The following is a 72,089-nucleotide window of genomic DNA, read 5'->3' on the forward strand; positions in this document are numbered from 1 at the left end:
TTATTTGATAAGTATCTCACAACCAACCGACATTATAAAAGTTATCTAACCACTTTAGCTTTTGACTTTGTATGTGTTTATCGAAATTCATAAAGTTAGGAAGGACTTCGCTGTTTCGAATTTTCCGAAATTATAAAAATGTATTGTCTGGATATTCTGTAACATGGCAGAGATAAACACATAATGGGCAATTAGGGAAAACACAACACACTAAATAAAGGTAATATTTCAAATTGTAGTTTTGGTATGAAAATTTATATTGACCATGTTCAGATATTATATTGATATTCTCAATATGCAGGAATGTATCACGTCATCACATATCTAATATTAAAAATGTCAATTCAGTACGGAGTATATTGAATGCATTGGAATTACAATTTATTGTTTTGAAATATTCAGCATGCCATTTACAATTTTTAATCAGGACAAATTTTAATTTTTTGGGTAATTCTACCATAAATGAAAAATGCAAAGTCGTTTAGAGCTAGCGAATGAATAATTGTGTGCGCCACGAAAATGTAAAGTGTGTCTCAGACTTAGACTATTAAACACTTAGCCGAGTGAACGATTCAAACATACATACGTGTATATATATATATATATATATATATATATATATATATATATATATATATATATATATATATATATATATATATATATATATATATATATATATATATATATATATATATATATATATATATATATATATATATATATATATATATATATTGTGTGTGTGTGTGTGTGTGTGTAAGTACTATATGTGAGTTGTAGATATGACACTAGTTTTAACTTTGAATACATGCAACAATAAATGATTACAGACTCCAAAAGATATGAATGAAACAGCATTAACTCAATGGTTCGAGTGCCAGAAACGCGACCAGAAAGATGCTGATTTCAACTTTCGGATCAACCCGTGCCGGCGTCCGTGGTATATTACTGGACAAGAGACATTATTATACTTATCAAGTTACGATATGACCTACATTTGTTAAGGTACTTTATATTCCCCCTCCAAAATGTAATCAATATCAAGAGGATAAGAACTCCATTACCGTTTGATAAACCTGCCTGGCGTCAATTGCTCTGCCGATATGATCTTCGGTTACCTGAGTGGTGAGCGTTTCAAGTGGTTATGTGAACAGCTAATAACACAAGACATATCGATCGAGCGAATCTTTACTGAGACAGAACCTAATCACTCAACGTTTTCTTGGTACATTTTTGTCCTAAAATATGTATACAACTCAAAGGCAGTCATGGAATCAAAACTACAGAATGAGAGATGCACGTGTCAAAATATCTCGTAAATTTGAATTTAAGAAGAAATATAGATTCTTATCTCCTATTGCGTATTTAGGCTCGAATAAACAGTAAGACAAGAAAGAGTGGAAACAACAAGCTTTGAAAAAATATTAGAATTTATTTCTCTGGAAAGATTCTGTAAAAATGAAAAAAAAAAATATGAACTTACGGTTTTAAGAATCCAATCCAAAAGTAATCAAAGAATAAACCACGAATACAGTTTTAGTAGTCCTAATAACAAAATGTTATAATGATTTCAAGTTTGAGTACCGATGAAGAATCCAAGACGGAAGACGATGACGTATACTGTAATATGTAGTGTTGAAGTCTACAGTTCCATGTAGAAACAAGAAATATCACTCAGCTTTTCGAAATCTGAATACATGTTTATAAAAACTGTCCTTGTTCAACAATTTCACATGAGCACACGTATTTTCCAGGAAACAAGAATTAATCCTTTTGAAACCAAATAATCTGAAATAACTCCAAACAGCAAAATATACAACTTCCAATGTAAGAGCCGAACTAACACTGAGAATATCTCTCCAAAACAAAGGTCATATCGTATTCTAAAACGCAAAAAGGGATCACGTGATAATGTTCCAGAACCTCGGCGAAATTATGTACTTGTTAAACCAATCAGTTTACTCTAAGAAACAAAAAAATAAAAACATTGTTTCCATCTTAAACACGTAGTCTCATCATAACCTCTACAACAACCAATCATATTTTAAAAAAATAGAACTTGTTTACGTGGTTTCTACTAATTATGAATCAAGTTCAGGATGTAGATCAACGCCTGGTGTTTACGAAACGAACAGTCACGGTAAAACTATTTTCTGAAAAAGGTATCATCTCTAGTGAATAAATTTACATCATAATAGCATGTAATGAAATTTTTTTATCGGAAAAACGAACAATTAAATTAAAATAAATATATATTCAATCAGATATAATTAAATCAACTGTATATAACACTTCCCCCATAAAGAAAAAGGAAGATTTATACGATAAAGTTTTCTATGTACCACAGGCTAATTATACATGAGGTTAAAAATAACTTATGTAAATTACACACAGCGTACATTAAATAATACATTGTTATACACCGGAAAGTGCGTCTGCTATTAAATTATCTTTTCCCTTGATGTTCATGATGTCTAGATGATATTTCTGTAACAACAAACTCTGCCTTAATATCCGTTTATTTTTATATTTCATCTTGCCGATGAAAGTAAGGTCGATGTGGTCACTAAATACAATAATCGAAGAAGGAGCTGAACTAAGGTAAACTTCAAAATGCTGTAATGCCAATATCAAAGCAAAACATTCCCTCTCGATTGTTGAATAATTTCTTTTGTGCTTATTTAATTTCTAATAAAAATAGCACACTGAATGATCAACACCATTTTCATCTTCTTGAATCAAAACTGCTCCAACCCCAACATCACTTGCATCAATATACAGTTTTTCATCTTCTTGAATCAAAACTGCTCCAACCCAACATCACTTGCATCACTAGACAGTTTTTCATCTTCTTGAATCAAAACGGCTCCAACCCCAACATCACTTGCATCACAAGACAGTTTTTCATCTTCTTGAACCAAAACGGCTACAACCGCAGCATCACTTGCATCAATAGACATTTAAATGATTAGCTGAAATTTGGAGCTGTAAGAACTGGCGCGCTTCTTTGTATGGCTTTCAACTTGTCAAAAGCCTCCTGACATTTTTCAGTCCGAAGGAACTTGTTTTTCCAACTCAATAAATTTGTCAGGGGTTCAGCAATTATAGACAAATTGGATGAAAATTTTCGACAGTATCTGCCCATACCCAAAATTCGCATCAGTTCCTTTTTATTAACAGGAACGGGAAATTCAGAGATAGCCTTGACCTTAGGTTTAACTTGTCCATGTTCCCCGATTGTCCTAGAAACGTTACACTAGTATGGCAAAACTCACTTTTAGATAAATTAATTGTCAAACATACATGTGTGAGTCTGTCAAACAATTTCCGAACTGTTGCTAAATGTTCTTTTCAGGAGTCGTTCTAGATGATGACATATTCGATGTAAGCATCACAATTGTCTAGACCAAATGTACTTGGCGACCCTTTCATCCCAAACGGCATTACTTTATATTGATAAAGTCCATTTGGAGTCACGAATGCCGAAATTTCCTTTACTCTTTCCGTTAGTGGAATTTGCCAAAATCATTTCAGAAGGTCAAATGTGGTCACATACTTGGCGTTCCCGATCTTCAATACAGTCATCGGTTCTTGGTAATGGGAATGAATCTATTTTGTCACACTATTCACCTTCCTATAATCAGTACACATAAGGAAAGTTTTATCTGGTTTTGGAACAAGTATGCATGGTAAATATCGCGTTTACTGGGCTCTATAAAATCATTCTCCAGCAAATATTGAATCTCTTTTTTCAGGTATTCTTGTTTGAGAGGGTTCATCCTGTATGAGTGTTTTTTCACAGGTTTTGGAATTTAAAATTTCAACGTTATGGAAAATTGTGTTGTTTGTTATAAGAACATCTGGAAATAAGACCTCATATGCAAATGATAACTGTTTATAATCATTTGCCGAATCAACCAAGAGTGATATAGAACCCAACCAAAACATACCGTATTTACAACAGGGTCCTGCATTTGACGACCCATTTAATAGAATAATGACAGTCTGTATGAATCCCTTACTTAAGATCGAGTCATGCAAACAAATATTTGTTGACCATAATATTTGCGTACACAAGATTTCCAGAGACATTTCATTTGAAAAATTTTAAAACTTGAACCATATTAAACGTTTAGATAAAATGTTTACACGTTTTGTGTTCCCAGATCATTCCAGACTGATCAAGGTTCAAATATTATCGTTGAATTTGTCTAACAACTTTTTCATGAATTAAGCATACAAAGTTTTAAATCTTCTGCCTATCATTCTCGAAGTCAATGGGCTTTAAAGGGATCTCATTGAACATTAAAGAATATGATTCGGTTATATTGTTTTGATAGTGGAAGCGATTCAGATTCCCTAAAGTCATCAATAAAATGTAAACAAGTAACATATATTGATGAGATGGAATGTGATGTTCCAGGAATAAAACATTGATATTAGGCACATCAAAGGAAAATATAATATAATTATGGTTGCACTTGTACGGATGAAGAAGTATGTTATTGCTTTTTGTGTATATCACGTGTCATTCATAAGACATCTTCCCATGTAATTTAATTATTGTAGTTTCATATGTATCTTTGACGAATATGTAAAAGTAAGCTTTGTTGCTTAAATATGTTTTATTTATATATCACCAAATCGTTATGTATATTAATGTATAGTGTGATTGACTTTTGTCCCTGATTGAGGATATTGTTTGGCCCTACCTGAGAATTGTCATGGCTGAGAGTTGTGTCATTATGGCACGAATTAGATGAAATATTTATTTGCAAGTGCTCAATAACAGCAAATTATTTTGCATAATATGTCAGTTGACTCATTGCATATAAAGGACGCAAGGTACACACAGTTCTTCTGTCATGTTTTATATTCAGGTCGTGGAATAATTTATTGTTGTGTTCAGAAATAATTTTGAGTGGGGTCACTTATTTAAATTATTCATTGGAATCGCACGGTGTTTATTCAAATTTGGACTAAAACACTACTTTGGGACTATTGTGAAGTCCTTGAAAGACATTTTGGCTATGTCATTTTGATCAGCAAGACTATTGGTAAATCAACAATTCCAAACCTATTTGCACATCATGCCAATCAAAATATTGTATTTCATTCTGAACGTTCCATTCTTTTGCACTAGTGATAGAAAATGTGGGATTATTTTTGGATTGAATTCTTAATGATGTAAGTGTCCTTTACATTTTCACCTTTTATTCAAGAGAGTTAAATTATTTGCTAATTTTACTAAATATTTTGGTTTTTGGTTTTTATTCGTTCTGTTACATAGTTTAAAACCATAGATAAGTAACATAGATCATATACAAGGCTCGACTGTAAAGTGAGCTAATCAAAATAGCAAACAAACAGATATATATATATATATATATATATATATATATATATATATATATATATATATATATATATATATATATATATATATATATATGTGTGTGTGTGTGTGTGTGTGTGTGCCACACCATGGACTTTTTACTGAAAGATAAATGATGACCGTCCCACTACTCCCTATATAACATTTAAGTGAGAGGTATACCCTGTTAAAGGTGAAAGACGCATTCTTGTGTTATCTATATTTGCTTAAGCCATCGGCCTTTTACGAAGGATCGATACTACAGAGAATAGGTGTAAGTGATTAGTACAAACCATGGATGTCTATACTCAAACAAGCGGAACTAATCTTCTTCATTTGGTATATGTGAGATGTTCTTGGGAGAAATGGTGATCAGAGAAAGGCAAGAACGCAGAAAAATATTTTAAGATGAAAATGATACTTTATATTTTCATCAAACGTTGTAATGATCTAAACAATAAATTGTTGTCCAAGTCCTTACAGCATCTACTAACAAGTATTGCTTGGTTATCCTTGTTATTCATACCCCGACGTAATGTTTTAAGCCCAACAATGAACTACTTTTCATGGTGAGATAATGTAGAAACACACCTTCCAGGTTTAAATATATATGTCAGTTAGAGTAACAGGATGCATCATGTTAGGTTTGAACTCTCATACATATACATAAACACACACAGAGATATGCACCTTTATACACACTTACCTGAGTAAATATTGATCCGTACCATTTTACAATTCACCTCTCCTGATCGAAAGGCCAAATGAGGGAGCCCTGCATCGTCTCGCACCCGTCCTGCATTGTGCGATGTGTGTCGTACTACATCGGTTACTATTTAGTTTTTTAAACTTTACTCAAGCACCCTTACATTAACTTCAACCATTTATCAGAGATCACACTGATGTATATGGCATTAGCACAAAATGTCGCCAAACGTAATATAGACCACACCAGAGCGTTTATGTTTGCACAAATGATACTGATTGACCAACACATAAGGCCTTTAGAAACATAAAACTATCAAATTATTCAAAACGAATCTCTAACAAAATAATAAAATAATTTTAAAACCTTGAAATAATTAACCTTGAAAAGCGTTCCAGAGACCTCGGCCATAATTTCGTTCGTCGGCAGTAAATGACAGTGTTTCTAAAAAAACAAAAATAAATGCTTAAAAAGTGTAGGCAATTTTAGCTGAAAACATCTCATCGCAATCTATCCGAATTTGACCCAATTTATGACAGTATCATTAGACGCTTAAGTCTGTACGAAGAATAGCGATCTGCCATTACTAAATTTCTGAAACATCTAAATGATAATCTTGTCAGAAAAGCTCAGCATAATTTTTTTACACAAACGTAACAACCCTGTCTTGTGGTGTTTTCAACCTGATCCAAATGATACCAGCCCGCCATTAAATATGTCAAACATTAAATTAAAATAATACGTATATATAAATTTTAAAATTTTGCCCCAAAAACATTAAAAAACTTGGCGAACATTTACTTAGCACAGACACACTGACACTAATAAGAGCGTTCGAGTTTCTAAACGTGATGTCAAAGTGACGTCGAAATATGAGCGCCGTCACTGAAGGAAAATATAAATCTTTGACAAGACATCTGAAAATAAAATTACTGAATAGCATTGGACCAACGCTGCAGAAAACGTCCTAGACTAAGGACCTTTTACTTTTTTACTCCAAAATATGCCTATCTACCAAAAGTTATAGCCTTTGTGCTTGAAGCAAACAAATGTCTAAATAACGTCTTGAATGAAAAAACAAACAAAAGCAGCAACAAAAATCTGCTTTGACTGAGTGCATACTGGGATAAAACTTTTTACGGCAGGAAGAGGCAGGGTCGAGAATGAGACCATAATTCCTAGTCAAAATGGATTACAGCCAGGTGAATATATCATGCAACAAATGTCATCTGTTTCCCATTAATACCCATTTATGATAATGCTTCATCACCACAAAGTATTATGGTAGTTTTCGTTTCACCTTTCTCAATTTCTTGGTGGGACAACTCTAAAATCGACAGAGAGTTTTAACCCCAATCTTACGGAAGTGTCATTCCTTGAGATGCACAATGGTCACTGAGGTGCTAGAGGATATTAGATGCTAACTGTAAGAAAGGCAAAATGTAAGGTTTGATACAGCAGCCTTTTTATTACATCAAACATGATTGCGATGATATAGGGGCTGGTGCTTACATGCAATGTGATGGGTACCATTTACCAGGGGACGGACGCGGGCTCGAATATACGTAGAGAGAACGAATGAAACTAATCTAACCTGCATGATGGTCTTCTTTAATCGTATGCATACATACACACACACATACATGCATACATACATACATACATACATACATGCATACACACATACATACATACATACATACATACATACATGCATACATGCATGCATACATCCATATATATAAATTATATATGTATATACTGTCATTAAATATGTGCACCATTAAATCTTTACCACACTCTTTGTATGTTTGATCATTATCAAACTCACCTAAATACAGATAGTTCTGCGAGGTGTCGATAAGGGATAAAGCAAACATGCTCATTAAGGTAAACTGGTTATATTTAGATGTTTCTAAAGTTTGTCATCAAGTGCAGACTGACATTCAGTACAATTGGATTCGTCTTTTCATAATGTTTTGGAAAGCACTGGTGAATGTATCTATCTAGCTTTATGTAAATGTCTTGTATTTAATTTTCACCATCAGGCTAATACCAGTGAAAATTTCTCTCTGTCTTGACATGCGTAACCTGAAATTAGTCGAATCAGCTACTTATTTATTATTTTTACCAAATTATATTTTAGTGTTTTGAATCACTCTAACAATGATCGTTTCGAACCACTCTCATCCTCATGCTAAAATCACCCCAACCCCGAAGCAGTCACGTTCAATCATATTTATTTATAGTATATTTCAAACAATCTTCACTTTACCTCTTCATTGTCTCTATCAGGTCTGAAGGAAAACTTGTAAAAATGGAGAAGAAATAACTCTATTTCAAGTTTTGATTATTAATGATACGAAGAATGTTTATCAAGCTGTTCAATGAAACAGATCAATGATCCTAAGCAGTTAGGAACAGATCATGTTCATAGATTGTTCTCTTGCAGAATCATATCTATCCATCCATCCATCCATCCATCCATCCATCCATCGATGCGTAAATACATACATACATACGTACATACATACTTGATGCCTTACATTTATATATTTATGCAATATTTATGTATTTATCTCGAAAGCTAGTTACTTTGATGACTACGTACTCATTTCTTAAAATTTATCGGAGCCATATTATTTTAACACTATACTAAGGTTTATTTAACCAGCTCTGACACAAGGAAGAAAGTATTGACTACTACAGTAAATTAATTGCTTCTGTCTTTAATATTCTAGCCAGCATAACTACATAACTATTCAAGACCATATCGATCTTTGGCCCTGCATTTGAACAGTACCTATAGACAGGTAACATTCCCAATGATATCTACACCGGGGAAACTATGCGGAAGTTTTCATGGCATATAACGAAACGCAGTAGGGGTAAACATTTCGGAGAGAGAGAGAGAGAAAGAGAGAGAGAGAGAGAGTTATATGTTTGCAATAGTAAATAATGGCATCATTGCTCGTTGTGTATATAAGCTGATAAAGACCTATGTATTATAAAGGTATAAAGGTATAATTACCTCGTTATGAAATGTTAGGGTTGAATGATTGTTTGATTTTGAGAGAGAGAGAGAGAGAGAGAGAGAGAGAGAATTTAGGGACTATGTAATGACTTGGAAAATATTAATTTCTTAATCAATCCTATTTCTTTTCGTCCGTGTTTTATATACTTAAAAGTGCATACTTAGTTCACAACCCGTGTAATAGCATCAGGGCCAAAGGGGGCACCACAAAGTTGAGAAAATGGTGAAAAGAAAAAAACGAATGAAGATTTGTATAAAAAAATTGATAAAACTAGTGCAAATTGATCCTAATGTTCTGTTTCTTGATCATGCTGCACCCTAGGGTTATCTTCCCAGGTGTACCACAAGGAGGAGGGCACCAAGATTTGTCAGTGCTTAGGGCACCAATGAGCCTTAATCCTCCCCTGCATTTCTCCCACTGGTTGCAGAGGGTTTGATTATGTTGCAACATTATGTCTCCATCCTAATGGTATACTTTCTATTTGTACAATTGTAATCTTCTGTATCCTTTTGGTTTTGATCTCAGACTTTGATTCGTATATCATTTTATGGCAATAATACAGGTACAAATTCACATGTAATGTCCTGAACACGAATAATTCCTGCTTCTATTAATTCTACGAAAGACCAGAGCATGTAATATTAGGATTCAAAATGAGAGGTTGTTCAATAGATATATTTATATATTTTGAAAAACAACGTCAATTAGCGGATTCACAATTACCAGGATGGATAAATTTGATGGCGGAGAGATTCATAAAAGGTATGTGTCTGATTTTATATAAATATATATTAGCAATGATCGGAAAAATGAGTTTATTTAATTTCTAATCTAGTTTAAACTTTTCCTTGTAGTACGCTTAACCTCTCGAACGTTACTTGAATCGTTAATTTTAAAATCATATTCAGCAATACAAATGAAAATAGAAGCCAGCTTTGGAATGAATTTGATCTCTCTCATCAGACGAATATGCTTTCTTTTACCTACTAGTAAACCCAAACCCAACTTTTTTTAAATCTAAAACGGTTGACCCCAATGCTGTGAGATATTCAATTGCGTTCCGTTTTGTAGACCCTCGACCCAACTCGTATAACTGTAATCTTTGGCCATGACACGTTAGTAATCTAGTGCATTCAATCACATTAAATATTAAAATGTAACATGCCACACTCGATCTATATTACTACTTGCAGGGCTGGAATATAGATATCGACGGCAGAGCTTGAAACAGTGACATGTGTTTCATTCTAAAGGATGGTAAGAGAAGACAATGAAAGATTTAAGTAAGTAAATTTATTTTCTGAGATTGTCTAGTTGATCCTAGTTTGGTAGCTTTGAGGCTAAACGTAAATTGTTACTATTTATTTAGAGTACTAGTCAGGTTGGGAGAGGTACAATTCATCAATACTTAGAAAACACCATTACCATGGAGTTGTTTTGAGTGGCAAAACAAAACTGTATTCATCATATACGTTGACATGATTTTATAACGTTTCTAAGCGATTTCAAAGCCATTTCCTCTCATTTCACATTGGCTTTTGTATTTCTTCATCGAGGGGCCCCAAGTGACCGAGTAGTCTAAAGCGCTTACCGTTCCGGATCACTGCCATCTCACCTCTGTCTGCGTGGGTTCGAGTCCAAGGCTCGACTAGCGTGGGTATTTGGGAAAGCTTGCCAGTAGCTTCTCTTGGGTCGGTGGTTCTTCCCTGGATTTTCTAGGCTTCTTCCTCCACCATTTATACTGGCCGCCATGTATAGCCTATCTTGTGCTGCAAAATGGCGTTAAACCAAACAACAACAACAACAAAAGTTTCATCAACCTGCATTCGATACTTGTACAACTCAATTTATGCAGGACTTTATTTTCATCTTGTACACATCATGAAATGTTTTACATGTTCGAAATAATATATTTGATGCTTGATATATATTATGTTTATTTGATTTAATTAAATCTGATCTAATATGTATTTTTGTCAATTTGTTTGTTTATCGGTTTAAATTTTTTAATTTGTCATTACATGCTATTGTAATGTAAATGTATTCACTGTAGATGATACTTTTTCCAGAAAATAGCTTGACGTTGACTGTTTTAGTAAACACCTGCTGTTGATCTAAACCCTGACCCTGATTCCAAATTAGTAGCAACTAGGTAAATAAGTTCTATTTTTATTTTAAAATGATTGGTTGCTGTCGAGGTCATGATGGGACTACGTGTTTAAAATGTAAACAATGTTTTAAAATTTATTTCTTAGTGTAAAATGATTGGTTTTCGGCAGGGCCGCACTGAGTGTACGTGATCTTTAATAAGTACATAATTTCTACGAGGTTCTGGAACATGATCACGTGACCCACTTTTTGCGTTTAAGAATACGAAATAAACTTTGTTTTGGGGTGATATTCTCATTGTGTTAGTTGGGTTGTTACATTGGAAATTGTGTGTTTTGCTGCTTGGAGTTATTTCAAAGTACAAGGGGATTTTTTTCCTGGAAAATACGTTTGCTCATATGAAATTCCTGAACAAAGGCAGCTCTTAAAAAATGTATTCAGATTTCCCAAACTGGATTGATATTTCTTGTGTAGACTTCAAAACTACAGATTACAGCATACGTCATCATCTTCCAGCTTGGATTCTTCGTTGGGACTCGAACTTTAAATCATCAGAACATTTTGTTATTAGGATTTTAAAAAATGTATTCGTGGATTAGTCTTGAATTATTTTTGTATTGGATTCTTAAAACCGTATGTTCATATTTTGTCATTTTTACAAAAATGCTCCAGGGAAATAAATGTTTATATTTTTTTCAAAGCTTTTGCTTTGACCCTTTCTCCTGTTACTGTTTATTCGAGCCTAAACACGCAATATAAGAATATGGTGTTACTCAATTTTATATGTTATATGCACTCGTGTATAGCAGACACCCTTGCATGACGAGATAATAATTATTTTGCATGTATCTACACAGTCATTCCGGATTCCTATGAAAGTTATCAAGGTATATACAATTAATAATATAGATTATAAATATACAGCAGACAGAACGGAAAGCAGATCTAATTCATGTGGATTCCAATAGAAGAATGCGAGTGTGTCTGCTACACACGAATGTGTAACATCGTTTTTTGGTAATGTGTGCTTATTCGTGAGGGAATATGGGCTTGTATGTACAGGCAAGGTGATGGGTAACGTTTACCCGCGGACCTGGGTTCAAATATCCGCGGGGTTGGAATTAAACAAATTATAGCCTGTATGATAGCATATATATATATATATATATATATATATATATATATATATATATATATATATATATATATATATGCTAATTTGCTTGAAGATTTATACGGACATTAATGGGTATTTTTTAACTTTTTCTAATGACATTCGGATTAAGAAGAAATGATTCGACTTCTATATCGTAATCTTGGTGTCACTCCTTGAAAATAAACATTACGATTAAGTTTTTTATTAAATCTGCGTAGATCACATTCATGTGCGAGAAAATCCTAACATTCACTACCAGACTGAATTCTCATAACATAACTGTTTACATTAAGATAGCAGCCATGGAGACGCAAAGCGGAAGTTCTAATCATCTGGCAACGTTTAAGAACTTAGACGAAGACCCATGTCTTTCAGCAAGCAAGCGTTATAAATTAAGAACTTGTAAATGTATGCAATATTCGTATTCGTTATTTTTGTTATGTCTTTAGTATAGATGCTATCATCATCTTTAATGTTTGTCCGTATAATAATCCAGAAGCGTGTGGTTATCAAAACCACAATGAGTTCAAAGTATATTACTTCCAACATGCCACGGATTACCATTACATTTATTATTCCATTTCAATAAGTGTTTCATGATTTTTCCATTGTGTTCTTTTGACAAAAACATAGAGATCTTCTTACAAACTATTCCATTTATTTTTGATAATTTTTAAGTTTGTGGATTATAATCACCTTTTGTTGCATAATATGCCTCCTTATAAAAAACGTCATCTTTCGTGGGAAAACAGTAACTACTTGTACCATCGATTAAATTAGAGAAATTTCGAAAAGCATGTATATTTCTTTCCTTTTGCAATTAATATGCAATTTTTATTTTCAGACCAATGAAGTTGATTTCGAAGGAACTAACTATATGTTGTGTATTTACCTGAAAGAGAAATGCACCTTTCCAACGTTATTATCGCTGTCCTTATTTATTGGTTTCTATCTCTTCTAAAAGGTATGCTTCATATTTCGTTTTATTTTCCTACGTTTCATGTCATATATACACTCTTATAAACTGTCATGTATATGTAGGATTGACTGTTATTAAAACAACCTGCCAATAAATGTGTCATTAAAATAACGTGTCAATAAAATCTGTCATTAAAATAACCTGCCATTGAATCCTAGATTATTACATTGTTTTAAGTATAATAATGCTCAAATCGGTTTCGTCCTAAAAGATAAGCTAGTGTGCAAATAGTAAATTATTTAAACATTATCTGAAGTAGACCTGAAGCAACCCAAGAATACCATTGGATCCTTGTCGTACTAAACCGTATGCCTTAGGGTTCTTTTTTTCTTTTCATTTTTATGATAACTATACACACCACCAGAAGGGTGATATCAACCAAAAGTTCTAATCGACCCAAGTTTAATTTAATGACATTTTCTATCTTCTTACAAGCGGATAAATTGATTCTTCATCGTAACTTGAAAACATTAAACGCGCATATTCTTGTTAAAGAGTGGTCTTAAATATATGAGGAATTTCTATTAAATATGGAGTATGTCAAATATTGTCACGGCAGGTAATCTAAACCAACCATTCCGAAAGATGATTTGAGGCCTTTTTCCTCGCCAATACGGATCACTTGTTGAAATTATTCCCGATACTCCTGCATAAGAATAATTGGCTGATTTAATCCAAAGATGCATCTGCGTTTTACTTTTTTTCGTCAAAATATCATTGCAGATGATTCTGATGATAATTGCTTCTTTATATTTCGTGTGTATTTAGAGGTGGGATTGGGCGAGATGCTTGTGCACAAAGAATTGAAGTTTGTTCTGGACGACAACCGCCAAACGATTTCATCGTATTTTCTACGTCGCAGTTATTCAGACAACATATTTGAATGTCCTCATTGGGATTTAACCCACATCTAGCACCTATGTCATGTGAATTAAAATAAATTGTGTCATTTCTTTAGGACTTGATTACTTGCGATAAGATTACACGTGAGAAATTTATCGTAACAGTAAAAGCACGAGGAGATGCTTTACCCGCTTGAAAATCAAGCGCTGTTTAACATTCATTGAGAATTTCTACAGTTAATCATTATAACACCAATATCAGCATCATCGATCGCCTTAGGAATATGATATGAAGGATAATGTTTACAGTTAAACAAGGTAATATATTATAATTACAGAAATGTGCATGTCAATATGTCTCAAATACAGCCCTTGTTGATGAAGATCACCCAAAAGAGAACAGTCAGATGGAAGGATGTGAAGATTAATTATGAGCAACCTGTATTTTGTTAGTAATTTTAGGTGTTGATGGGCATAGATTTTGTTTCGAATAAAATATCAAAATGATCAAAACTGAGGCCTGGACGGCAACATTAGTCTAAGAGACATAATATCAGGCTGTTCGAAAAGTTTGTACTAGTAGTCCAAATGCAATTTTGTTTCAGCATATTAATATACGAGCTACCGACGAAACAAATGTGCAAACGCGTATTCGGACACAATTTACTATTTACAATTAATGACCTGCCACAGTAGTCATATTTGCTAACATTGCTACTATTTTTGTTATCATAAGACTTTTAAGAATTTTGTACTAGTAGAAAGTTTGTACTAGTAGTCCAAATGCAATTTTGTTTCATCTTATTATACTAACCAAAAATATTGAATGATAATTTATTGTATCAAGGGTTATTATTATTTTTACAGGTTCAACAGATGCGACGGTGGCGGGGATTTCTTTAGAGGGTACGTACGTATGTAAACACTTCTTTTAAAATTGTGCTTTTTAATCAGTTAGATCAATTACTATGAGTTAAATCTGAGCATTAAAAATCATTATATCTTTCGAAACTTTTATTTATTTTTGAGTAGACATGTCCGACCATGATATTAGCTTGAGTATAATGTAGCTTACAATTGGTATTCGTATTGACCCGATCGTTGGTCAATGATTCCGTAATTTATTAAACAGCTTCCACTGAAATGAGAATTTGATATTCCAACCTCAGACAAGAAGAAGTTTGTGTTTCATTTTAGTTTCACAACTGTTTTGCGTATGTATTTATCATATATTTGTATACCTAAGCGAATTCGAAGTGTATGTGTGGAAATCGTTTCTGTGGTGTCACAAGCCCTTACTAACTGTGATGTTGCAAGCGTAACTTTATTCTAATCCTTCTGTATTGATTCACATACCAATATGTGTAGCTCTGTTTAAACATGCTCCGCTGAATTATACTTCTTTGCGGATTGCATTCTCTATATACTAAATATAAAAATAAACTACATGGCGATAGGTTAGAGGCATGTAAAGACATTTTGCATATGTGGTGCTGTGATTGACTAACAATTAATCCTGTTGTATGATTTTAGTACTTCTGTCTTCCTAAACGTTCAATTAGTGCAATTATAAGTGTATCTGCACAAACTACATTCAGAACACAGGCGTTTGTACTGAATCGGAATGTAAAATAAATTACACACTTACAAGAGTATAATCTAGTATTTACGGCACACATTACTTTCGTATACGTGATGTTCAATGACCAATTATTTAGAATACATTATAAATGGACAATAACATTAGAAGAAAAAGAATGCATAATAAGCGATTATCATAACATTGTTTGGTCTAGGTTTATTCTATGACACCGAAAGCGAATTACTTGACGTTGAAAATATCCGTCTTAAAATGACTAAAATACGTAAGGAAATCATAATCATATCAGTATAAAGATGTGGACAGTTCTGAACAGTCCACTGATTAAAACGTTTGAATTTCCTCGCTACCCTATACAACACAATGTCCAGATCACCAATGTATCTTTGAAACAGCGATCATGTTAAAACCGCTTTAAAGACTAACAAGAATGTCGTTAGAAAATTTAGCATTCTAAAAGGCACATATCCAGACATCTAAATACAAACACCTTTTTTTAATTATTTTATAAAACCATTCAATCCCTACAAGTCTCAGAATCTTTTATAAACTTAATGAACATTGTGCTGAACGGAGTTAATTTCAAATGCTTGTCGCAACATAAATAATGGCACAAAATCAGACTGTGACAGATTTCACATTTCTTTAGAGGGCCCTTGGAAATTTTAATAAATTTAGAATTAAAGTAACATTCGCGGTATAAAGGCATACATGCATTTATGTAGAAGTTTATATATTACAAATGTTTATTCAAAGATTGTTGTTATACATAAAACAGCCAATCAAAATGTTCCTTGGTCGAATTCAGACATCACAGAAGTTACAATTAAATACTATACAATTGATACAGATTTACATATTACATTTAAGCATTATAACACCAAAATAAGCATCATCGATCTCCGTAAGAATAAAATAGGAAGGAGAAATAAACTACTTCAAAAAAATAAAAGAATTACAATAGCACATGGTGACTCAGCATATAAAATGGCTGTTTGGAATTTAAGAAAAGGAATGGCAAAATTTAGCATAAATTTTGAATAATTCATATGTTTGCAAAAATTAACGAGATATTACAAAATTAATATTCACTTCGCTATCGATTTTGATTTCAGACATTCTGTCAAGTATATTTACATCAGCTATGGAACGGAATGTGGGTCTAAAACTAAAGTAAGCTGAATAGGAGAATGGTTGACTGGGTGGGACATGATGCTACATATCTGCGGCATGATGTCCCAGTGCTAGACATCACTATAACAAGTTGAAACACTGCACATTCAAGAGAATAAAAACGATTTCCATACAGAAATTTCTTGTTAGTTAGGTTGATGATCAATGATACGAACAAAACAAATAAACTTTTATTAATGTTATAATAATTAGTTAGCTATATATTAATAAACCTTGGCATTTATATGTCTACTCTTGGTCTGACATTGTAAAGGATCAGATGCACGATTTTTTTCAGACAAATCTTCAAAATGAAAAAGCCTGTTAAGTTACAGTTTGATGAGAAAAAAGTATTTAACAACAGGAACGTTTAATATGTGTTGAGGACATGAAAGATTCCGTGTATTTCATTGTACTCAAACAATTCGTTCTGCATACTGCAAATGGTTAATAGAATATTGGATTAGAACGTGCACGGATTTCATTCAGATGAAACCAGAACGTTGATTTGACGTTTTATCAAAGCTAATGTATGGATACAACAATGATTTTTGTAGTTCGCTTTTCAGAACGACTGCACGTATCAATGGAACCGAAAAATGAAATTTCTATGAATATTATACGTACAGACAATGATTATGATAATTATGAGGATGATACACAGTGTCCTCTAAAACGTTTCCTGCGCAAACACAAGGACGGTAGAATATGTTTCCATAGCCCTCTCAATTCACACTACACACAGCCTATCATCACATGACGACTAATAAATTTCTTCGGTAACATATTCTTTCGCCTCGAGATACCCTTACGTTCTTCTACGTTCTTGTATGGTAAAATAACATCATAAAACAGCACGGTATCAATTTCTTCTTATACATATATCAAAATTTTTGTCACATTCATACATATTCTTAATCATGTTATACTAAACAATATCACAATAATCAGATGCATTTATTTACCTTACACTCATACGAAGTATACAAATATTCAAATATCTATGTTCTGATTTATGAATACATCCATAGTAAATGATCTTACATGCTTCACCCTTTTTCTAAATTCACAGATCAAGCATGTGCAAATTCTAACATTTCGTATTCACAAATGCACTAGTTTACTACGAAGTAACCTAATGGCTGAATACACAATTAATTTTAACTACAAGCTAACGATCTACATATTTCTCTCGATATTACTCAAGCCCATTTCTCATATACGCATGTTAATGAAACACTACAAAGGTAATTCTACTTATCAAATGCTCAAGGTTTTCTCCGTTAACTTTACATTGTCAAAATCTTTCAGTATTTTACGATATTGCACTCCCGCTCACTTTATATTGCACTCATAAAGGAAATACTTTTTTATTGTAATCAAACATGTAGTAGGAGCTTTATGTTTTGGTTGATTAAACAAATTTTGTTCATGAAATAAAGCAGATGTTTCGTAGACTACTACATGCCAGCTGCTTTTTCTACAGTCCACATTAATAATTTTGATACGATGTTTCTGAGTAAAAACTGTCTTTTCACATCCTGGATTTCCTCAAAATGTACTGTTCTGCAAATTACATGAACCATACTATGGGATTTCGAAGCTGATTACACATTTCAAAATTGTACTTTAGTATCGACTTTATTCCAAGTGCAATTACATCCTCCTTACTGGATTCAAAATGAAATAAACATTATATTCCATAGCGTCTTTCTGATAATTGTGATTGAAAGACTTATGTTTCCCATATTACTATTTCGAACATTCAATGACAGAAGAGAACCACACTTGCAGATGTCAACAGGCTGCTCCGTCGCAAATTGGCAAATTAAGTATTGTTGGTCAATGTTTGAAATAAAGGGCATTATAAATTGACGTTTATAAGTCAAAATGAATGGCATTTGCTATCTATTATATAGCTGCAAGTAGTTTTAGTATGTCGATTAAAGCAGCAAATACATTTTATATGTATATACTAGGGATATGATATTCATAACTTTCTCCGAAATAAAAATGACTTTAAAATGTATGTCATTCCGACAATGTTTGTAAGCACGTATTCGGCTGACTAGCCATGGATATAAGTATATTTTTGTTTTCCCTAGGTTGCTTCAAGAATTTATCACATTATACGACTCGTCATAATCTGTCAGACAAAAATGGCCCAAGGCGTTGTTTTGATGAGTGTAATAACACTGAATACATAGGATTGCAAGTAAGAACAATTTTATAGCACATTCAAATATATTATATAATTATAATTTCCGTTTTGAGTTTGTTGAGTGACTTATTCGTATTTGATCTTCATTTCTATTTGATATATAACCTAATTTTTGTGAATCATTAACACTAATAGCTACATATACAAAGCATACATATCATACAAATTAGAGACATTTCAAAGAACGATGAGTGATTTATATACAGAAAACATTTCTGTACCGAAGACGCTATATACATGTTTTCTTCTGAGTTGACGGAAAGAACGAGTTTGATCTTGCGTAGGGACAGGTTGAGGTCATTTGGCATAGACGTATTCATGGAAAAATCAAACCAGTTATTTCTTCTAATTTGGAATAAACCACGAACGAGCTATACCTCCACTTTACGCTTTTGAAATATATTTAGCTTTACCTATGGATGAACTGCAAGATAAAATGGGATTTATAAATGTTCTATTTACTGTATTTATTAGCGTTGGCGTGCGAAATTTAAAGAAGAAGTTTAAGTAGATCCAATAGTGGTGTGTGTTACGCATTAGCAGATTAAACAATAGGATCGAACTCTAGACGAAATATGTTTGGTTAAATGACTATGTAACAAAACCTTGATTGTACCTTCTTTATATGTGTTTCTCTGATAGTATGCGTTTTTTTCTGAACATACGTAACTCGAAATCCAGATTAAATGACAGAATCTTTTTTTTGTCCTTACTATAGGTTAAGATAGTTGCCTAAGTGACACCAACGATTAGAATCTAAATCAGATAGATGAACACAAATAAGATTTTTATTTGGATATCTTTTTGTAATATTTATTTTTCTCTTTATGTAGAAACAAGATTGTTTCTGTAATGCAACAAGGGGTGCTTACGCGACAGAGAGAGGTTGCAATTTTTCATGTCCCGGAGACAGGAATGTTTCGTGTGGCTCTGACAATGCAATATATGTGTATTATTACACAGGTAATAAATATTAAAGATTAACAATAAACCATTGTGATATAATTCAAAGCATCCTACTTTCCTTCTTACATTTTATTTGTAAGACAATTACAGTAAGTATATAGATAATAATGTTCTGCCAATACTTATGTAGTGCTGGTAATCTGAATGCATTGGGCTTGCTATTGGTCTGGAAATTATAGAAATGAGCACTACCAATTCAGAATTTTTCACAATTATTTTAAATATAATATTCTGTGCATAAGTATAACAGTTGAAAAGGTTATATCTAATGGATTTATTGTGCTTCATTGACAGAATGGAACTTCATGGATACTACTAAATTAAGCTGATCAATACCAACACAAAAAAACGCATAAGTCTGTTTGGGACGATTTTATGAATTGTGTGACGGCACTGCACATTCATTACTTGAAATTAAACCCTCTTATAAAAATTTATTTCAATTCAGTCTCAAAAGAAAATATGCTTACTAACATATTTTTAATATATACAATAATGCAGACTGGTATATGGCGTGCGTGGAGAGAAGATCCACTTTCATTTGAGGTTCCTATGACACACTTTGCGCCACAAAATATATTTACCACAAAATACTTCTTTTTTTACTTCATCAATTCCTGACACGTGCGATCCCTTGCTGGAAGGAATATGTTTTAAACATGTAGAGGTTGTGTTGAGTTTAAAAGTTGCCGATATGGTGCTACTGTTTAAAATATTCGACAGCGATCAAAATACATATTCATGAGACAAAGTAAATCTAACATTTTACACGAATTCTTACCTTACCTGAAATCCGTGCACTTAGACCACACCATCTGACCGCCACACTTTAACTAGTGGCTATAACATATATATATATATATATATATATATATATATATATATATATATATATATATATATATATATATATATAGCGTATATAACCCTCAGCTTATAGCTTATTTATTGGATGAGTGATTCATAAACGGTGCTCAAGGTATGGACGTAGATTACATAGGTTTGAATATGCACCTAATTGAGATAGCCTCAGTGCAATAGTAGTAGAAGCAGCAGTAGTAGTAGTAGTAGATATAATATACTATCAACTACTGAATGCCCATTCCCGTGATAATACAACTTATTTTGAATTTTTGTACCTTATAAAGAAGAACATTAAAAGAGTTACTAAAACATGCCATTGACTAGAAAGGATCATTCATGCAAATCAGTTATAATAATCCCAAGTTTCACTTTATTGAGGGGTTCCGAGTATCCCAGTGGTCGAATGCGCTCATTGGTCCTTATCACTGCCATCTCAGACCTGTCTGAGTGGGTTCGAGTCTTATGCTTAGCTAACGTGGGTACGTGAGAAAGCTTGCCAGTAATTTCTCGTGGGTCGGTGTTTCTTCCTGTGGCTTTCCAGGGTTCTTCCTTCGAGGTTCTCTTTATTGAACCTAAGTAACAACTTACGCCAAGATTAATTTTTGTTTTAATTGCTGAGACATTTATCATAAACTATGTTCCTAAAGAAAATGTATTGATAGAAGAAAGAGTTTTGTGATCAATCACTAGGTAAAATGAAAACAGATAAATTTCCATTAAATGCAGGTGTGCTAGACAATCTCTTCCTTCATATATGATGTATATGCGAATGTGTTTTATTTTCTCAAGGGAGTTAACTAAGATTTGTTTAGTATATGGTAAGCTAAGAGTTTCATATCAAAAACTTTATATAAAGTAAATTGTTGCATTTATTTAGAATATTTATTTTAATATGTTACAATGTTGTATTTCAGGTTTAATTACGCAAAAGAAATAGACAACGAGTAGATCGGCAATAAAAATATTCAGTAACCGATGATTTTGTGTAGATAAGGAAATTGTTTGCCGGTGATAAACAGTTAAAGTGCATACCTTGGTCAATAAGAACAGTTTATTACTAAGATTTAAAATTTCCTCACTCCATTTAACTAAGGGATATAATATATTTATCAATTAGAAGAAGTTTTAAGATGGAAAGCAATACTCGAGAGCACGATAATAGCAAAACATACATACAAATGAAATAGGCATGACCATTTTAATTAATAATGACCAGTAACTTCCCAAGTGATTAATCCGTTTCATGTCACATCTGAAACCACAAACGTCGCTATATTGCACTGTGGCTGAGAGAGAGAGAGAGAGAGTTTATCATGAACTCTGTTAAGTATAACAGACATAGGTAGCTATCTTGTATTTGGAAAAGACATTTTTGAATAGTTATTTTAGAAGGGGCTGGTGGTCTATTTCATTTTCTTGTAAATTTCAAAAAGTGAAAATAGTCTAAACAATATATTGCGGGATATGTTCAATTCATCAGTCAAGTATTCAGAAGTTTTATACAGGTTTACATAATAAACAATCCCAGTTATCCCTTGGCTGGTATTCTATGAAGATGTTACTTACATAAATATATTGACCAAGTCATAAGTACGTTTTGTATTCTGTAAATGATTCAAACATTGGCTTAATCGTGAAATAATTTACTTACCTTGCACGTTACAAATTGCGACAAGAAACGACTGGTGCCATTGCTCTTTAGAACATAGCCCTAACATTATTAAATGGGACATTTTCATAATTCGAAGAAAATTGTGGGCAAAGGAGTTTACGCCAACTTAAAGAACGACGACAGTAAAGGAACCTGCATTTATGCATAGAAAGGAACACTGCTTTGATTTATCAAAGTCGTGAAACTGAATTGTAATCATCCATCTTTGCTTAATAATTGATCTTATATCTTTAGCTATCGGTACTTACAAATGATAAAGTAAAGCTTCTACTTTCTTTTCTTCCATTCAGCGCAAGCAAATATCAACGTATATGGAGAGTTTGGATTTGTATATCTTCACGTATTTAAGGCCATCGGTGACGTGCACTATACATATGAGATCAATGGAACAAACAATATCACAGAAAAACGTCCTTACATATGCTATGACGGTAAGAAGTTGTACTAGGAAGTTAAAAAGACTCGTGCTGTCTATGATATCTATTAGGCTTTCATGTAGCTTTGCTGTCATGTTTAAGTTTTATTCTTATGTCAACATGCCAGCTGTACAATTGTAGCCAGTCATTATAATTTCAATCGAAGACTAATATTAGAAAGTTTTCATAGGACAAACTCCACTTCTTTTAATTTTGTAATCATTCCAGTTTCATGTTAACCGTGCTAGTTTGCTTTTGAAATATAAGACAATATAAAAATAATGGTAAGTACAGTGTTTTACTTAAGGCTCAAACTATTTCAATAAGCATATATCGTAGATTAATATCAGCAAAGGTTTCATCGATGAGATTCCTTTGCTTGTAACTTTATAATCATCCTACCATCTAGCTAAGCGTCATGTTTTATTCATTATGAAATAATACCGCAAAGCCGGAAAATAAAACAACATACTTTAGTTTCACAGTGAATAATTTTATATCCTTATTTAGAACCCAGTAGATGCGACTTCGGGTCGGTTGGAGTTGAAATGACTTGGCAAGAGGCAAAAACTGAATGTCTGCTGCATAATAAAGGCCTTGTCCCATACCGTATTGCTACTGATGAAATAATATGTAGAACGGGGTTACTAGATGGATACTTCTGGATTGGGATGAGTTGGTTTAAGCCAGGTATATCAATAAATCTACCTATCCATATGTCTGTTGTACTGTGACCAAGGTGACCTACTTTTGACTTGACAGAAATTGAACTTAATTATTGGAAGAATGTAATATATATATATATATATATATATATATATATATATATATATATATATATATATATATATATATATATATATATATATATATATATATATATATATATATAAATCATTTATCTTTTCCGAGCTGAACTCGGGAGAAGTAATATGAATTGTATCACCATGCAGAACTCCTTTCTTAGAAACACTTCAAACATCTGACATGTTCATATAGTTAAAGGTGGAGCTAATAAAATATAGTACAACACGTTGTAGTTAATACTTTCGCGAGACAGCAAGGAGTTTAATATATTCGTTTTAGCAGTCAAATAGAAACCAGCTTTAATTGTTTTAACTGTACAACGTTCCCCAAAATCTGATTTGTCCACATTTTAAAATGATACATCTGTTTAAATTCTCCAAAGAATTTTGCCACACCTAAAAACGCACTTTCTGCCACACCAAACAGCGCAATTTCTGCCACATCTGAAACACATTTTATATAATGTTTGGTGTTCTTCTTGTTAGCGTCAGAGCTTTAGTGTTCTCGTGGAAAATACGACAAATTAAATTGCTTGGAATAATGTGTTGTTTCATGGGCAGGTTTGAGTTGCATTACAGAGCAATCAGAGTAGACTGCAATGTACAAAACCTCATCGATTGATTATCCTCATAAATAAATAAGAAAATCACAAGGAAAATACATCAATTGATCGAATTAACAGATCAGTGAATACGCATACATATGAGCCATCTGGTGGAATATGTTTTGCTTGCCCAACAATTCTGAACATTAATGTACAATTTATATATTAAAGCAATGGAAAAAATCAGATCTGACAAAGGATGTATTAAAGATTGGAAAAGAATGAAATTGTGGACAAAGACATTATCATGCAATTTTAAAGCAGAGTAAACTAAACGATTTTGCCACAAGTCAACATCATTGCCGAATAAACGTTAATACATGTGTGACAAAAAATAGAGGTTATACTTTATTTGCCAAGTAATAAACTCTTTCATTCCTGAGATGGGTAGAAAGTACATTGCCTTTTCCTACTTTAATACCATATACTTTTCATCATAAGGGGTACCAAATATTTGATACTTTAACGAGTGACGAAGCTATGAGTTAAAATATATAGAGTGTTGTAGCACAAAATGAGATAAGTTCGGTATTAACGCGGGAAAAGAAACTTTTCTTTTTATTATATACCAGATTTACTCAATGATCGAAGTTTACAAGATTCAACTCATTCTTCAGCAAAACACCGTCTCGCCACCACCCTTTTTCGTAATTTCACATCCTTCATAGCATGATAATAAAAATATGCGTGACTTAAGACAGCGATTTGATTTAGTTTGCCCTAATCTGTTGCAATAAATTAAAGTTTTGCCATTTTGTAAACTATTTGACCCTACCAGAAGACAATGCAAATCAGGTTCAGCAATGCATCACAGCGAGTATATCGTTGCTGTGAAGGAAGGAAGGGGAAATAACTTCAGAGAGTAAATGAACAGCATGTGGACACATTTCTTTAGCAAGGATTAACTTCCATGATGAATTGTAACGCAGTTTCTATTTATTGGTTCTAGTTCACAAAGTACTCAGTTTTGTTGCTGCAGGTACACATTTTGTAGACGCATACAATGTAAATCGTCGCATGGCATAATGGAATATAGTATATTTCCACATGTGAAAATGTGATATTAAAGATAGTATAATATTTTCACATGTGAAAATATAAAAATATACTTTTCGCAAGTGAAAATATAAAAATATATTTTTTCGCAAGTGAAAATATCAGGATACATTTTTGACATGCGAAAATGTAGGAATGAAAAAATGAAAATTATTTCGCCGAGAAGTATTTATATCTCACACTTAAGTATATAATAAAAAGATTTATTTACGTTTGCAACAAACAAATACAAAGGTCTTAATGACGATTCAAGCAAGATAGAAATCCTATAATATTGTGACCAGTTCCATCTGTCCGTCTGTTTATAGCTATATCTGTTCAAAAAATAAAATAGCCTGAAATTCCCATTGCGTCAGAGGTCAAACGTACAAAATTATTATTTCAGTGCGTTACGCGTCATTAATTCCTTCCTCTTACTAGTACCCCCTTGGTAAAAAGTAGAAAGAACATCAAGGCCCTTTTGATCTTATGCGATTTGCGGAGTTAGGGGTAAATCTGAAATACCTAATATATATCATAGAGGTTTATAGGATGAATATCATAACGATTACATATGGACATTGAAACAAGAGCCGTTTTAATGTTGACTTCAACATATTTAAGAAAATAAGTAGATCTTCGATTGGATAAGCATTGATAACCTAGTCTGACATATTCAACAATTATGAGAAGTAAAACATCGTAAGATTGACAAAGGTCCGGCAACAAGTAATGCCTTTTCTATCCTTTTCCATCCCAGTCTATGAATTACATTTTACAATATAGGTGACATGGTACATTATTGTGCAGGATAGAAGGCTCAACAACGTACTCCGTCATCATTCCACCACACATCTGGCCAAAGTAAGACAAAAAAAAAACACTTTGCGAACATTGTGTTTCAATTGCAACATTCGGCTTGTATCAGCATTTTATGACTATCGACTTTTACCGCTTTGTTACATTTCAGTTATGTTCGCGGCTTTAAACACGTATTTTGACAAGTATGAATCATGACTTACCGAACTTCTATAATCCTAATTAGTGCAAGATTATTTCAGCATATACAACTACCATCTCTACAACATCAGTGATTACCATGACTCAGAGAACAACAACAATGCGAAGAACAACCGCCATGACAAGAGTAACACCAACAACATCGACAAATGTCAAAAGTGAATCTGTGACATTATATATTACAACCCAAGTTAAGTCAACTTCCAGCGGCGATAAAATATCTACTATAAGTATGTATTCAATCTTAGTAATACTAATATTTATAGTATAGTATATTATAATATAGTATAATATAGTATAGTATAGCATAGTATAATATAGTATAGTATAGTATAGTATAGTATAGTATAGTATAGTATAGTATAGTATAGTATAGCATAGCATACTATAGTATAGTATAGTATACCATAGTATACTATAGTATAGTAAAGTATAGTATAGTATAGTATAGAACAGTATAGTATAGTATAGTGTAGTGTAGTGTAGTGTAGTGTAGTGTAGTGGAGTGTAGTGTAATGTAGTGTAGTATAGTATAGTATAGTATAGAATAGTATAGTATAGCATGGTATAGTATAGCATAGTATAGTATAGTAGGATGTAGGAAGTGTGGGTCAAAACCGACCGTTTCCCAAAGAAGTAAAAAAGACATAAGCGCGAAGCAACCAGAAGGTTTATTATTCGTTTTTACAGCTTGATTATTGAAAGCATGTCCTGTAATGCCTAAAATGCATGAATAAATTGGGTAGTAGCCCTCTGCCTTCCTACCACGGTTATCTCCCCTATATTCAGTAAAGATTAAGCCAGCTATCATGGTGTGTCGTTGGGCAAGGTACTTTACTCCGAATGCCTCAGCACTAAATAAACTACTTGAGTTGCTGTGATGTAAAGCACCTAAACAAACCAAAACGTTTAAATGAATTTTCATAAAAACGTCAGGTGAATGTTCCCAAATTTGGCAGAAACCGTTCTGACATAAAACAATGTGTAACAATAACTCTGATCGACCATCAAATATGACCGTCATTGCCCAGCATAAAAACCTTTGAACAACTACATCACAAAATCCGCACAATAGAAATTACTCAAATTTGATAAACAAGCATTCATGAATGCCTGCCTATCTACGTTTAGCAAGTGACGCCGTTCGTCCACCTAAGATGGCAACAGTTATTTATATTTGAAAGACTTAAAACCAGCTTTTCCCACACAGCTAATTGGAATTCAGCCAAACTTAAATCAGCATGATACGAGGACCTTTAAAATACGTTCAGCAGACATTAATCAAACACACCCATTCTGGATGGCATTTCAAGTTGTTCCAAGGATGGCAATTTACATAGAAAAGATATACTTTATAACAAATGTTCGAACATGTCGAGTAAGATCAGATTTAAGCTAGCTGATCCATGTAACAAAGTCCACGTATTTTCTTTAAGTTTCCCAATATATAATTAATGTCATTATTACAAACCAAGATAAGATTTTATTTGATGGAAAGTTAATTCTTAAGAGTTTTCAATGTCCTTTAGTCATTTTTAAATTTTAATATATTATTTTTTTATAACGACTGCTTCAATTTATTTTGGGATTTTCCCCTTGAGGAGCAAACGAAGCGTATATTTCCTTTAACTTTTCCTTCAATTTGTATAGACTAATGAAACCAGTCAAAACAAAACTTAACAAAGAACCATGTCACAATTCCGCTGCTGTATTATAAATAATGCTGATCCACTACGGTATTATAAATAATACTGCAGAAGGTGTGCATTAAAAATGAATGACTCACGAGCCCCCAGTCAGCAGCTCCGACTCTCTAAATACATGTAATAACTCAAGGTTGGATAAATATAAATGTTATCAAATATAAGAATGCAAGAATTTCATGGACATAAATCTTCAGCTCAAAATATCATAATACAATAGTGGCCAGGTTGACCAAATGCCCTTTACTCTTTACTTCGTCATATAGAATTACTGTCCTATTGTGAGAGAGTCTCTTTTCAGTGATTTTTCCCAAGTAATCATCTAATTTCTCTTCTTTCCTCATTCCTTCCTCTTCCTCCTTCTATACACTGTGCCTCTTGTGTACACACTGGAAGTCTCCACGGCTTCCTTCTTATGTTTCTGGTGTCGTCACTTCGTACACCCTGGAATATCTCAGCACCGACTCTCACGGTACCCTGGGAGCTTCAGCTGAGAAGCTTGTTTACCCAGTTCAATTCCCTTCTTTTTACGAGTTAAGTCTCGAAGTGGCTTTTAGTTAACAATACCCTCCTCAACATAAGCTTCCTGCTTTACTAGACAATACGTCTCGATCCCCCGAGAATTAGCAGCTCACTAACGAGTCTGTGCGCGTTTACGACTAAGACTAAAGCATTTTCCCGCCTGATGTATTTGCCCCTCCCAGTGGAAGATCTAGATTCTCTCATCCCTAATTAGTCGACATGCCTACCGCTTGATGTTCTTTCCGCCTGGGTCTATGTTTCCTCACCATCTTGGCGCGCTACGGGGTATCCGGTCCGAATATGTCCTTTGGCAGAAGCCCCGCTTGCACAAAGATTAAATACCTTTGAAGCCAATTTAGAGATCCAAAATTATGTAACTCCCAGTAAGACGTCCTGCCAACATGATTCTGCAAAATTCTGCCTTCGCTCGTTACAAACCATTATAAACACTTCTTTCAAAATTGAGGAAGCTTGTACATGTAAAAGTCAGCCAAAACAACTGACATTTTTGTCTCCAAATACCACCAATGCGAACGAAAACAAAACGTTCCTGTCATGCTGGTTGATATATATTCCTTTATCATGGGTCGTTTCTGTCAAATTAGTCAGTAATTGAACACGATTACAGTCTTGTTTAAACTTCGCATTATCGACTATAAATTGTGACCAACAACGTTGTGAAAGCTATATTAGCGTCCAAAGACTCTGAATCCTCTGAACTGTCATCATGATCATCAATGCAAATATGTGAATATAATGAAGCTATAAAAGCTTTTGTGCAAGGTGCCTGGAGAAACAGAAAACAAGACCACGATAGGTACAGTTTATATATTGCTATCATTCATTCCAAGTCTCAATGTTATCTGTTTTGTCTTAATGAGAAAATGAAATATATATTGCCTGTAACTTTATTTTCCCCTGAAAAGCAAAAAAATTAAATTCTTTGTTTTATGTCGCATTCAGGTGGCACATGATTTCATTTGAAATTTGTACAAGGTAGTGCACACTTTAAAATTAAACCAGTGGTCTTCTATAAATCGCACCCCAGCGTCGCAGATTTGTCTTTCAGTACCGGAGCTCACTACATAAATATTTCCGTTGATCTTATATTATAATCAAGACGATATGTTGATCCTAATACTCTTGACGCAAAGAAGAAAACGTTTTAATAAAAACACTATGCATACTGAAGATGAAGTGTAGGATTAAGTGATAAGATTCTCGGTTATACTGTTATCCGGATGCTTATTCAGATATCGACTATGATTCCTTTTTCAGTCGCAGTTGCTGTTTCTATAGCTGTTGCGGTCGTATTCGCAGTGGCGTCAGTTGTCATTTGCTGGAAAATTAAATGTCTTTGCTTCAAACTTCATCAAGAAAGGTGAGAGAATGAAACTATATTTGTTGTAGTCTGTCGTTCATATGTTTTCGCTAGAAGTTCAAACATATGTAGAACTTTACTCATATCTTCAGCAAGTCGTTCTTCAATAAAGTAGTATTCGGGTACCTCCAATAAATGTAACAAGTAATATGACACATTAAATCCAACCACACCAGACTGAAAAGTGAATTGAAACTGATTGAGCTTCGAAACAAATTACAGCATCTTGATGTAGATATAATAGAAGTAAGTAAAAGAAAAATACTCTTGCTAAGCCTAACCGATAAGCGAAGACATATGTTGATTTACTGCAAGAATGTCATACTAGAATATATATATATATATATATATATATATATATATATATATATATATATATATATATATATATATATATGGGTGGGTGTGTTTCTGTGTGTGTTGCGAATATAAATTAAAGGCTGTAGAATATAACAAGGGGGTAATTCATGGCATTGGCAATACATCTGAAGAATCTCTTTAACTATGTGTATCTTCTTCCAAAAAGATGAAACTTTATCCAAAATAAAGTTTTCACAACTACTGACCAGCCCAACTGTTAGTACTGTATCAGATAAAGTTGTACATGACTAGTCTAATATTAGGAGCAAACAACCCGAGTATTCTTAGAAGTGTCTAATTCCAAATTAATGGATAACCTTATCAACCATATAGTTATTCTTTTATGTCCAATGATAATATACCTTAACACAGTATGGTACTATTGTATCAACGATCAATCCCATCAGTTATAGCTATAATAATAACATGTCTAAGAAAAAAGTCATTCTTCTCTAGGCTCAAATTATCCAGGATATGAAGCAGAAGACAAAGAAAACTTGTATCCTAAAAAGTCCTGAGTGGTAAAGCACCTTGCTCTGACCAATACATTGTTTCCAATAACCAAAATACACACTCGGAAATTTTATCTTAAGTGGTTCTTTTAAAGACAATGTTTTCCACCTTTGTGGAATAATCTTAATATTGATAACAGTCAAGCTTACTACCTTCGCCCTTCAAGCATCACTGAAAAATATGCTGTTAAAAATCAATATTTTAGTTATGGCAATCTATTTGATAATATCTCCTCCTATCAATTTTATAATTTGACAATTAACTTTGACGGGCATCTATATAAAACTACACAGAATGAAAAAAATCAATCATGTGCCTGTGCCCATCCACACAAAGATAATCAACATCATTTAATTGATATCCCATGTATGTGAAGCAAATAAACACCTTATTTATTTGTTTCTCCCACAACTGAGCCTGCCAAATAACTGAGCTAAGGTACCTGGACGATATACGTATCTAAGTGAACGAGAATATATTAAATAATACATGGTACTCATACAAGTCAAAAAATGAACAATGGCATACGACTCAAATTTGCGTTCATAACATATATTATACCACATTCTTCATTTTGTAAATATTTTAGAAAGGAACAACAAATGCAGATTGTTATCATTTTTCGATTGCGTTTAAATATTCTATTTTAAATGCCTCTTCATAACGTTACACGCTTTTAATGATAAACATATTAAATGAACAAAATGTATCAAATGCTAATAGTCTTGTACAAAATCAGTGAAAAGATTTATCTAAAGATTATTCTGAACCATTCAGTTAGATTGGTGACATAATATTTTATATTTTTGGGGTTCAATTCTGTTACATCAAGGACTTAAAGTATATTTTTACGCGAGGTTGATCATACTTAATTTTGCATAGTATATTAGTCCGGTTCATACTTCAGCGAAGGTAAAAATGCAAACTGGAAAATCCTTATAATTAATTGCTGCATGAAATAAAATAAAGGCAATTGGAGGATAACTCTTTCCTTTAACTACTTTGTAACGATACCATTAATTTTCTAGGAGATCACATCATGTTGAACATTTTTTTAAAAATGGTCTTTGTTATATTTTCATTGGAATGGCACTTTTACTTTTCGCTTACATAAACAAATGTTTACATGAACTTTTAATATGAAAGCTGAATAAAATAGTAAGACAACTTTCGCCCTCATAAAATCAAACGTATGAAACAAAAACCAAAGTATGTATTGTTTTTCTATCAAGTGTTATAAGTGCACGCAGTTTTTAAATTCTGCAGTTAATTGTCGTTGAAACGCAGATATGTAGTTATGTTCTTAAAATATTTCTTACGTAAAGCTTGTTGTGTGAACAATTGACTTTTTAGAAACAAAGTTTTTGAGAATCAGACTTCATGTATTCTGTCTAGGTACTCGTTCTGCAAATACTCAAACCCATTTAAGTTTGGATTCTGGTCAAAGATGATTCATTTGCTTGTTTCATAATTAAACACAAAGTAATTCTTATCGATCCAATTTTCATCATGTTATGTGTGTATGGGCTAGATAACTAAGATAATTATATTGACACAGAAACACACATATACACAATCTCTGAGGTACAGCTCAGATTAGGCTTTCTCACATAAAAACATCATTACTTACTTAATTTTGTTTTTCTTATACTTCTTATGTGCTTATTTATTCTTGTTTCTTCCACAGAAAAGAAACAGGCGAGAACGGTCAGGCTTTCCCGGAAATCCATTATTTTTCTCATACCCCCACTCTTCCGTCTTTCCCACCTTGTGTTCCACCAGGATCGACTTATTTAAAAATAGACGGACCTTCATCATCACAACAAAGGAATGTCCACGGAAATCAACCTGTGGAACATGACACATCGAATCAGGATGGAGAGAATGGTGACAATAGACAAAGGAAAAAGAAAAGGAAAAAGGGTAAGAAGGATAAGAAGGGCCGACATAAAGTTCGTCCAGCTAATGAAACTGAAGAAATGGCGGTAAACAAAGATATAGGATCCTTACATCCCGATGCTAGCGAGAATGAAAGGAAACAAGATAAAAAGAAGAAAAAGAAAAAGAAAAAAGAAAAGAAAACGTACGATGAAGAGCCAGATGACAATTCAGCTATATGGGGCAAAACTGTTATTCCACATTCATTAGGTCACGAGCGCAATGTTAGTTCAGCCTTCGAAGTTACGTTGACTGAGCCAATTCAAGATGGCACAGCTAGTAATATAAACACATCAGAGGATTGGAACAAGAGTACTATAGACAATATGCATCTCCCAAAGCTCCAGCTACTGTTGTAAAATGCGAAGACAAGATAAGTGAAAAAGGAAGAAAGAAGCAAAAGAGAAAAAAGAAGAAAGATATGATGGGGATACTGTACACGAAAGTCTTTCGTACCTTGCATATGGGAAAAACGGAACAATAACGGTTTAAAACATCAACAGCTCTAGATTTTAATTTTCGACACAAATGTGACGTAAATGTTTATTTTAAAATTAATCAGTCATAGTATTCATATTAAATAGAAGATATATTGTAGTATGCTATATGGACATGGAGTAGTAAATCCGGCCTTTGCCAGGTAAATCATTTCAGACTGCCATTTGAAATTCACGTTGACAATGCTATTAAAAATAGAGCTGCGTGTCATTCGCATGTCTTATTGCATTAAAACATATCAATTAATATAAATTACAACTACTTTGCAATATTTCTATGCTCCCGTTTCAGCTGTCAAAAAATTTCCAAATTGAATAGCAAAAAGACAAAACTGGAGAAGAATTAAACATATCATATGCTGTCTAAGTGGACATTGTAGATTATTAGCATTATTCAAGAGTGTCTATATAACGATTTACGCTCGCGTAAGGACATTTATGGGATGTGTTATTGGGTCTACAATTTCCCGCCAGATTTGTCGGGTAACGCGCTATCAAGGGCCAATATATTTAAAGCTTTTAATCACGTGTTCTGCTTAGCCAATCGCAATACTCTCGCTCCGGCAACGCGCGGAGGGATTCTCTCTGATAAGGACTGCGGCTTCAGTTGAGCCAATTTCCTTATGGGGTGCGGACGTGTTTCCTTTGTTCTGTAGAAATTTTCTCTCCGTTGTTATCGGCTCACTTTGTTAGTTACCTTCCTCATCTCCTGGAATTTGGACCGAGTGGAATAGTCCTGGAAGTTAAGTATTTACTTACATTAACTTGTTTCCATTCCGCAAATTCTGCTAACGTTTCTTTTATTATACATTAAGTCACACTCATACTGGGTCATTCCATCTGTAAGATATTGCAGTATCAATTGAAATCAGAAATAGACGATCTATTGCGTCCCGATTTTAATATTCAGCGCTATTCTAAAATTTATATGCATGGGGTTGGGGCAGAATAGTCGACACAATTATCTGGCTCGATCTTTCTGTCGTACGCAACTTTAAATCAGAGAACCATAAAGTTAAACGTATATATACTTCCCATCGTCTCGTGCATGAGGTACCATTTTCAAGGCCTTGAAAGTTTGGGAAAAACAAGCTGATTACTCTGGGGTCTTTAAAAGTATTTGAAAATTGAAATAGACTCAAGCATTTTAATTTCTTTCCATAATCACAAATAAAATTGTCCAATGTTGTAAGATTTAGATGTAGTAGAGTTTTTTTCTGGTTTCTTTCTTTTGAAGACCCGTTCAGTTTCATTTAATCATTAAGCAATATTATATTATTTTGCATTCTTTGTTTTCTTATATACAATAAATGTTAGCGAACGTAGGTCTTGGAAATCTATGTTTTTGGTCTTTGAAAGTTTGGGAACGTCTTTGAATTCGTCATTTTTAAATTCGGTATGAACCCTGTGATACGCTTTTTTCTGTCTTTGTGTACCTTTGTTATGTTGTGTCGATTATGGACGAAACGTTGTACCATATTGGAAGATTGCATTTTCTATCGATGGTCGGTCGGAGGAGCCGTTTGTGGAATAATAACAAACATTTCCAACATGATGGTGTCATACTTTAATACTTTAGGATTGTTCGAACTTTGTCGCCCAATTTTAGGTCCTTTCGTTCTGCATAAGTGTGTTGACAAGTGGTCTTTCGGTTTGGTTGGTTTATTCATCAATCGGATTGACAATGTAAGTGCGCTTTCTTGATTTGACTTTACATGATTTTGTGAGGTCTTGTACGGCTTTCTCGGGCTTAGCAGTATTTAGTTGGACCCTGTTCTTTTAATTGGTTCCGTACCACTGGATTTTATGTTAGCCTTCTGCTTCACAGTTGATTCCGTATTACTGGCTTTTTTGTTTACCAGTTGGTTCCGTACCACTGGCCTGTGTGTTTACCAGTTGGTTCCGTACCACTGGATTTTGTGATTACCAGTTGGTTCCGTACCACTGGATTTTATGATTACCAGTTGATTCCGTATCACTGGCGTTTGTGTTTACCAGTTGGTCCCGTACCACTGGATTTTTTGATTACCAGTTGATTCCGTATCACTGGCATTTGTGTTTTACCAGTTGGTTCCGTACCACTTGATTTTTTTATTACCAGTTGATTCCGTATCACTGGCATTTGTGTTTTACCAGTTGGTTCCGTACCACTGGATTTTTTGATTACCAGTTGATTCCGTATCACTGGCCTGTGTGTTTACCAGTTGGTTCCGTACCACTGGATTGTATGTTTAACATTTTATTCCGTACCAGTGACATGTGTGTTTACCAGTTGGTTCCTTACGTTTTACGGTTGCTACGAGTTTCATGGTTGGCGTACTTGGGTCCCGCACCTCACTACTTGACACGTGATTAGTCATTCATGCTTTCTTCTTCCAACACTTCGTTCCATGTTAATGGGTATTGTGTTTCCAAGCTCGTTTAGGTCCACTGACCTGTAATTGTTCTGTTGATACCGGTGATGTTGCATTCCGCACCTTAAAACAATGACCCATACTTTTCATAACGTTCAAATTTGGTTCTTTTCTACATTTGTTCTTTCTTCATATTGTCAAGTTTGTGCCTCATCCCACTACAGTGAACAGTGGTGTTCATAACATTACGATATGGGTTATTCATTTGCAACGATTGCTACGTAGTAATACACTGAAATGTATGTAAATAACTTTTTCTTTCATTCGTTACAGCATGCCCCTTATTTAGAGGGCTGCGTTGCAAATGACAGTGAAGAGAGTCAGACAATCAAGGTCCAAAATCCAAGAGGCGGTGAATAGGCCCATAAAGAAGGCACCATTGTCAACGCCAACGGCCGCCATCCCTCAACCTAGATCATCTAGCGAAGGGACTTGGATGGACCCCAATCTTCTTAACGTTATAACGCAAGAAGTCTCCGACAGGCTTACCACCCATGTGACACAGGAAATCCATGCCAAATATGATCAGCTTGTAGCTATGCGCAGAACGTCCATGGAAAATGGTCCACAAACTGGGTTTCAACTTGGACCTTCCGTAGCAAAAGACAACAAACCAGCAACATCCATGGTCTCCCGCGCCATAGTGGAAACCAAGGCTTCACTTACAGGTACAGCGGTGGATACAAGTAACGTTGTCCAAATCGTTTCTGCCTCCGGGGGCATTCACAATCAAAATGTGTACGCTCGTCGTTTACTCCGTCAACTCTAATCCCTGATAAAGTTAAGGCAAACAAATGGGCGGACTCATACATAGGTTTTTCTACCCTCATGAATTACTCGCAGGATGCTAGTTTCAAATTTCAGTTAGATACGCACAGTACTGGCCCTGAACTTAGCATTGTTCCAAAAAATAAGAACGTCCATATCACAGTAGGCTCGCTACATGTATAAAACACCTGGGTAGGGGGATTTTATGGCAAAAACAGACATATCAAATGCTTCCATATTCTTCAGATTTGTCCCATGCAATATTATTGTTTTGGCATTTTGTGGTGGAACATGTATTGTTTTGACAAATGATTACCAATGGATTGTAGTTCCAGTTGCAAGATATTTGAGACCTTTTGCAATTATCTTCAATGCGAACACAAAGTTACCTATAACATACATGACGCATATTTTTGACGAGTTTTGATACTAGGTGCAACTCGAGTCCAATGCCAGCAGAAGCACGATCTCTTCCTGACTGTATGTGCCGGCATCGGCGTTACTATGGCTGCGGATAAAACATTTCCTCCGTCAACAACGATGTTGTAACTCTGATACGAACTGGATTTCGTGAGAATGGAGGTTCGCCTTCCCACGGACAGACTAGAAAAATGTAATAAATTCTTACATTTATATCTTGCTTGAAATAAAATTACCCTCAAGGGGTTGCAATCCGTCATATGTACTCTTAACTTTTCTTGCGCAGTTGTTTTTCCGCGACAAGCTTTTCTTAGGCGACTCATCAACTTGACAATTGTCATCGCAAAACCACATTAGATTAACAAAAGAGGGAAAGGAAGATTTAAGTGCCTGGCAAAACTTTTTAACCGGTTTTAACGGTAGATCCTAATTATTACCTGACATTTGGCTGACCTCCGACATGTTGGACTTGTACACAGATGTTTCTGCCTCAGTCGGATACAGTGCCATCCGGGTCACACACTATTTCTATGGCATCTGGGATCAGACATGAACATATCAAAATATAACGCTTCTAGAATTATACCCCATCGTTCTGGCAGTTGTGGTCTAGGGAGAACACTTATCCAATAAATGTATCTATTTCCACACTGACAATCAAAACTTAGTTGAACCCATAAACAAACCATCCTCTAATGACACAAAAATCATGCATTTCCAGGGCTGAGCAAATATTTGTTTTGACCACGAGTCCAGGACAAGTGGTTTCAGAAAATTCACTTGTCCCACCTTTCTCATCACTAGCCCCACCTTACTTTTCACTAGCCCCACCTTACTTTTCACTGGTCCCAAAATGGCAATCACTTGCCGAGATTTGATAAGACGTATGTTTATAATCCATAGAAAAGAAGAAAAAAAAATGAAATAATATACAACATAATTATTTCTTAAAAGAATTTAATTTTTCAAAAACCATGGTTGTTGTACATTTCGCTTCTTCAGGTTCATGTATATATGTTTTAGCTGATGTATTTGAAAATATGTCCATGTATATGTCTGCCACCTGCACTAAGCCAGCAGTTGATAGCAAATTTGTAGTCTTGCCTTAAATTAAATATCTTGGTCAGAGCATGACATACACTGGGGAAGCTGGCGTGGACGCTATATAAAGAGTTCACATCGGACAATTTGACCGTGTTCTCTCTATCAGTTTAAATAATCAATATGGCCTTTTGAGATGCATTTGAGAAATGCATAAGGTTAGGTTAAAAGGTTTCAGCTTTGTAACCCTTTAATCACTTTTTCTAAGATCGCCATTCCTCCGTGTGCTAATTCCTCTTTCAGGTCTCGTGGGTTTTACAGACTTAGAACCATAGGCATCGACCGTGCTTTGCTGGGATATCATTCACTCGACCCGGAATAATCTGTGTCTACCTACCTTTTCGATCGCCAGGAGCGTACGAGGGTACTCTAACAGCCCCGGAAGACCAACAGGGCATTCAGGAAGTACGCGCCTCCGTTTTAAAGTTTCTTCCCAATCCTCCATACATGCTGGCTATATCCTAACTAGCGGGGAGTATGAGGATGCTCAACTGCCCCGGCAATACAGAATTCATCGGTTTAATTTTTATCAACATTTATCTGTTCTTTGATGCTGGACACTTTGTTCTTTGCCCCACCTTCCTTTTTGTGGCTGCCAGAAATACAGCAAGCTCTATTTGCTGTATTTCTGTTTATGGCGGTTGCAGTCTCAAAATATGTCTGTATTATATGCTATGTCTCATTGTTCAATTTCTTAGCACGTTTACGCTATAGACTTTGTCCACATATTTATGTTATGCTGTAAATACATAGCAAATATTTGGTTCACTAAGATCATTTATGTTCAATACAAAGTCACGAAAGTGGCCAGCATCAAACACAACGTTTGTCTTTGTTTTAATTATGTACCCATATTCTTTGCTTTGTAATATTTGCACGACTGACCTAGGGTATTCTGTCATTTCACTCTCTATCTTCCTCTTGACTCTATCGATGTCGGTAAGAGTAGGCTGGTGCAGGTACATTTCATTTTACAATCTCGTCAAACAAGTTAATAATACAAACCATCGTTCTCATTCACTTTCGTTCTGACAATAACTTGCACCCCTCTTCTACATGTGCAAGAACACATCACATAAAACGATTTACGCTCGTGTAAGGACATTTATGGGATGTGTGATTGGGTCTACAATTTCCCGCCAGATTTGTCGGGTAACGCGCTATCAAGGGCCGATATATTTAAAGCTTTTAATCACGTGTTCTGCCTAGCCAATCGCAATACTCTCGCTCCGGCAACGCGCGGAGGGATTCTCTCTGATAAGGACTGCGGCTTCAGTTGAGCCAATTTCCTTATGGGGTGCGGACGTGTTTCCTTTGTTCTGTAGAAATTTTCTCTCCGTTGTTATCGGCTCACTTTGTTAGTTACCTTCCTCATCTCCTGGAATTTGGACCGAGTGGAATAGTCCTGGAAGTTAAGTATTTACTTACATTAACTTGTTTCCATTCCGCAAATTCTGCTAACGTTTCTTTTATTATACATTAAGTCACACTCATACTGGGTCATTCCATCTGTAAGATATTGCAGTATCAATTGAAATCAGAAATAGACGATCTATTGCGTCCCGATTTTAATATTCAGCGCTATTCTAAAATTTATATGCATGGGGTTGGGGCAGAATAGTCGACACAATTATCTGGCTCGATCTTTCTGTCGTACGCAACTTTAAATCAGAGAACCATAAAGTTAAACGTATATATACTTCCCATCGTCTCGTGCATGAGGAACCATTTTCAAGGCCTTGAAAGTTTGGGAAAAACAAGCTGATTACTCTGGGGTCTTTAAAAGTATTTGAAAATTGAAATAGACTCAAGCATTTTAATTTCTTTCCATAATCACAAATAAAATTGTCCAATGTTGTAAGATTTAGATGTAGTAGAGTTTTTTTCTGGTTTCTTTCTTTTGAAGACCCGTTCAGTTTCATTTAATCATTAAGCAATATTATATTATTTTGCATTCTTTGTTTTCTTATATACAATAAATGTTAGCGAACGTAGGTCTTGGAAATCTATGTTTTTGGTCTTTGAAAGTTTGGGAACGTCTTTGAATTCGTCATTTTTAAATTCGGTATGAACCCTGTGATACGCTTTTTTCTGTCTTTGTGTACCTTTGTTATGTTGTGTCGATTATGGACGAAACGTTGTACCATATTGGAAGATTGCATTTTCTATCGATGGTCGGTCGGAGGAGCCGTTTGTGGAATAATAACAAACATTTCCAACATGATGGTGTCATACTTTAATACTTTAGGATTGTTCGAACTTTGTCGCCCAATTTTAGGTCCTTTCGTTCTGCATAAGTGTGTTGACAAGTGGTCTTTCGGTTTGGTTGGTTTATTCATCAATCGGATTGACAATGTAAGTGCGCTTTCTTGATTTGACTTTACATGATTTTGTGAGGTCTTGTACGGCTTTCTCGGGCTTAGCAGTATTTAGTTGGACCCTGTTCTTTTAATTGGTTCCGTACCACTGGATTTTATGTTAGCCTTCTGCTTCACAGTTGATTCCGTATTACTGGCTTTTTTGTTTACCAGTTGGTTCCGTACCACTGGCCTGTGTGTTTACCAGTTGGTTCCGTACCACTGGATTTTGTGATTACCAGTTGGTTCCGTACCACTGGATTTTATGATTACCAGTTGATTCCGTATCACTGGCGTTTGTGTTTACCAGTTGGTCCCGTACCACTGGATTTTTTGATTACCAGTTGATTCCGTATCACTGGCATTTGTGTTTTACCAGTTGGTTCCGTACCACTTGATTTTTTTATTACCAGTTGATTCCGTATCACTGGCATTTGTGTTTTACCAGTTGGTTCCGTACCACTGGATTTTTTGATTACCAGTTGATTCCGTATCACTGGCCTGTGTGTTTACCAGTTGGTTCCGTACCACTGGATTGTATGTTTAACATTTTATTCCGTACCAGTGACATGTGTGTTTACCAGTTGGTTCCTTACGTTTTACGGTTGCTACGAGTTTCATGGTTGGCGTACTTGGGTCCCGCACCTCACTACTTGACACGTGATTAGTCATTCATGCTTTCTTCTTCCAACACTTCGTTCCATGTTAATGGGTATTGTGTTTCCAAGCTCGTTTAGGTCCACTGACCTGTAATTGTTCTGTTGATACCGGTGATGTTGCATTCCGCACCTTAAAACAATGACCCATACTTTTCATAACGTTCAAATTTGGTTCTTTTCTACATTTGTTCTTTCTTCATATTGTCAAGTTTGTGCCTCATCCCACTACAGTGAACAGTGGTGTTCATAACATTACGATATGGGTTATTCATTTGCAACGATTGCTACGTAGTAATACACTGAAATGTATGTAAATAACTTTTTCTTTCATTCGTTACAGCATGCCCCTTATTTAGAGGGCTGCGTTGCAAATGACAGTGAAGAGAGTCAGACAATCAAGGTCCAAAATCCAAGAGGCGGTGAATAGGCCCATAAAGAAGGCACCATTGTCAACGCCAACGGCCGCCATCCCTCAACCTAGATCATCTAGCGAAGGGACTTGGATGGACCCCAATCTTCTTAACGTTATAACGCAAGAAGTCTCCGACAGGCTTACCACCCATGTGACACAGGAAATCCATGCCAAATATGATCAGCTTGTAGCTATGCGCAGAACGTCCATGGAAAATGGTCCACAAACTGGGTTTCAACTTGGACCTTCCGTAGCAAAAGACAACAAACCAGCAACATCCATGGTCTCCCGCGCCATAGTGGAAACCAAGGCTTCACTTACAGGTACAGCGGTGGATACAGGTAACGTTGTCCAAATCGTTTCTGCCTCCGGGGGCATTCACAATCAAAATGTGTACGCTCGTCGTTTACTCCGTCAACTCTAATCCCTGATAAAGTTAAGGCAAACAAATGGGCGGACTCATACATAGGTTTTTCTACCCTCATGAATTACTCGCAGGATGCTAGTTTCAAATTTCAGTTAGATACGCACAGTACTGGCCCTGAACTTAGCATTGTTCCAAAAAATAAGAACGTCCATATCACAGTAGACTCGCTACATGTATAAAACACCTGGGTAATGGGATTTTATGGCAAAAACAGACATATCAAATGCTTCCATATTCTTCAGATTTGTCCCATGCAATATTATTGTTTTGGCATTTTGTGGTGGAACATGTATTGTTTTGACAAATGATTACCAATGGATTGTAGTTCCAGTTGCAAGATATTTGAGACCTTTTGCAATTATCTTCAATGCGAACACAAAGTTACCTATAACATACATGACGCATATTTTTGACGAGTTTTGATACTAGGTGCAACTCGAGTCCAATGCCAGCAGAAGCACGATCTCTTCCTGACTGTATGTGCCGGCATCGGCGTTACTATGGCTGCGGATAAAACATTTCCTCCGTCAACAACGATGTTGTAACTCTGATACGAACTGGATTTCGTGAGAATGGAGGTTCGCCTTCCCACGGACAGACTAGAAAAATGTAATAAATTCTTACATTTATATCTTGCTTGAAATAAAATTACCCTCAAGGGGTTGCAATCCGTCATATGTACTCTTAACTTTTCTTGCGCAGTTGTTTTTCCGCGACAAGCTTTTCTTAGGCGACTCATCAACTTGACAATTGTCATCGCAAAACCACATTAGATTAACAAAAGAGGGAAAGGAAGATTTAAGTGCCTGGCAAAACTTTTTAACCGGTTTTAACGGTAGATCCTAATTATTACCTGACATTTGGCTGACCTCCGACATGTTGGACTTGTACACAGATGTTTCTGCCTCAGTCGGATACAGTGCCATCCGGGTCACACACTATTTCTATGGCATCTGGGATCAGACATGAACATATCAAAATATAACGCTTCTAGAATTATACCCCATCGTTCTGGCAGTTGTGGTCTAGGGAGAACACTTATCCAATAAATGTATCTATTTCCACACTGACAATCAAAACTTAGTTGAACCCATAAACAAACCATCCTCTAATGACACAAAAATCATGCATTTCCAGGGCTGAGCAAATATTTGTTTTGACCACGAGTCCAGGACAAGTGGTTTCAGAAAATTCACTTGTCCCACCTTTCTCATCACTAGCCCCACCTTACTTTTCACTAGCCCCACCTTACTTTTCACTGGTCCCAAAATGGCAATCACTTGCCGAGATTTGATAAGACGTATGTTTATAATCCATAGAAAAGAAGAAAAAAAAATGAAATAATATACAACATAATTATTTCTTAAAAGAATTTAATTTTTCAAAAACCATGGTTGTTGTACATTTCGCTTCTTCAGGTTCATGTATATATGTTTTAGCTGATGTATTTGAAAATATGTCCATGTATATGTCTGCCACCTGCACTAAGCCAGCAGTTGATAGCAAATTTGTAGTCTTGCCTTAAATTAAATATCTTGGTCAGAGCATGACATACACTGGGGAAGCTGGCGTGGACGCTATATAAAGAGTTCACATCGGACAATTTGACCGTGTTCTCTCTATCAGTTTAAATAATCAATATGGCCTTTTGAGATGCATTTGAGAAATGCATAAGGTTAGGTTAAAAGGTTTCAGCTTTGTAACCCTTTAATCACTTTTTCTAAGATCGCCATTCCTCCGTGTGCTAATTCCTCTTTCAGGTCTCGTGGGTTTTACAGACTTAGAACCATAGGCATCGACCGTGCTTTGCTGGGATATCATTCACTCGACCCGGAATAATCTGTGTCTACCTACCTTTTCGATCGCCAGGAGCGTACGAGGGTACTCTAACAGCCCCGGAAGACCAACAGGGCATTCAGGAAGTACGCGCCTCCGTTTTAAAGTTTCTTCCCAATCCTCCATACATGCTGGCTATATCCTAACTAGCGGGGAGTATGAGGATGCTCAACTGCCCCGGCAATACAGAATTCATCGGTTTAATTTTTATCAACATTTATCTGTTCTTTGATGCTGGACACTTTGTTCTTTGCCCCACCTTCCTTTTTGTGGCTGCCAGAAATACAGCAAGCTCTATTTGCTGTATTTCTGTTTATGGCGGTTGCAGTCTCAAAATATGTCTGTATTATATGCTATGTCTCATTGTTCAATTTCTTAGCACGTTTACGCTATAGACTTTGTCCACATATTTATGTTATGCTGTAAATACATAGCAAATATTTGGTTCACTAAGATCATTTATGTTCAATACAAAGTCACGAAAGTGGCCAGCATCAAACACAACGTTTGTCTTTGTTTTAATTATGTACCCATATTCTTTGCTTTGTAATATTTGCACGACTGACCTAGGGTATTCTGTCATTTCACTCTCTATCTTCCTCTTGACTCTATCGATGTCGGTAAGAGTAGGCTGGTGCAGGTACATTTCATTTTACAATCTCGTCAAACAAGTTAATAATACAAACCATCGTTCTCATTCACTTTCGTTCTGACAATAACTTGCACCCCTCTTCTACATGTGCAAGAACACATCACATAAAACGATTTACGCTCGTGTAAGGACATTTATGGGATGTGTGATTGGGTCTACAATTTCCCGCCAGATTTGTCGGGTAACGCGCTATCAAGGGCCGATATATTTAAAGCTTTTAATCACGTGTTCTGCCTAGCCAATCGCAATACTCTCGCTCCGGCAACGCGCGGAGGGATTCTCTCTGATAAGGACTGCGGCTTCAGTTGAGCCAATTTCCCTATGGGGTGCGGACGTGTTTCCTTTGTTCTGTAGAAAGTTTCCCCACCTCCTATATATACATATATATTGCTTTTACACATTTGAGATGGTTTATGTAACGCATAGAAAAGAGCCATATTTGGTAAGGACAGAACAACTATAAATAATTATAATTATCCACAATGTTCAGACACAATATGTGAGATAATGTGAAGAATATCTAGCTGCCTAGCAATTGTGCTAAAATTATAACCTTTGTTAAATAAAAATGTATATTATCTCTAATATACAAGTAATTAACCGAAGTATGTTTGTATTCCATATAATGTCTTTAAAACTATCAACGTATTATCAGCAACATGCACCATATACATTTGTTTTTATAATTTCCACAATTGGAATATAGCAGTTTTGTGAGGTTTTTGATTTGAACAAGCCAGTGTAATCAATCGCAATAATCTAGATGTGGGTTTAAGTGTTTTATTCACAAAATTACTAAGCCATAACTAGACCTTAAAATCCCTAACATGTTTCCAGTTGATCTACATTTCACTTCTTTTAACAATATTCGTATCCTTTCTACGTAAACAAAAACTTTGAAAATCAGTTAAGAAACAATGGGTGTTATATAATCATTTCTTATGCAAGTGTATATTTTAGAGGAGAAGCTGCATAATAATATTTTGCCATGCCAACTCAAGCAATAGCGTTGAAGAACACAAATATCTAACAAACTGTGAAATGTAGGTGTTAAGGAATAATGGAATTAGTTTGGATGATATGGATAAATCCGAAGACAAGATGAAAGGCAAATAACATATTTGACCCCAAATTTTATTTATTGTAGATACAATCAAATACTTCGAAGACTTGCATATAAAATATTGCCACATCAAAACGCAAACGTTTTTGTTCTCAGACTATTTAAACATTTACCTTAGAGTAAATTACTAAAACGGTTTGCTAAGTTGGTGATAAAGAAACAGCCACCATTAAATTCGTATAGGTCCATTGATTCCTCCAGCATTATACATCAGCAAATGACTGATATATATAAAGTTCTTTGCAATAGTTATTTTGTATTTTAAAAAATAGACTTAATCCGACTGTATATTCTGCCCTTTTGCACCGAACTTGATAAAGAAAGTGACTGTTTATTATATTAATGTAGGAAAAATATTTTAATACCGCCAACCCTTAAATTACTTATATTAATAACATATAATTGGTTGTTGTTGTTGTGGGGTTTAACGCCATTTTTCAGCACACGATAGGCTATGCATGGCGGCCAGTATTAATGGTGGAGGAAGAACCCGGGAAAACTCCAGAAAGAACCACCGACCCACGAGAAGCTACCGGCAAGCTTTCTCACATACCCACAATGGCTGAATCCGAGACTCGAACCGGCGCAGACAGAGGTGAGATGGCAGTGATCCGTAATGGAGAGCGCTTTAGACCACTCGGCCACTCGGGGCCCCAACATATAATTGGTTGGCAAACATGTAATCGCATAATACTATTGCTAGAAGTGTTGTTTACAACGCCCCAATACCTACCAAACCGTTTGATAGTTATTTAAGCAATATATTTTATTATTGCTGCAGAAATTATATATGCATGTCTGTGTTAGATTATGACGTGCTACATTGAAAAACAATGTTTATCTATTGCTATATGTTGAGCGATAGACCCTCTTTGATTCTAGGTACCTAAATTATGATATTGCATTTGTGACGGTTTTAATATTAAATTATAACCAGACGTTTATTGCAGAATTCTTTATTCTTATGTTACATGTTTAGGCTTGAATAAACAGTAACAAAAGAAAGAGTGAAAACAACAAAAGTTTTGAAAAAAATATAATAATATATCTCCCTCAAATTATTTGTAAAAATGAAAAAATATTAACTTGAGATTTTGAGAATCAAATCCTACACTAATCCAAGAATAATCCACGAATAAAATTTTAGAAGTCCTAATAATAAAATGTTCTAATGATTTCAAGTTCGAGTCCAGACGAAGAATCCAGGATGGAAGACGTTGCGCATGTTATAACCAGTAGTGTTGGAGTCTAAAGTTAATTGCAGCAACAATAAATATTACTCCGGTTTTGTGAATCTGAATATTATTTTTATAAGAGTTGTCTTTGTTCAACAATCTCACTGGGTGTTTACTAAAACGAACAGTCAAGGTCAATCTATTTTCTTCAAAAAGTACCATCTCCAATGAATACATTTACATTGAAATATCCTGTGATAAAAAAAAAAAATTAAACCTAACAAAGAAACAATTAAATTGAAATTAATCCATCTTAAATCAGATATAATTAAATCAAATATATATAACATTATGCTGCACGTAAATATGATCATGTGCCTTTGCTAGTTTTACTTTCATATATTTTTTATAACTTCTGTTTTCAGTTTGTATTTTTTGATAGATAGCAAGTTGAATTAAATTTACTGCAACAAAGATTTACTTATTCATTTATATTTTACTAGATTTTATATTTAAAATAATAAAAGATCAGCATTCAATTTATAGCACACACATAGACACAAACGTGCACACATATATGCACATACAAACACACACACACACAGACACACACACACACACACACACATATATATATATATATATATATATATATGTGTGTGTGTGTGTGTGTGTGTGTGTGTGTGTGTGTGTTGACAATTCTTAATAATAAACTTAATAATAAGACTTAGATGGCGCTATAGGCTTCGTTTATCAGTGGCCGATGGAGTTTCGACATTTCTAGAATATTTCTGTAACTTTCCATTGGTTGGGCCATGTCAGGTGGTGAATAGTCATATTCGACGCAAAATGAACAGTGTTATTTGTCACGTGAGGTCTGTTGCGAGCTACAGTTGCAGTAGACAAATGGCTGCCTAATCTATTGAAGAACTTTAAATACTTGGTGCAACATTCCATATTGGAAGGATATAGCCGCACTATACTTAGCGTACCAAACACCAGTCTGCAAATTCACTACATCGTCAGTGGGATTAAAAAACGGTAGTGTTACCCTCGTTTCTGTCGTTGGAACAACTGCTTGCGCGACATGTACTTTATTTCTTGATGTAACAACAATAGAGGTTTATGCAACCACTCCGCTGATAGTCTGCCACATCCTAAATTAGTCATTCTTCCTCGAATTATAACATCCATTTCTGCCAAACAGGTTTCTCTAGTAGTTTTTGAAGAGACGAACTTTTAAAGCTCAATCCAAGAATCAAACTAGTAGGACATCCTTTTCACTTCTTTAAGTCTGCGAGTGCCTTCTTCGTTGGTCGAGAATGACTTCGATATCATACACGTCGTCTTCAATTCTGGTAAATCCTTTTAACTAATGCAAATAAACTGTTATTTTAACACTTATCTATTCATGTTTCCCAATTTATCGACAGAAGGATTGCATTTATGTACTTGTCTAGTGACAAGAAAGAATTCGGTTGTCGAGTTAGACAAGTAGCCTTTGTCAATGGTAAGTTTGGTTTTTCCAATACGAAAACAATCTCCACTCTTTAACACCACGTATTTCTTTCGGGTGGTATCTGGCTTTCTAAATAATTGATCTAACACAGTCACTTCGTTTTTAGAGGCCACTTCTTTGGATACATATATAATGGTACGATTGATTGTAAACATGGACGGGTCATGGTAACACGTCCATATACTGGAGAGCACGCTGACGTGTAAAATAGTAGTTCATACTTTCTTTATAAGTTCAAAGATATTGACTACCGTTTCAGGCTTTTGCAAAGTTAAAAATGAATGTGTCTTTTTCAGTTCTTTCTGAAAAGCTTGGTCAAAAAATGTGTCTTTTTTGCCATTGTAGAAGAACGCTACCACTTTCATTAAAAACACCGTAGTAAAACTCGTACAAATTCGAAATGTTTGAAAAGAACTAACAATGATGACTTTGAAAAAAGTAAATTGGACAAAGCAAATATTTTAATCACGATTGTGCTCTTCCAAAGGAGAGAAAATAGCTTGCCATTAAAGATCGATGCCAGCCACTTTGTGTTGATTTCTGGAAAATTTGGTTGAATGATTTTCTTTACCATGTATGTCGACTGTACCTCTCTTCAGTTTGGTTTTAGCACTACTACGAAATCTTTGAGCTCCTCCGTAACCAAGAGGTTGACCAATTGAACATTTTAAATGAATTAATTATTAATGTCTCTGGCAAGATGACTCTGTATGCTCCCATCCTTGGAGTGTCATATCACAACTGAAAAACTGTACATTATCTCAGTTCACACGCATAACTTGAGGCCTTAGCTAAAGATGTTGTCCTACCAGATATTTAGGCCATTTCCCTCTCAACGTCTAAAACCAACCTTCAAAGACACAAAACCCAGGCAGTAATAGGAGACATGTATTTTTCTTGTATTGGTACATATCGTTGACCTAGTGCTTATATCCATAGTCGTTTGCGAGTGCTCAAATAAGATCGTTAGGTAAATACACGCACTGTAACACTTTAACCAGTAAAGAGAAATGTCGTTATGCATTCCTTTCGCCAGCAGATTAACAAGCCACACAAACGCTAACACATTCAAGAGTATATGAGCTCCAGGTCACAGAATACGACCACTGTCTGATAGCAACTCACAGTTTCTTGAACACAATCTGATACTTTTTCTAAAGGGTAACTGATAACATGGTGGTTAAGCAAAAGTGCAATGTTGTGTGGATCCAGTGTTTTTACTCTTAAGTTTTGCGGCTAACCCTATCAAAAATGCAAATAGTGCCTTTTGAGTGATTTTCACTGCAGGGTATGTGATCGATATAAGTACATATAGCTTTCGTTGTCAAAGAAAAGGTCTCGATCTCCTAAGCGTTCTAAGACGGAATACCCTTATAAACTGGCATTGGCTCGCAAGTACCCCGCACTGATGTCATTCCTAATAATGGTATTACTGAGCTACATCAATCACCCACGTTCCCAATATAAGCGCTAATGATTGCTTCAGATCAACAATAACTCAACATTTCTTCTTTCACGTCAAATGAGTTCGAATCGTGGTACCAAGCGTAGAATGGTTCTGGCTGTTATGGGTGCATACCATCCGGATCGTATCATTGAACATCAGATAAAAGGGGGAACACAACAGGCAGGATTGTTCGCATTTGTCTTCATTCCACTTATAGGAAATTTGCTTTCTGATATTTATTTCATTCCATACATAAACAAACACTGTACATATCTTTGTTTTCCCTGTTTCTTTCAGTGTCAGAAACAACAAACTTTGCATTTGTCTTCTAATAAAAAATAATGACATAAATTTACATTGGTCTGAATCCAACATTTTTATGGGATGAATTGAAGTAACGTTAAGTGTTAGTCTTGACAAATTCCGATTTTTACAAACTAAACCTGAAAGGATTGAAATCAATGATGGAAAAACCTGAAATACGAAAGATACTCCAGATGTTAAAGAGTACAAGCGGAAGAAAAATGCAACATATCAATTGCAAACGGATAGATCATGCAAAGAAATGATAGGTTAAAAGGTAAAGAAAATGGGACAAAATTGACGAAAAAAATATAGACAGCATATGAACTCGTTGTAGATGTCAGAGCAACAGAAATTCAAAATTATTAACTCATGTTACGATATATATGTTGAGATCATTGATTAGCATGTATATTCAAAACCGAATAAGATGCTTCAGTGAAACATTGTTATTTAAATTGTTGTTGTCTGCTTCGAGTGTGAATTTAACAACGTTCAAGCAAATTGTTTCAAAAGACTTCACAAAGTAATGAAGCAGAAAGAATCGTAGATTCTGCAATACCAAACACTGGATACAAATGCTTAATAAATATGTACTGTTCTTGATGCATTTGTGTATTTGCACAATTATTACAATAGTAAGAATTACAAGAGTAGTTGCAGCTGTCCATGCAATAAAGTCTCATAAGGAACTCTGACTATAAAGTAGTGCTCCTTATCTCCTCAGTGATATATGTTAAACCTTTATAAAACTTAATCCTGTCCCATGCCTTCTCACCGATGACGATGAGAATTTATAAACATTTAATCTGTATCTAATACTCATCATTTTCAGATATGGTATTATTTAATAACTGTTTTACTGTCAATGTTATGCCTGTTATTCGATCAATGGACATATTTTCTATCTTAATCTGGATTGGAAAGATCTATTGGAGTAATACGATTTCAATGTAGATCATCTTCACTCATAATGCCAAACTTTGCAAACGTTAGCAAACCTATAGGAAAAATCTGTTGATGTTAAGTGTTATATTTTAGGGTACATTCTAGTATTTCTTAATGTTAAGTGTTATATTTTAGGGTACGTTCAAGCACTTCTTAATATTAACTGTTATATTTAAGTGTATGTTCTAGTATTTCTTAATGTTAAGTGTTATATTTAGGGTATGTTCAAACACTTTCGTCACTGTGTTAAATTTATCTATTGTAAATGTTTAATATTAATCAGAGAATATTCAGCGTAAATCTCTCCATTTTATTTGCTATTTATTGCATTTAATATGATATGGTTTATTGTAACTACAAGTTTTGTGACTGTTAAATGTTTTCTTTGTCTATTTGTAGCTTGAAGCCTCTTTAAACTCTGCATTTTGTATTAACCCATAACAATTTTAAATTTGACTTAACTCGTGAATTATCTTTCGTGTAATGTGTATGACACATTAAAATAGTATCGAGAAAGAATATACAAATGCTAGTATGAATGATACTGAAGTTGAGAAAAAGAAAAATAATAAAAGCTAAGTTTAGCAAACGACTTTAAACGATTTCTTCATAAAAATCAAAAACCAATGATCCACGTCGATGTGAATTTAGCAAAGAATTCTGACAAGTTTGATGCGGTTTATTGTAACTACAAGTTTTGTGACTGTTAAATGTTTCGTTTGTTAATTTGTAGCTTAAACCCTTTTTAAACTCTGCATTTTGTATTAACCCAGAACAATTTTAAATTTGACTTAACTCTTGAAGTATCTTTCATCTAATCGTTATGCCACATTAACATAGTGTCAAACAAACATAAATAAATTCCAGTATGAATGAAATTGAAGTTGCGAAAGAGAAAAATGATTAAAGCTAAGTTTAGCAAAGGATTTGGAACGATTTCTTCATAAAAAAATTAAAAACCAATGATCCACGTAGATATGAATTTAGCAAAGAATACTGAGAAGTTTGACGTGATTCAGAATGAGAAAGCAGACTGTTTGAGGTAAAAAGTAGAAGACATCACATCGTCGAATAACCAGCAATGCACATCACGAAATGTTAAACGCACACTATCTTAAAAAGAAAGCAAGTTCATGCAACACAAGAGAATATTTCAAATAGGTGTTGAATATATTTTTAGGGATTTTGTTCGTGTCGTCTAAACACAAAGTTGTTTTGTATGTTAAAGCGGATGATATAGCAAACATGTACAAGACAAAGTCAGAGACAGGTATAGTTCTCACTGCCTAACAGTCTTAATATTTCACCAAAATATAATCCAAAAGGTCTCTAAATGAATTCACAATATTGATTTCCAATATAGGATTAAATGATCATGGTTGGGACTTTATTGATGTGTACATTTTACCTGATCACTCACAAAGTAAATAAAGTCCGAAGGACTTTATGTAAACTTTCTGAGTGATTTGGTAAAATGTACACATCGATAAATACCCAACCATGATCATTTAATCATTATAATTCCAATTTACTTCCTTTCAAACATATCATCAGCGGATTTAACCAAAGAAACATTCGCTTTTACATACATGGAAGTTTTCTTTCATTAGCCTCTTAACTGCGATAGAATAAATAGCCCTGTCTTCGATAGCCAAGATTCATCGATCGATTCTTTATACTGTGATATGGGTTAGAATGTCAATGCGTGTCATGCCATTGATACAATGTTATGATCATTATTTTAATACAAAAAAGGTTGTTGTGGTTAAACTAGGAATATTCCCTTTCTTGAAAATTACGCTTGCTTGTGGCACGTGTTGTTTCAGCAACGTCGTTTTTACTTTCCAAGCATTTCGATCTTTCTGAAGCAAAATCGTGTCCATTTTAAATGACATCCATTGGGTGACATATGACCCTGACCTTTAATATCCACGGCTGTAACATGTTATCGAGGTAAAATGCAATAAGCGATTAGCTTATAAAACCTGACATATGCCTACTTCGGCAAAAGGGGCGAGTGTTGGAATGCAGGAAGGTCTGTGCAACTACACTGTTTTAACTTCTAGTGGTCTTTTAACTTCTAGTGGTCGACTTTAAGCTGTGGATTGTCATTTTTGATCAGAAATCACAGGAGGGGGTGGGTGGGAGCTTGTTGTTATTATTATTCGGATGCAAAGCGTTGATATAGATAAAACTTCACATCAAATGATAACAGCGAACCAAAAGTAGTCCGCATAATTTATCGATGTGTAAAAAATTCCAGATCAGTATCACGTGACTGTTTACATCCAATCAAAGCGCAGAAAACGCAGTCAATTTATAAATATTGGAATTATAAGTTAGTCTAACTACTTATTTAAATCAATATCGGCACTTAAAATTGGTACTAAGATAGCGTCGTACTTGTAACGAATATACGAAAATAAGTATATGTGATTAATTAATAAGATTCTTTAATGTTCACGAATTGTCTCCAAGGTGACCTGCCGATATCACCATGGTACTCGGAGATTATGCTCTTAATTTTCTCGCTCTCTGGACGCATTAAACTTCACTAACAATGAAGTAAGCTGTCATTTGACTTTAATGTATCAAGTAATTAAGTTATGTCGTACTAATCTTATTAGTATGCAATTTGATTATTTCAGTTAAAAACTTAAATAAGGTTTTAAACCGTTATAGTGTGCACGTCTATAGATTAACAATAACCAATTTAAAGGCAAAATATACAAAGGACCGATTTAAACAACTCTCCAGAACAGAAAAAAAATTATACAATTAAAATGTGTTTATGTGCGAATGCATTGAAGTACATGACGTATGCGTACATATGGACTGACTTCATTACACACTCTTTCTTTTCATGTGAACCTCTGTGCTAGATCATTAATAGAATGACAGCGTTAGCACATGAATCTGCAACAACAATAATGGCACTGGTATACAGAAATATTGAACATTTCTCATAATTTAATGCGCACAACATATAACTGCATTCAATTTTTCAGTCCAGCTGCAGAACTATTTGTCACAAACAGACTATTTTCTACCCGATCGCAGGGCTTTAAGTCTGATATCCTGGGAAATGTAGAAAAAGTGTCGAAATATCTAATATATAAATAATTTCATCATTCATGATCGGATAACAAGAAATAAAGTTATACACATTTACATAGCTCTAAGGCTCAAATGTATTCTAGTAAGTGGACAGGTCCTTAAAAAGGGTCGTTTACATTATGGCGATATACATGTATGGAAAACTAACTCGGCCGCTATAGTGAAGTGAACAGAAAGTACTTATTTCCAAATTGCCAAGACTGATTCCATATAATATGGACAACTCTAATTGTACCTGATTCTTGCAAACGAGGTTTTGAGACTCACCATCCATATTTTTCATAAAATTAAAATTAATTATGCTAATACCAATAATAATAATAATTATAATAATAATAATCATCATCATCAACATCATCAGCTCAGGTCTAAACAAGACAAATGCATACTGTTATCATTATTAATATTTGAAGTGGTTTTAGTAGTAGTAGTAGTAGTAGTAGTAGTATCATAAACCAAGCCACGTGTAATTTATATAAAAAAAACGAACTATAGATATAGGAACAGAAAAGGGAAATAATAAAGTTCACAGTAACAAATGTACAATATACTAGGAAGCATTATACCTACAAACACCCAATCGACTGAAGGTACATCAATTTTACCTTAAAATTATGCATATTTCCCGCGAAATATTAGCTTAATTTCAGTGTTGTGTTTATCAGCTTAAAGGATAATATGTACTGACTAGGAAATAAAAATGCAATAAATATTCTTATAAACAAATAATAAATCTCTTATGAAGCTTATTTTTGGTAATTGACCCCAACAATAAGGGACAAAATTCAATTACTCTTCCGGGTATATGACTATTCGAACACAAATCAAATAACTAATGTTTGTTATGCCAACATTAATGAGTTAGTCAATTAAAACCAAGCTCGGAAAATATTATATTTTACTAAAGGGATGAGGGGACAGAGGCCACTATGGTCAGCTTTAATTACTTTCATGGTATATTCTGAACATGTAATGTAAAAACAAAAACGTGTTCTTATGCATGTATCATTCTTCGCTATGTTATTTAATGTTATATAATGTGCGATGTATTTCTTTAAGGCAAGACTATCTTACAAGCAATTGCAATAACAAATAAATAAATATCATACTGAAAGGTTACCGTACATAGTTTACGTCAGAAAGTTCTCAGTATATACAACAATTGAAAAATTATATATATATATATATATATATATATATATATATATATATATATATATATATATATATTTATATTTATATGTTCACCTTTCCAAATGTTTCAGCGACCCAGCTGATACCAATATTTACATGAATCTTATTTCTATCTAATGCTCTACTTTTCTTCCCATATCCGCTTTAAAATTCTTGCCTATCTCTCTTTGAATGTCTGCCACTTGTCAATGATGTCCGCCACCTGTGAATACTTTATTAGATTAGTCACTAACGGAATTTGTCAGAGCTTCCCCGTTAAAAGACTTCAGCAAATGAATTAAGAGGAGGAGGAACCTCTTAATTCTAAACTGAATATTTGAACGTCTTTGAAACCTAACACGTTGACTGCTTTATAAAATGGTTAATGTCAGATAGTTTGCTCAGCAAATCATTTTCTTTCCTCCGAACTTTAGTTAGTTGGGAAGAATGGTGAAATTAATGAGAAACGGCGGCAATGGGGCTTTTAAAAGTTGGTTCTTTTATGGTAAAAATACTTCAGATTAGCCTATTGTCAGCCTTCACCTGTTTCAGCGAGTGTCGTGCACCTAAATACATTTCCAAGTCTCAAGTGGATTTCGAATTTACTAAAGCGAGCTCATTAATATATTATGGATGAAGAACTGTAACTGAGACTAATGCTAAGATCTGTCCCTGTAGTTAATACAATTGAATGTTTTATTTATTCATTTACTGAGTTATCTTATTTTTATTTGATATTAATATATAATTTCATAATTTGTCAGCTTAAAGCTCGGGATTACGTAACTAGTTTTTAAATGAAAGATAAAGTATTGATTTCGAGGCATGCAACTAAATGACCCAGTTTACCACATCTTGTCTTTTGAGATGTTAAATTGGATACTGTGTTTTTGGTACGGCCAATAACATCCACCCATAACACTTTTTCATCAGTCATGTTAAACTCGTCTTTTGATTATTGAACGTGTTCATTTGTTTCGATGACTTTGAACATTATTAGTTCTGCCGGCGTAATAAACCCAGTCCAGACAGTAAACTTCAAACTGTCGGGACGGATAAAGACTGTCAAACTATCGTCCTCGTTAGCTATTCACTTCTGCGTCAGAATTTCTAGCAAGGAATTCCACACGTATCTTATTAAATGTGCTGCTTCCCTGCTGAGATTTCAAACTGGAACTTCTTAAATTTCACCAAACGTATTCGGAATAATACTTCATATACAACTACTGTCTATTCCGCGCGAGTTAAAGGTAAAGATACAGACTATATAAGTTGAGAGAAGTGGCATTGGGCTCGCAGAAGAAAAATGGTAACAAAAGAATATATATATATATATATATATATATATATATATATATATATATATATATATATATATATATATATATATATATATATATATATATATATATATATATATATATATATATGTGTGTGTGTGTGTGTGTGTGTGTGTGTGTGTGTGTCTTCGCAGTGTCATAATTAAATGAGAGCAAACAGGAGAATAAGCGAGAGGATATGTTTTCTCCAGGAGAAGAAGACCTCATATCCGTCACGAACTGCAAGAAGTCAAGAGAACTGGTAGACAGTGAAGGTAGAAAAGTGACGTAATTCGAAAAGAGACAGACAGTGAACACTTTGGATATGTTTGGAAATTTTGAATGTGAATCGGAAAAGAGAATACAGCAAAGAAAACGTAAATGTCACTGTCTTGTTTTTTACTATGGAAAACTTGAATATATGACTTATAGATCGAATCGTGGGAAGAGGGACTCAAGTTTTGTTTGATTTGGCACTCACTGAGTAGTATGTCTCTTTTATGAAATATCGGTGGCTATGAAGAGGACCGTTGGAGTTATTAAAGATTGTCTGAGACAGAAATCCACATTGATGTAGTAAGAAAGATTTTTCATATTTAATATATTGCTATGACTCATTAGGGATACAAATGTTTCTACAGATGGAAAGAGATAATAAACTTCATTGAACCATTTCTTTCGTAAGCTGCACAAACACAAGCAAATTCATCTTCTACAAAATAAACATTATATTTCCTGCATAATTCGCAAAACCTGTAATTACTCTCAATCGTGATGTGCCTACCTGTCTCTATTTTCAGCGTATTTGCGGAGCATCTATAATTAGCAAGTAATTTCCATAGAAAATACGTTCGTCCACATGAGAGGTATTTTCCCGGTCCTCATTCAGTTTTATACATCCTATACTATCCACATTTAAGTCAGTTGTGAATACCACTTTGATTGCTTTGTAGTGTTGTATTCTTAACTTTTTGCTAAAATGGTGCGAACAATTCGTTTTCGTCTCGAACTTCTTGATTTAGCTAAACATACCCAAAACCGAAACAAAATAGCATGTTTTTAACTTTGGTAGACCAGGTGACACGATTAATTTCATCTCATCTTCTCAACAATAAATAACATTGGTGTTGGTATCGAGTTGAAGGCATTCTTACCACCTTGGAACAGTATATGCTATGCAACGTAAACATACGAGGTACAAAGTGGATATCTTCCACACTCCCCTAACACAATCATATCATTGGTAGATTTAGGAACATCTAAATACTGTTTGCAAAAATTAGATTTCACAGTTTCAATATCTCAACCAAATTCATATACACAAATTTCTGACCAATAGCAAGCCATTAGTTTTATTACCGAATCAAAATTCTTAAATGCACCCTCTACACTAAAGCAGCCTAATCGTTTTTGATAATTCCAAACTTTAAAGTTGCTTTCTTTGCCTGAGCTGCTAGTATCAACTTTGCTTTCGTCCAAACCAGCCTTGGGGTGAAAGTAAAACCATGCACTTGTAATAAGGCACACATTCAATACGACTTTCTTTGAAAAAACATACCTTCTTTTACTTTAGACATCCCCCATTTCTGCAATCAATGATTGTACTTGTATTAAGATTAACCTTTTCTGAAGTAGCTTTACTGTATCTGCACAATTAGCAACATCAACAGCTTAAAGTATTGCAAACACACCATCAATATCTTGGGAGATAAGTAGACTTTTGTCGCATTCGAACTTCAGCTGTGTAATTAAATCATTAATAAAAGAGGAAACATGATAAGGCTTAAAATACAACCTTGCCTTGTGCCTAATGTACATTCGAAATAGCTAGTTAAACCTGATTCAGTTTTCTTCTTTGACAAGGAAATGTACACCATATCCGGTTAGTCTCAATACTGTCTTTAGTTTTAATTGTGTTTGTTACACTGTCCATATTTGATGGTGTGTGTGCGTGTTGCTTGTATAATAATCATATGTTTAGGAAGGTTTTTCGGACAAATCGCTTTTTTCTTCAGCTAAAAAGGGGCAATTTATAAAAGGAGTCAAGAAAAGTGACACTTGAAAAGAAAATATATATATATATATATCACATACATTAAAATGACACAGCATTTAAAGCGTTGACATAAAGCAGTTTGATATTCCAGTACTATTGCTAAATCAAACTGTGATCCGCCATGGCGGAATAATACGAATATATAAACATTCTCGCGACCGTGTGCAGTTGATTCTAGATCAGTGATCTATGTCTCCACATCAGACATTAGTGACGTATAGAAATAACGATAAAAAGGTATTAATAATCCCCGTTTTCTAAATGAATTTAATATGGTACACATTCTGTCTTCTGTCCAGCCTCCCCTTTCATTAATAACGACAAACTACGCAGAAATGTGAAGTGAGAGAGAGAAATTGAATTTGGATTGGATTGAAACCTTGAAATAGAAACTACACCAAGTAACCTACAAGAAAATGTTTTGTCAGTTACGGTATATGTGCACTTTTTGAGGGCTTTATCTACAGTGTTCTTCAATGATCCCAAGTTGCATAATATATCGACAATATACGGTACATTTCTCGGTTACGTGATACACATGCTGTGATGTTTATAATGATTGGATGTTTTACTTGTTGTCTCTTAATTATATTATAATGCTCTAAAATAGATTATTAAAAAAAACGAAAATGTCGAAAAGCCTCTCTCTCTCCCTCTCTCTCAACTATCGTAATAAGCTACGGGATAAACTGTATGAAATGACGAGCATAGAGTATTTCCGTTTGTGTCATCCCATGGTGTCTCTGGACTTTCGAATGATGGAAAACGTAAAGTAAAACCGACAAAAGGATAAGAGAGAGTGAGAAAGAAAGGGGGAGAGTGAGGGAGAGTGTTTTAATGTCAAACCGAGAGAGAGAGAGAGAGAGAGAGAGAGAGAGAGAGTTGTCTGTGGTACTGTTCTTAACGCCGAATGCTAAGGTAGACCAACTGTACATATATTGCAATATTTTAATTACCTCTTGTTGGTTCTCCACTTTCCTTAGTTTCTATTCCACATTAATTTCCATGCGTCTTACATAGATCGATAAGTGATAATGTGAATGGCATATCTAAGCAAGTGTTTGTAGTGCTCTACTTTGATCATTAAAACTAGATTTCATTTTGAAATCATACGAACGTATTATGTTAATTTAATCAATGTCAAAAACAAAACTAAAATAAGAGGACAAACTTATTAATATGCAGAGGTGATTGTGAATATCCACAAAAGGCATAGAACTACATTTTATAGAGTTGAAGAGTTCATTGACGTGGTCACTACACAGCTGCCAGTAGTAAATCTTAAGTTTGTATATGGACTAGAAGCACTTGTCTTTTTTTAAAGCAGCAACAACTGAACTAAATGTGCATGATTCATTACAAATGTCAAGATCGCAGTGTAGGATGAATACACATGCCCCTTGTAACCCTATAGAGGGGTTTGAATTTTCACTTTCACTGCTCATCTAATATATATTGGAAAGAAACAAATGCAATTTTGAAAGCGTTTTTATCGTGTAGAACGGCGCAAACGGCTAAGTGCAGTTGAAAGAGGCATTCAAATATATCATACGGAGAATTCCACCTTGATAGACAATCAAATATAAACTGGTTTGTGGGCAAGTTAATTTGTTTTGTTTTTTTGTTTGTCCGGCAGTAAGCTCCACAGAGGGCAGGACTGGTTGAGGGAACTGTGCAACGTTTCCCTGCTACAGTGGTACTAGCAGAAGCTATAACAACATTAAATGCGATGCGGATGGAATAGTAAAGCATGTGACCAAAACATCTAACATATTTCTAAACTGTTTATTGATGATCGTGTCTCAGTATATAAAAAATATAAAAGACATTTTCTAATATAAAGACCCACACAAACATAAATCCCATGCAACTGCGATATAAAGTCAAAATTTAAGATACCCAAGGTAAATGGCGTTGAATGACGCAATATATATCATTTTATGAAAGATAAAGCACCGCAAGGTCATTGTGTTTTCAAAACACGTTCTATGTAAATAGTTTTCCGAAGATACTGTTAATAGGGTGTCAAGCAGTGAGATATATGAATAGTTATATGATTGGGTTGAAAGTGATTTGTTTTTATTATGTATAGCATGGAAACGTCAGGCTTTCTAATTTACAAATGAAGTTGTATGGAAGTCTTTAGGAATTTGCGGTCAACTTATGGATTCTAGCGGGAACTGTGTGTATAAATACAATGTAATTGATTAGAAAACAATGCGCGTCCTTTATCTTTGTGGGATTAAATAAAGACACGATTGTCATTATCTCGACTAAGTATCGAAAAAAAAGCCTTGTACTTAAAATTATCAAGCCGGCTACATAATTAATTTCAATTCATTTTAATGCACGACTTCTTCTAATATAGTACAATTCAATACTTAATTAACAATTGCAATAAAATATTATTATAAATTCATCCTCTCAATTCATATCTAACCACAACAGTAAATAATTTCAAGCTTCATCTTAAAGTAGGAATAAAGACTTTGTTGAGAAAACCTCTTTCATATACATCAACACTTCACCTATGTCGTAATGGCATTTTCGGATACAAAGAATCCCCTTAATGGAAATATACAACAACCCTGCTCAGGTTGCCTAATTAGTTAGAGTATCCGCATCGGATACATGAGGTCGCGGGTTTGAATCCCAGCCGAGTCAAAGACTTATAGAAAAATGAAACTAGCAGCTACCACTGCTCAGTATCAATAGATTAGTTTTAGGACTGGTCGGCCTGGTGTCAGGATATTGTGGCACGGTGGGACATGATGCTAAATGCCTGCTGCATGATTCCTCACTTTCAGATATAATTATACACTGCCACAATGCAGATATCATAGAGATATTCCTGGAAAATTGTTAAAACTACGATAACAATTTAATGACACACACATTTATTGAAACAGGTGTTTTCGCGTCATAAAATAAACCAACACACTGTATTGTCACCGATAATAAAGCCACAATGGTTACACATAGGCAAGATTGTGCAGATGAGAATATCACAAATACACGCATACATACTGTATTGGCCAAATTTTCTGGTTTAAACGAGTTAGTCCTTACACTATCTGTCTTCCCAATGGAGTCCTTAACTCAATCAGAAATGTTGGTATCAATAACTGTTAGGAGAGTTTCAATGTACAATGGAATCTCATTTTTAGCAGCCGAATTAAAACTCCTAATTGTTCCACTTAGGCCGCCTACTTTTAAAACATTGCTGCATTGTTTGTTACATTGTTTCATTGACCCAGCTTGTAGTTTTAAATCGGAGGCTGCTACTTTAAAAATACCGAGTAGACCTGCCAGTGCTCGAGGAATGTCCACCGATGACGTTGCTTATCACCTATTGATTTGGTATGAAGAAGATTTACAAGCTTTTGGTTGGTTTTAACAGCACGTTTAACACATCGGTGGTTACGTCATTCCAGCGAAATGGGAGATGACTATCTTCACAGTGATTCACCGATACAGCCGATCAAAGATAGCGTGGGCAGGAATTCTAAAAAATACAAGAAAAAATGGGGATATGAATTATTTATTCATGATGTTAATTCAATAATGAGTAACAAGGATAGTACATTAATGAAAATTAACATATTGTCAACGGCAGAGAAGTTTCAAAAACATAATACAATGATTTTTATTTGACAAGTATCTCACAACCAACCGACATTGTAAAAGTTATCTAACCACTTTAGCTTTTGATTTTGTATGTGTTTATCGAAATTCATAAAGTTAAGAAGGACTTCACTGTTTCGAATTTTCCAAAATTATAAAAATATATTGTCTAGATATTCTGTAAAATGGCAGATATATACATATAATGAGCAATTAGGGAAAATAGAACACACTAAATAAAGGTTCTATTTCAAATTGTATTTTGGTATGACAAATTTATATTGATCATGTTCAGATATTCTATTGAGATTGTCATGTAGGAATGCATCACGTCACTACATACGTACTATTAAAAATGTCAATTCAGTACGAAGTATATGAAAAGCATTGGAATTACTATTTATTGTTTTGAAATATTCAGCATGCCATTTATCATTTTTAATCAGGACAAATTTGAATATTTTGGTAATTCTAACATAAGAGTGATAAATGCAGTCGTTTAGAGCGAGCGAAAGAATAATTTATAATTGTATGCACTACGAAAATGTAAAGTGTGTATCAGACATAGCCTATTAATGACTTAGCCTAGTGAACGATTTATATATATATATATATATATATATATATATATATATATATATATATATATGTATATATATATATATATATATATATATATATATATATATATATATATATATATATATATATATATAGTGTGTGTGTGTGTGTACTCTATGTGAGTTGTAGACATGAAACTAGTTTTAACTTTGAATGCAACAATTAATGATTACAGACGCCAAAATATATGAATGAAACAGCAGCATTAGCTCTGTGGTTCGAGTGCCAGAAATGCGACCAGAAAGGTGCTGAATCCAACGTTCGGATCATCCCGTGTCAGCGTCCGTTTTATACTACTGAGCAAGAAACATTATTATGCTCACTAAGTTACAATATGAACTGCATTTGTTAAGGTACTTTGTATTCCCCTCCAAAATTTAATTAACATCAAGATGAAAAGAATTATTTTTTGATAAACCTGCTTGCGTCAAAAGCTCTGCCGATATGATGTCTGGTTAACCGAGTGATGAGCCTTTCAGGTGGTTATGTGAACAGCTGATAACACAATATCGATCGAGCGATTTTTACTGAGACAGAACCTAATTACTCAACGTTTTCTTGGTACATTTGTGTCCTACAATATGTATACAACTCAAAGGTAATCATGGAGTCAAAACTCTAGAATGAGAGATGCACATGTCAAAATATCTCACAAACTTGAATTTAAGAAGAAATAGAGATTCTTATATTATGTTACCTATTTAGGCTCGAACAAACAGTAACACAAGAAAGAGTAAAAACAAAACGCATTGAAAAATATTAGAATATAGTTCTTTGGAAACAGTCTGTAAAAATGAAAAAAATATGAAATTACGGTTTTAAGAATCAAATCCAAAACTAATCCAAGAATAAATAACGAATAAAATTTTAGTAGTCCTAATAACAAAATGTTATAATGATGTTAAGTTCAAGCACCGATGAAGAAACCAAGGCGGAAGACGATGGCGTATGATGTAATCTGTAGTGCTGAAGTCTACAGTTCTATGTAGAAACAAGAAATATCACTCCGGCTTTGGAAATCTGCATACATTTTTGTAGAAACTGTCCTTGTTCAACAATTTCACATGAACACACCTATTTTCCTGGAAAAACGAATTAATCCTTTTGAGTCAAGGTAATATGAAATAACTCCAAACAGCAAAACATACAACTTCCAATGTAAGAGTCCAACTAACACTGAGAATATCTCTCCACAACAACGGTTATATCGTATTCTAAAACGCAAAAGGGATCACGTGATCATGTTCCAGAACCTCGGCGAAATTGTGTACTTGTTAAAGATCAACTGCACCCAGTGTGGCCCTGCCACAAACCAATCATTTTACTCTAAGAAATAAAATTTTAAAAAACAATTTTCCATCTTAACGGTATTACTTCATATTGGTGAAGTCCATCTGGAGTCACGAATGCCGAAGTTTCCTTTGCTCTTTCCGTTATTGGAATTTGCCAAAATCCTTTCAGAACGTCAAATCTGGTGTCATAATTGGCATTCCCGATCTTATCAATACAGTCATCGGTTATTGGTAATTGGAATGAATCTGTTTTTGTCACGCTATTCACCTTCCTATAGTCAGTACACATACGTAAAGCTTTATCTGGTTTTCGAACAAATATTTTGAACTCCAGTCACATTTACTGGGCGCTATAACATCATTCTCCAGCAAATATTTAATCTGTATTCCATTTTTAGTGGGTTCATCATGTACGGGTGTTTTTCCATAGGTTTGGAATTGACAACTTCAAGGTCATGGAAAATTTTCTTGGTTGTTATAGGAACATTTGGAAATAAGTGCTCATATTCAAATAATAACTGTTGATATTCGTTTCTTTCTTGCACTTGCAAATGTGAAAGTGTCTGGTCCAGATCTTTCATAACTTCTGAATTCCGAAGATTTTACACTCCAATATCAGAAGAATTCGTTGATATTCCTTCACTTAAATCTTCATTGAGTGGGACACATACATCCATATTAATTGCATGATTAACCTAGATATCTTTTTCAATATACTCTTTCAGGATGTTTATGTGACAGATAGGTTTTGTTTTTGTTTACGCCTTACATAAGTATTTATGACGTAATTTAAATGCTTTATTTTCCTTTCAACGCTGCAGGGTCCATAATACTTTCTCTTGAAAAGGATTCTGTGGTATATGCAACAGAGCCAGGACTCTATCACCAGGCTGATATGACCTTTTCTTCGAGTTTGTATCATATCTTGACTTAATTTTGAATTAAGTAGAGTGCAGATTTGTTCTTGCAACCTTACAAGCTTTTGACAACTTATACTTAAAATTAGAAACATAATTAAGAATATTAATTTCAGAATCTTCATTAGAAAGACGTTTCTCTTTTAATAATTTGAATGATCCACACATAGTGTGCCCAAAAACCAGATCAAATAGACTGAAACCTAAGGATTCTTAAACTGATTCCCTAACAGCAAACACTAGTAAATGAATGCCTTCATCGCAATCTTTACACGTATCAAAACAATACGATCGAATCATATTTGTTAAAGTCTAATGGAATCTCGTTAATGACAATTGACTCTCAGGGTGATAGGCAGAACATTTGAATTTTTGATGACCTAATGCTTAAATCACTTGCTGGAAAATTCCGGACATGCAATTTGAGCCTTGAGCAGACTACAGAACTGGGAAGGCCACATTGAGCTTAGAAAATCTTTGTCAAAGCTTTTACTATTGTTTTAGGGTGTATAGTTTTCAAGGGAATCGCCTCTGGAAACATTATTCACGCGCCCATAATGGTCAACAGGTATTGGTTACCTGACTTGGTCATAGTTAAGGGACCAACACAATCTACCATAATTCCACTAAATGGTTCGTCAAAGGCGGCAATATGTTGTAGGTGAGCGTTGGGAATTTTCTGATTTAGTTTTCCTACAATTTGACAGGTATCACAAGATCCACAACATCACTTTTGATTTTGAACAATAGACGTGATTTCAGAGCTTGTGATAAGTTTTATTGATCCCTAAATGACCAGCTAATGGAGCTTCATGGGCCAGTCTAAATCATCCTGTCTGTAAACTTTTGGAACTATAATTTGATAGTCTACTGACCACTCGTCGTCAGCATGTACCTCGGGATGTTTCCATTTTCTCACAAGAATTCTAGGCAATTCAGTAGCTTCAGTTTCACTAATGTCCCTTTGAAACAAACAGGAGATCTCCGGATCTTTTTCCTGTTTGACTACAAGTGATTGTCTTTTATAACCCTGATTAAAATAAACGAAGGAGTAGTTAAAAGAGGACCACTGTGATCAAGACATTCTGACTGATCCAAACAATGAATGAAAGTGACCTCATTAAAAGCCTGACCAATACATGTGTCATCTAAATGAATACTTTCTTATCTACATCATTCACAAGAGCTTTCTTTACCATAGCTTTAGTAACTGAAGAAGCAGGAAATAAATCAGGGAATTATTTTTCAATTCGATCGACTTTCTGATCCAAGCAAGGTTTGTCAGTTACAAGTGGATTAACCACAACCTTCTCTGCAGCTGGGTCGTTGCCTAGTAACAAATTAATGCCCTCTACGTGTAAAACAGAGACTGTTCCGACTGTCATGGGTCATGAGATTAAGTCTAATGACAAATATACACGATGGAGATGAACAAAGCCGCACTCTATTCCCTGAATGTGAATACTCTCATCAGAAGAAGACTCCTCAGAAAAAGGCAAATTACCTGACAATAAAAGACTCTGAGAAGCTCCTGTGTCCCTTAAAATTGTAATAAAGATAGGATTGGCCGAATTACCCAAGACTGATATAGAACCCTTCGATATGAATGGTTCATCATTATCCATAATAAAATCAGACTGGGGTTTATTAGACCCAACAAATGTATTAGGCTGAAATATTTTTCTGCCAGAAGACTGTTGAGTAGAAGTCTTATTTACAAAAGGAACTTTAAGAGTTAAAGCATATTCATCAGCAGCTCGAACAGCATTTTCCAAGGTTTCAATCCGATGCTCGTCAAGATAAGATTTAATATCACTATCGACACAGTTTTTGAAATCTTCAGGTAATAACTTTTTTTGAGACTTTCACAATCTCGTTCAGCTTTCTTGGCTAAGCACCATCTATCAAACAGCTCCTCTTTTTCTCTACCAAATTTGACATGAGTTTGTCAAGAGTCTTTTCTATAGTTTCTGAATTTTCGCCGAAAGGTTTCAGGCATTAACTCAAAACCCCTTATGATGCATTGTTTAACCACAACATAGTTACCACTTTGGTGAACTGACAGTGAATTGTAAATATTACTAGCCTTTACTAGTCAGTACACATTCTAATAACTGAGTCTAATGCTCCCTTGGTCATTTCACATTTTCAGCAACATCTTTAAAACGAGTAAAATATATCTCTACTTCTTTTTATCTGAAAAAGGGCACTAATAAAAAATTCGTTGCCAGGTCAAAACTTAAATTTGTATTTGAAGTGTGAAAATGCTCTTCACTTGCCAGTTCCAATTATTTCTATTTACATTGGTATTCCCTCTCATTCTCTCATTCTTCCGTATCTATTTGCATTTCTTTTTCTTGTAACTGCTCTTGTTCTTGTAACTGCATTTGGCTTTCTTTTTTTTGTTTCTTCCGCTTGTAAATGCATTTGCTTATCTATCTCTAATTCCTTTCTCTCTCTCTGTCTCTCTCTCGCTCTCAAATTATAACTTTATTTGTTCTTTTTGTAACAACATTTGTTCTTTTTCTTTTTCCAGTTGCAAATGCATGTTTTTTTCTTTCTTGTTTCTAAAGTTCCAGCTTCCTCAACTCCAATTCCATTTTATATTTTAATTCTAATTTCTTTATTCTGATGTAGACTTACTGATGAAAACCGAAGCTCTTTTATCAAAGCCAAAGTGTGTTACAATGTACTAGTAACTTATTTACTGAAGTATAACCAAACTATGTATTAAGATTTAAAAGAATCAATTGTAAGGGACGAATGTTTTCATGATAGTATACCTATACTGCATACCGCTGCAAGTCGATAAGAGACTTGATATTTACAAACAAATGACACGTATACAAAGATTCGACAATATGTGCAATTGTGCAATTTTGGAAAAGGAATATAATATGTGTTGCGTTTCCAAATGATCTTTAGTAATTTTTGACCAAGTTGAGCAAATAAGATTTTGTCGTACAATATGTTCCTCTAAAAGACAAAAGCTGCAGCAACTCAAATTTAAAACAAAATTGTAAGAGCAAATTGATTTTTGGATATGCGCATTCTCAGGTGATGACCATAACAATTACTAACTTCATTTCAGGTGATGACCATAACAATTACCAATTTCATGTCAGGTGATGACCATAACAATTACCAATTTCATGTCAATCTATCGAAAACTGCGGAATTAGTTTCATTTACTTCTGCCGGAAGGCCGGTTTGATGGATGGACATGTGGATTACTATAGTTTGTAAACATCAGAGGCAGATTACACAACTGATCAATATTCACTTAGCTTCTTAATATTGTTTCTATATAGTGTTCATAATTCATATTGCTGTAGAAGAATTGTTGCATGGCTAGTAGTACCCGTAAGCATTGTAAATTCGTTTCATCAATCATCCACATAAATACTAGCTAAGTCCGAAGTTGAAAAAAGGAACAAACAAACTAAAAGAACAAAGAAATTATCACCTAAAACTTACCACAGCATAATGCAATTATCAAACCATTTTTACCGAACAATTTTCAAAGTTCTGAAATTAAATGCATCATCTACTCCTTATATGAAATGTATATTCTAATCGTAATACAAACTATGAAGTAAAAGATAATGTTTCTAAGATATCAAATGTATTGCTGTTAAAACCTTTGATTTGTACTGATTATATTTGGGTTTCTAGAATAATGTATGTTGTACAGCACAAATTAATATTGTAGTACAATCACATACTTGTTCTTTTTGTACTAATTTTATATGGGTTTCTAGAATAGGGTACAACACAACGCTATAATGTAGTACAATCACGCAAATTCTACTCATGTACAGTCGATATACAAGGCGCCATCAACTTATTGAAGCTTCATGGAGGATTCGTATATCTTTAGAATGTTTACCGTAAATTATTGAAGAAAATCAGGCAACTGGAATTGGTTCATTGTTTTGGAATATTTACAACGTTATGCCTATATACAAACGATAATGTAACCAAATGCGCATTTTTTCTCATGTGTAGTGTGTGATGTTCACATAGAGGAACACTAAACATTTACGTATTAGAGAATATCGTAAATCATATACTTGTCATGAATGTAAACCTCGAGCAAAGGTAATGTCAATACTTCATCCGATATATGTACAGACGTATGCGTGACTAATTTACCATCGAAATATAATCAAAAACAATATCTGGATCAGAACATACCTGCTTTAGCCTGTCTTTCATGTCTAATATTATCTTAGGTTACGTTATTTTGTTTTGAGTAGAGGTATGTAAATTTCGCTTTTCAATATTTTATTGTTGTTAAAACCGCCTTTGTTCAAATGTCAGAAGAACCCAACATTAAATCATAGCTATTACGTATTGTTTTAAATTTCCAGTAAGATATGTCATCAATGGTCACTTAATGAAATAGAATTTTCATATGTACTGTGCTGTGTGTGCTGATTTCCTGTTAAACCTCATATGGAATCAAAGTATCGTCACGATTTCATAGGAATAAAGCATCATACATAGTTAATATGATAGGAACTTCTCTAATTGATGTTTCTCTAAATACACGTGTGGATGTCCAATGTGGTATCAGCTTGTCGTAAGCAGTTATAGGTTGTCCTTTGCAGAACAGCATGGCAATAAGGCCAACATACATCAAGTTTGAATAGTAATCCTTTCTTATTTGAACATACATACATACATACTTAAGAATTTGCGTTGTCAATGGTACAAGTTTTAAATTCATATCTTTGAGAATCTTGAACCTAAAGCGGAGAACTACCTAGGGTTAGAATCTTTGAGATTGAGAGACATTGTAATCGCTTTGAAAATAATGTACCCTTAACAAAACAAGAGAGGAAGAAGACTATTTTGTTTTATGTTTCATTTTGTTGCAAAATTCAAATTTTATAGATAATGTTTTGTGTTTGTTTAGTAAATCTGTCTGTGGTTTTCATAGGACATTAAAAAAGTACAGATAGAAAACACTGTTGGAATGGAAATTAACCATGAACATTAAAAAAGTACAGATAGAAAACACTGTTGGAATGGAAATTAACCATGCTTCAGCTTCAGATGTTTTGCCTTTGTCTGAGACGTGTTCTCATATTGAAAGTGTTTTTAGTCATGAAGTAGAGAGTAGCTTTGTTAAAGTTCCTATACACCGTATCAATTTAGTGTCAGACGTCATCTTAGAACCCTTGACAGCTGAAACAATAATTTCATTACCTATTCAGGTCATTGATTTATTACTAGGCCATATCCTAGCTGCGGATAAGTTTGCGGTTAATGAACTTCTAACTAACAAATCACGTTTGGATCAAATAGCTTATACTTTTGAGCATGAAGTCCCTGATTTGTATCCTGGTTGTCAAGGTACCAGAGATATGGCAGAATGATCTCTTGCGAATGATGTTAGTTCGCGAACATTGGATCCTTAGGAGAACACCATGACCACGTGAAGTAACGATGTTTACACGTGGGCAATAGTATATCAAATTTGACATTCAAAATTCACATCCACGGCAATCTGTTAGTAAAGCCCATGAAACTTCCTTGGTTATAGATTTAGAAGCTATTAATCCCTATATCCAGATATCAAGACATTTGTATTGGATATATATCTGTGTGTGTGTGTGTGTGTGTGTGTGTGAGAGAGAGAGAGAGAGAGAGAGAGAGGCTGCCACACCATGAACATTTTACTGAAAGATAAATAATGACCGTCCCACTACTCTCTATATAACAATTAAGCGAGAGGTATAATATGTTAAAGGTGGATGACGCAATCTTGTTTTATCTGTATTTGCTTAAGCCACTGGACTCGATCGATACTATACAGAATAGGTGTAAGTGATTAGTACACAAACCACACCAGAGCATTTATGTTTGCACAAATGATACTTATCCACCAACACATACATATGGCCTTTAGAAAAATACGAACCATCAAATTAGTCAAAAGAATCTCTAAAGAAATAATAAAACAACTTTAAAAACTTGAAATGATTAACCTTGAAAAGCTTTCCAGATACCTCGGCCATATTTTCGTCCGTCGGCAAAAAATGACAGTGATTCTAGAAAACAAAAATAAATGAATAAAATGTGTAGGCAATTGAAGCCTAAAAAGATTCTCATCGCAATTTATCCAAATTTTGCCTAACTTATTACAGTATCATTGGACGTTTAAGTCTGTACGAAAAATATGGATCTGCCATTATTAGATTTCTCAGAACCGCTCCAGTGGCCTAGTGGTTAGAGCGTCTGCCTCGGATGCGGGGGTCGTGAGTTCGATCCCCGGCCGAGTCATACCAGTGACTTACAAAAATGGTACTAACATCTGCCTCGTTTAGCGCTCAGCATTAAGAGGTTAGTGTTAGGACGTGTCGGCCTGGTGTCAGGATAATGTGACTGGGTGGGACATCATGCTACATGTCTGCGGCATGATGCCCCAGTGCTAGACATCAATATAAACTGTCACACTGCAGATATCGTAGAGATATGACTGAAACATTGTTAAAGCTACGTTTAAAATCCAAATCACACACACATACACACATTTCTGACGCATCTAAATAATAATCATGTCAGAACAGTTCAGCAGAATTTTTATACATGAACGAAACAACCCTGTCGTTTGGTACTTTCAACCTGGTCCAAATGATACCAACCCGCCATTAAACATGTTAAACATTAAAATAATATAATAATTTATTATATAAAAATTATAAACTTTTGCCCCATTAAACACTTAATAAACCTGGCAAACATTTACTTAGCACCGACACAGTGATACTAATAAGATAGTTTGATTTTCTACAAGTGATGTCAAACTGACGTCGAAATATGAGTGCCGTTACTGAAGAAAAATATAAACCCTTGAAATAAAATGACTGAAGAGCAATGGACCAACGTTGTCAGAAAACATCCT

At 34.4% G+C, this 72,089-nt stretch overlaps 1 protein-coding gene across 4 annotated transcripts; it reads left to right on the forward strand.

Moving 5' to 3' along the window:
• The first annotated feature begins 10,261 nt into the window (after positions 1-10,261).
• LOC149770959 (uncharacterized) lies at positions 10,262-44,394 on the forward strand. Of its 4 annotated transcripts, XM_089948935.1 has the most exons (14): positions 10,262-10,401; positions 13,228-13,347; positions 15,072-15,110; positions 19,083-19,192; positions 20,032-20,161; positions 22,991-23,131; positions 23,627-23,806; positions 26,624-26,812; positions 30,086-30,188; positions 32,749-34,238; positions 36,184-36,578; positions 38,443-39,610; positions 41,556-41,968; positions 43,815-44,394. In XM_089948935.1, the coding sequence occupies exons 2-10, from the start codon at positions 13,287-13,289 to the stop codon at positions 33,356-33,358; spliced, it is 1,563 nt and encodes a 520-aa protein (XP_089805061.1). In that variant the 5' UTR covers positions 10,262-10,401; positions 13,228-13,286; the 3' UTR covers positions 33,359-34,238; positions 36,184-36,578; positions 38,443-39,610; positions 41,556-41,968; positions 43,815-44,394. The 4 variants fall into 4 exon arrangements, with proteins under 4 accessions (XP_089805061.1, XP_089805058.1, XP_089805059.1 ...); XM_089948932.1 differs by having other exon boundaries at positions 32,749-36,578; XM_089948933.1 differs by having other exon boundaries at positions 32,749-36,578; positions 41,556-41,950.
• The last annotated feature ends 27,695 nt before the right edge of the window (positions 44,395-72,089 follow it).

Source organism: Sinohyriopsis cumingii, unplaced genomic scaffold, assembly GCF_028554795.1.
Source record: "Sinohyriopsis cumingii isolate HCF-2022 unplaced genomic scaffold, ASM2855479v2 utg002183l, whole genome shotgun sequence".
Lineage (NCBI taxonomy): Eukaryota > Metazoa > Mollusca > Bivalvia > Unionida > Unionidae > Sinohyriopsis > Sinohyriopsis cumingii.

Bases quoted from the DNA above. Each gene is read 5' to 3' on its own strand.
- LOC149770959 (XM_089948932.1), top strand. From the start codon at position 13,287: ATGCACCTTTCCAACGTTATTATCGCTGTCCTTATTTATTGGTTTCTA. The intron at 13,348-15,071 runs GTATGCTTCATA...TTATTTTTACAG, and splicing joins GTTTCTATCTCTTCTAAAAG to GTTCAACAGATGCGACGGTG. The intron at 20,162-22,990 runs GTAATAAATATT...TCTTCCATTCAG, and splicing joins ATATGTGTATTATTACACAG to CGCAAGCAAATATCAACGTA.